Below are 72089 nucleotides of genomic sequence, written 5' to 3' on the forward strand. Positions count from 1 at the left end.
ATTCTTGGCCGCCCTGCGTCGATTCTTAAGCAGACGTGTGAAGTGCCAAACTACTCATTGCGACAATGCAACGAACTTTGTGGGTGCAAACAACCAGCTTAAAGAATTAGAAGACTCTATATTCAGCTGAAAGGCAAGTGCTCTGATCACGAATGATTGCAACAAAAAGCAAGTGGATTTTAAATTCATTCCTCTCATCGTTTGGCGGCCTCTGGGAAGCGGCGGTAAAATCAGCAAAAAAGCTGTTGATAACAAGCACCAACACAGCTTCATTGACATTTGAAGAACTAAACACAGTGATAATCGAAATTAAAGCAATTCTCAATTCTCGACCCATCACTCCAATGTCAAATGATCCCACTGATACAAAAGTGCTCACCCCAGGACACTTCTTGATTGGTGAACCATTGACAACGCCTCCTGACGACAACCTTCCTGTAATGAAGTGGCCAATGGGTCGCATCATTAAGACATATCCTGGACAGGACAACCACGTACGAGTGGTTGACGTTAAGACAGCATCTGGCGTATACAAACGCCCGATCACTCGTCTAGCGCCGCTCTTTCCAGAAGATGTGGCAATCAAACGTTCCCACAACGTGATAAGTGACACCACGGAGATTGATGAGCCACCCACACAGCGAACAACAAAATTGTCACCTACATTAACATCAACATTAGTGGTGCTGTTGCTCATGCTTCCATTAGCATTGTCACAGTCAATAAATGTGACACAATTCGCAAACAAGCCTGGAATATACTATGAGAAACTTGGAACATCAAGAATAGCAACGTCTAAGTGGACCATGATCGTATACTATGACTTGGACCCATATTGGAAGGATATGCAACTAATGTCTGCTGGAATTTCAGAGTTACGATACATGTGCCCTGAACTAAAAAATGTTCCGGCATGTAACTCCATAGTTCAACACTTTCAACATGTCCATAACGAGCTACAAGCAGGAACCGTTTTAATGAAAAACTCTCGAAAACGCAGATCGCCGCTGGATATCATAGGAAATGTAGCAAGCAGTCTTTTCGGTGTTCTCGATGCAAAATACGCAGAAGAGATGACTCAAGTAATTGAGAAAGTGAAAACGAATGAAGACTTTTTACTACATCTGCTCCAAAACCAAACATCAATTGTCGACGCTACAATAAACGAAGTCAGAAAAGCCAACAACTGATAATTGCCTACAAATTTTGGAACAGCATATGGCTACTATCAACCGAGAAAGAGGGTCATATCACAGCGATCATCTGACTCAAGCGTACTTAGGACTAATAGCACAATTAACCCTGCTCACAACAACTCTCCAACGAATGCAGTCCGACATATCTGATGTCCTAATCGGTATTCATCATCGGAGAATAAGCCCCACGCTGGTGTCTCCCGAGCAACTAATAGACCAACTAGACCAGATACGGGATCATTTAGGTTAGGTTAAGTTAACCCGGACGGCCCTCAGCGGGGCCACGCATAGGCCAATATGGCCCTTAGTTATCCGGATGGGGGGGTGTATGAACCGTCGCGGGAGTGTTAATGTGGTTTTAAAAGTCCCCGAGAATCGAGGTGTTTTTAGCATAGGCCAGCAGTTCCTGTGGCGTCCTTTTGGAGGCATCTTCTAGTGATGCCAACACTGGGGCGCCCAGGTATCTCCTCCTTGCCCTTGAGAGAGCCGGACAGTTGCAGATGAGATGTTCCAGGGTTTCGATAGCCCCAGGTTCCTCACATTTCCTACAACTGTCTCTGTTGGTGATGCCTAGCTTTGCTGCATGTGCAGCAGCCAGACAGTGACCTGTAAGTATTCCCACTAGCAATCTACAGTCCTTTCGCGGTAGGTGCAGTAGGTAGTGGCTAAGTTTCTCGTTGCGTTCCTTGCACATTATCTTCGAGGTATCTGCAGGTGGTGGTACTGTTCCACCTGCTATCAGTCTGTGTTCTAGCCTGCTTCTCTAGATCGCCGTGCAGCGTTCTAAGGGAGACAGGCACATTTTCGGTTCTCCTATTCTCCAGCCCGACGCCTTCCTTAGCTAGTACGTCCGCCGCTTCGTTTTCTTCGATGCCCTGGTGGCTGGGAACCCAATAGATCCGCACTGTCTTTGTCGTGCTTAGGATGTCTAATGCCTCCCTGCTCACCAAGACACTTCTGGAACTGACCGCGGACGACTGCATGGATCTTATCGCCGCTTGGCTGTCGACGAATAGGTTGGCATCGTGTGTTCGTTCTGTTAGGAGAGCGACCTCCGCTGCCTTCCCGAGGGCAAAAACTTCTGCCTGGAATATGCTGCATTGGTCCGGTAGCTTATAGGACAGCCTTATCTCAAGGTCTGTACAGTATAGGCCCGCACCTACTCCTCCGTCCATCTTGGAGCCGTCCGTATATATATTGAGGTGCTCCGTTTGGTCTCCTCCGATTTTCCAGTCTTCAGGTCCCAAAGATGCAGTTGTTTTTACGTCAAGGCATGTTTGGGGGGGTCATGTAATCAGTTGATCTGTTCATTTCCCTTCCAATTGAACTATGCCCTGTATTCTTGTGGCGACATATTTCCTGAAGCGATGAGGCGTTGTGCTGCCTTTCCTGCAGTCAGATGGGCGTGGATGTCTAGGGGTTCGATTCCAAGTAGGGTTTCGAGTGCTTTTGTTGGGGTTGACCTCAGCGCCCCTGTAATACAGAGCAAAGCCTGTCGCTTTCCATAAGCTTATGATACGTTTTCTTTCCAGTAGCTTGCCACCACACTAAGACTCCATACAGCAGAGTTGGTCGCACCACCGAGATGTAAATCCAATGCATCAGAGCCGGAGATAGGCCCCATGTGCTGCTGAGCATCTTCTTGGATGCATAATGGTGGCCTTCTTCACCCTTTCCAATACATTGGGTTTCCATGCCAGTTTACTATCCAGTACTGTGCCCAGGTATTTGACTTGTGTTTTTGGGGTTAGCCTAGTTTGATTGATCTTCGGGGGGGTCCATATTGGTACCTTGTACCTCTTGGTAAAGAGGATGAGGTCCGTCTTGTCCGCGTTGATACTGAGTCCTACTTCTTCCGCCCACTCGCGTATCTCCCTGAGTGTTCGTTCCATTAGTGAGCTGAGGGTCGGTGGGCAAACACCCGTAATAAGTATGCTTATGTCGTCCGCATAAGCTGTTATTATTGGGGCCTTCCTGTCGTATCTCTTGATGAGGTCGTCGACCACCAAATTCCACAGGAGGGGCGACAGGACTCCACCCTGGGGTGTGCCTCTGTGTGCCTCTTTCACCATGGAAGCGGTGCCCCACTCTGATTGCACCCGTCTGCAACCTAGGAGGTTCCTTATCCACATGTTGATTGCTGGGTGTGTATTAGTTGCTACCAGGCAATTTGTTATTGCTTCCGTAGCCACGTTGTTGAATGCTCCGGAGATGTCCACGAATACTCCCAGTGCATACTTTTTATTGTGAAGGGCTTTCCCAATGGTAGCTACTACCGAATATAGTGCGGTCTCCACCGATTTCCCTTTAGTATAGGCATGCTGGTTGGTTGACATCAGTCCCCCTACCTCATTCCTGATGTGTAAGTCCAGCAGCTTTTCTAGTGTTTTTAATATAAAGGAGGTAAGGCTTATCGGTTTATAGTCCTTGGGACTCGCATGGCTGCACTTTCCTGCCTTTGGGAGGAAGACAACTCTCGAGGTTCTCCATTGGATAGGGATATAGCCAGTACTTATACAAGCTGTGAATATTGCGGAGAGCCATGGGGTGATAACCTCTTTGGTCAACTGCATCATGGCTGGGAATATCCCGTTCAGTCCTGGTGCTTTTATGCCCGCGAAGGAGTCTATGGCCCAGTGGATTCTCTTAGTGGTTAACAGACCTATTGGAGGGTGCTGTTCCTCGGTTGCTAGGTCCTGATGCTCCTTGGCGTCAGTGACGTCGGTGCATCCAGGGAAGTGCGCCTCCATTAGTGCTGTTAGGGCTTCTTTGCTGCCCTCTGTCCACTGTCCGTTGTCTAGTTTTAGTTGGCTCTGTACTGTGGGCTGCTTTGAAAGCAGCTTCCGAAGCCTGGCGGTTTCGGGCACTTTCTCGATGTTGGAGCAGAAGTTTCTTCACGAGTTCCTTTGTGCCTTACGTATTTCCTTCTTGTAGCTCCTAAGTAGGATTTTATATTCCTCATTGACAATCTCCTCGTTCGCTAGTTTGGCGATCTTGAAGAATTCCTTGAGGTTGTTCCTTTGGAGAGAGAGATCTCGGTTCCACCAGAGTGGCTTGGACCTCCTCTTCGTTCTCGAGGGTTTGCACGATGCATGGTAGGCGTTCAGTAGCTCGTTGGATAGGGTCTTTAGGGACTTCTCTATATCCTCCGCGGATTTCACTATGCCCGGACTCGTGAGCTTCGAAGTAACTGTCTTTTTAAACTTTTCCCAGTTTGTATTCCGTGGGTTTCTATAGACTATTACCTTCGAAGAATGTTTGAAGTCGCACTTAAATTGAATATACTTGTGATCTGAGAAGGAGGGTCTTTCAAGGACCCTCCAGCTAGATACCGTAGTACTGTTTCCCGTTGCAAGTGTTAGGTTTAGCACGTTGGATGAGGTCGGACCTACGAAGGTGTGCTCCTCCCCGACGTTTGCTATATATAGATTAGTTGCTTGTATAAAATCTAATAGTGACTCACCTCTATCATTGATGTCGGTGCTTCCCCACACATTGTGGTGGGCATTGGCATCCGTCCCGATGACGAGTTGATAGTTTTTGGTGCCGGCTTCTGTCACCAGGCTCCTGAGTTCGTCGCGTGGATTCCCATTCGTACGAGTACGACGGTTCTGTTCCTGCTTACCGATGTTGTGTAGAACAAGTTGTGATTTGAGGACTTTAGTCCGGCCACTGAATTGCCTGTCGCAATCCAGGGCTCCTGGACTAGAGCTATGTCGGCGAGCCCTTGCTCCATGGCGATGAGGAGCTCCGCCGACGCTACCTTGCTTTTACGCAAGTTGAGCTGCAGCACACTAAGCATGGGTGGCTGGCTCACTTGCATCCGACGGGTTGACTACTAAAGTCAGGTCACCGTCTTCCTCGTCTTCGTCCTCAAGCACAATGTGTAGGATCCTCCAATCGGTCGTTGGCACGTCCGCGTTTTGCCGCTGAAGGAGCTTCAGCGCTCGGTCTCCCTGGATTTTGATGCGGAAGACTACCTTCGCCTTAGGCTTGAACGGGATAAGCTCCCGGTCCACAACCTCCAGCTTGGCCCCCTCCCACATCGCCTCCAGTTGGCAGACCGTACGCGTCAGCCACCTTAGGGTTGGATCGTCGTTGCACTTTAGGATCTTAACCCCATTTAGCCACCCAGCACCATCGAACGTGGGCATAGGGGCCGCGGGGTCTTCTTTCATGTGTGCAAACAGTGCGTCGACGAGACGCGCGTGCACAACCTTCCACTGTGCCGCTGACATCTTGTCGTTTTCCTCGCTCCGGTCGATGAGTGCCACGATCAAATGTCGTTTGGTCACATCGCTGACTTTCGCTTTTGATTTCGATCGCTTCTTGGCCACTTTCGGTGGAGGGGCTGCACTCTTGGGCCCGCGTTGCCGCTTGCTCGCCGGAGTGTCTTTAATGGCACTCTCAGTCGAGCGTTGCCTCTTGGTGGCCATCATCTCCTCCACCCTATTGGCATATTCGCCATTCGACGCCCTCATCTATGGCATCTGGGCGAAATGTAGTCGGCCCTCCTCTACTCGATGCTCGGCCCAGGCTAGCTTGACCTTCTCCTCCTGGGAGATGTCTACTTTACCTTGCAGCCGGCTTTTGATATTGAGGGCAGCTTTGTATTGTGCTTTGGCCTTCATCCCCTCTTTGGAACGCTTCGGCCCTTCCCTACGTAGGGAGCTGGTGCCTGGTTCCGGCGAGCGGAGAAGGCTCTCTTCCTCCGTCCTGCTCAGAGAGAGCATGCTCTCCAGATCCGTGTCTGAGTCGACTACGGCATCTGTGCGGCTCAACTTGCAGGCTGCGGAGTGAGTTTTTTTTGTTGTTGTTTTTGTGGCAGTAGCTTTACAACTGACTTGGCCTGCTCCCGCCAAGTCTGAGGTGTGACCGCTGGCGACACGCAGAGAGGATTGCTCCTCCTCGTGCCCGCCGGTGGTAGCAGTCACGCTTCCCAGCGACGTTTGAGTTGACATCCCATCCCTTCTTCGCCTCCATAGCAGGACCATAGCAGACACTGCATTACCCCGGACAGAGCAAGCGACAGTGCATTACCCTTGTCCGGGGTAATGCAGTGTCCATTGCCCAGCCGGCGCCCTCGTGGAGGGTTCAGCTAGAGGATTTTCGCCAGCCAATCCCCACTTAACCTACAGTAAAAAATCGGTTCTTTAACGCGAGTGCATGCCTATTGTTTTCATAAAAACTTAATATTTTATGTAAATTCTGTGCGTTTGTGAATCGTTTGTTTGTGTGTTGCTTTCTGTAAGTACGCTCACGCTGAGTTAAGCCCGCTCTTATCCCTTTGCTGTAGCTATCACTCTCTCCCTATTATCTCTGCCTAACTCAAACAACTGTTCTCTCTCTATCGCTCTTTAAACTTTCTGAGCAATAGCGCTCTCTGTTTAGGAGCTTTCGCTATAACCGCTCTCCAACCTGCTCTCTTTTTTACTAATTCCGCTTTGAGCGTTGTCTAGCACATTGGTCTGATACCATTTTGTTTGAAATTTGTTGTTGCAAATAATAAAAATGGAATATGCTGTGGTCTGCCCCAAAAAAAAGGCAGACGCGGAAGGGCTTTAAGGAGCTGAACGTTGGATTTAAAAAGCAGTACGATTGGCTTCTAGCCATGGAGTCTCAATTTGGCAGTCTGCTACTGCTGAATGAGTCTCCGAGGCGTAAAAGGGTCACTCCGCGGTATCTGTAAGTGCCAATCGTCACTCAGCCCTTCGCCGCCGAAAAACTGACTCCGACCACTCCCGGTGTGCAGCAGTTGATTTCGTTTGCCACTCAGCAACGACAGCTGCTGGCAATGTAGATTCGGTAGCCGAATTCATCGCTTCGGAGAACGTGCAGCCAAGTACGTCTGCAGCGTCCGTGTCCGTGGTGACCGGAAGTTCGCTAGCTGTCCCGTCTATTGCGACCCCACCAGTGATCAGAAGTTCCGGACCTCCTAATATTGCCACCACAGGTACTAAGCCTGTGGTGCCTAAACTGGTGGGAGTCCCACCAAAAGGACAAGCTTTTGTTTCACGGCTGGCCCCTGACCTCACATCTAGAACAGGTTGTGATTTGAGGACTTTAGTCCGGCCACTGAATTGCCTGTCGCAATCCAGGGCTCCTGGACTAGAGCTATGTCGGCGAGCCCTTGCTCCATGGCGATGAGGAGCTCCGCCGACGCTACCTTGCTTTTACGCAAGTTGAGCTGCAGCACACTAAGCATGGGTGGCTGGCTCACTTGCATCCGACGGGTTGACTACTAAAGTCAGGTCACCGTCTTCCTCGTCTTCGTCCTCAAGCACAATGTGTAGGATCCTCCAATCGGTCGTTGGCACGTCCGCGTTTTGCCGCTGAAGGAGCTTCAGCGCTCGGTCTCCCTGGATTTTGATGCGGAAGACTACCTTCGCCTTAGGCTTGAACGGGATAAGCTCCCGGTCCACAACCTCCAGCTTGGCCCCCTCCCACATCGCCTCCAGTTGGCAGACCGTACGCGTCAGCCACCTTAGGGTTGGATCGTCGTTGCACTTTAGGATCTTAACCCCATTTAGCCACCCAGCACCATCGAACGTGGGCATAGGGGCCGCGGGGTCTTCTTTCATGTGTGCAAACAGTGCGTCGACGAGACGCGCGTTCACAACCTTCCACTGTGCTTTAAGAAGCTGAACGTTGGATTTAAAAAGCAGTACGATTGGCTTCTAGCCATGGAGTCTCAATTTGGCAGTCTGCTACTGCTGAATGAGTCTCCGAGGCGTAAAAGGGTCACTCCGCGGTATCTGCAAGTGCCAATCGTCACTCAGCCCTTCGCCGCCGAAAAACTGACTCCGACCACTCCCGGTGTGCAGCAGTTGATTTCGTTTGCCACTCAAAGGGCAACGACAGCTGCTGGCAATGTAGATTCGGTAGCCGAATTCATCGCTTCGGAGATCGTGCAGCCAAGTACGTCTGCAGCGTACGTGTCCCGTCTATTGCGACCCCACCAGTGATCAGAAGTTCCGGACCTCCTAATATTGCCACCACAGGTACTAAGCCTGTGGTGCCTAAACTGGTGGGAGTCCCACCAAAAGGACAAGTTTTTGTTTCACGGCTGGCCCCTGACCTCACATCTAATGATGTAATTGCTTTTATTCAAAGCAAAATAAAAGCGGTGGGTTTAAAGGTGGAGAAGTTTAACTTTTCTTATGCCAGGGAGATGCCTCCCCAACTCAATTTGACACCAAATTTTGGCCGGAGCATTTGGTGGTGAAAGAGTTTGAGGCTAAGAAAAAGAATAGGCCCCCCATAACTCTTACAAATCATTCCAGTGTGCCATCCTCAACCTCATCTTGCTCCCTTCCCGTCCTGCTTCCACCCTTAAAAAAAAAACCCAACTTCTCTTTTAGTAACTTATCAGAGTGTTAGAGGCTGCGTAGTAAGCTCAGCATTCTTTTCCGGGATAGTGTTGCATTTGCTGGAACTGGAATTCCTGTGTGTAAAACTGATTTTTCCCGCTTTAGCTATATTCAATACTTGCTCGTATATTCTACTTTCTTTGGATATCTCTATATATGAGCAGCACTTGTCTACTTTAACCGCTGTTTCTTCCTCGCTATCAGATAACGATCATATGATAGTTCTTGGTGACTTAAACTTGCCAGGAACTGTTTGGTCTTCGGTAAACGAGCCTAGTAACCTAGTGCCCATGTCACGACATGACTTTGTTGACCTGTCCCTGTCTCAAGTCAACCATGCGAAAAATTCCTTGGGTCGATTGCTTGATCTGTGCTTTGTATCGGATCCGTATGCGTAACAGCCTTCTGCTGGTTTCACACGGGCCACTTGACAGTGCAGTAATTGCATCGCCTCTTGCAAGATGCAGTCATTGCATGTCAACGTCCAGAAAAGAAACCCTGTATATCTATATCACCTCTGTCAAAAAGATCCATTGCGTTAATTTTTTTTTTTTAGCGATCCTGACTTTTTTCATATTCTGCATTTATAAGACACTGAAATAATTTAAAAAAGAGCCCATTTGCTCGAATTTTATTTCCTAAATTTAAATTATAAGCTTCTACTGAGCTCGTGGTTCCAGTTGACCGCTTTAACACGTATATGCTTTTTGGTCCCTCCTATAAAATTAGGCTTACACATTAATAAGTAAAATAAAACTCAATTATAAAACAAAAAATAAAATATACCTTTTTAAGCCCCTGCCTATTAAAATATTTAAAAAATGGAGAAAACAGCTTCTTGTTTAAGTTCATTGCTTCGCATTTTAGAAGGTTAAATCCTTTGACAATTTGGCTTTCTGGCATGTAAGCTTTCTTATTGTATTTCAGCGTATTCTCAATATATTGGTATAAACCGGGAGTGTTTATGTGGTGTTAAAGTTCTCGAGAATCGAGCTGTCTTTAGCATAGGCCAGCAGCTCCTGTGGCGTCCTCTTGGAGGCATCTTCCAGCGATGCCAGCACCGGGGCGCCCAGGTATTTCATCCTAGCCGGATGACTGTCCTAGGCCGGACAGTTGCAAATGAGATCTTCCAGGGTTTCAATTGCCCCAGGTTCATCACATTTCCTGCAATTGTCTCTGTTGGTAATGCCTAGTTTTGTTGAGTGCGTCGCAGCCATGCAGTGACCTGTTAGTATTCTCACTAACAGTCTGCAGTCCTTTCATGTGAGGTATTGGCTGAGTTTCTCATTGCGTTCCTTGCACATGATTTTCGAGGTTCTGCAGGTAGTGGTACTCCTCCATCTGCTTTCGGTTTGTGATCTAGCCTGATTCTCTAGATCGGTTTGCAGCGTTTTAAGGGAGACAGGCACGTTCTCGGTTCTCCTATTCGCCGGCCCGACGCCTTCGTTAGCTAGTTCGTCCGCCGCCTCGTTTCCTTCGATGCCCTAGTGGCTGGGAACCCAATAGATCCGCACTGACTTTGTCGTGCTTAGGGTGTCTAGTGCCTCACGTATCTCCCTGAGTGTACGTTACATTAAGGAGCTGAGCGTCGATGGACAAACACCCGTAATAATTCATCAGCATAAGCTGTTTTGGAGCTTTCCTTTCAAATCTCTTAATGAGGTCGTCAACCACCAGATTCCACAGTAGTGGCACGACTCCACCCTGAGGTATGCCTCTGTGAGCCCTTTTACCATGGAAGCGGTACCCCACTCCAATTGCACCCGTCTACAACTTAGGAGGTTTTTGATCCAAAGGTTGATTGCTGGGTATATGTTATTCGCTTCTTGGTGACTTGTTCTTGCGGTTGTGGCCACGTTATTGAATGCTCCGGAGATGTCAACAAATACTCCCAGTACATACTTTTTATTGTAAAGGGCGCTCTCGATGGTGGCTACTAGGGAGTGTAGTGCCGTCTCCACTGATTTGCCTTTGGTGTAGGCATGCTGGTTCGTCGATATCAGTGCCCCTACCTCATTCCTGATGTGTGAATCCAACAGCTTTTCCAGTGTTTTTAGTAGAAAGGAGGTAAGGCTTTTCGGTCTGTAATCCTTGGGACTCACGAGGCTGCACTTTCCTGCCTTTGGGAGGAAGACAACTCTCGAGGTTGTTGGTAAGGCATATAGCCCGTACTTAGACATGCTGAGTATATTGCTGAGAGCCATGGGGTGATAACCTCTTTGGTCATTTGCATCATGACTGGGAATATCTTTGGACGTTGACATGCAATGACTGCATCTTTCAAGAGGCGATGCAGTTACTGCACCGTCAGTTACTGCTGTTACGCGCGGATTACAGGCAAAACGCAGCTCTCCTCCCGCCCAACCGACCGAGGGGCGCTGCCGCATAACGCGCATTGCGTAGCCGAACCAAACGCGAACATGCAAGAAAGATAGCTGTTAGACTAACATTCGAGGAAAATTAGCACAAAACTTACTAAGTAACTAAACATGCAATCAAAATACAAATACCACTACAATTACTAATTACTAGAAAGGTGTGTAAGGATTAGTAATTTAATAAGAGGAAGAGAATTAGTGGTGGATATAACATGGTAGAGAGAATTGTAATCCGAGCATAAGACCCTAAACGGTTCATGCAAGGAATAATTCGATCTACAAAGTGGAAGGAACAACGGTATAAAATTTCTACTCAGTCTAATAGTTTATGTTGTGAAGTTTATGCGGCTCAACAGATGAGGGCTGTCTATGTCACCCCTGATCAAGTTGTGCATAAAAATCAGACCAAGCATTTTTCTACGGTTAACTAAGGATAGGAGGTTTACTAATAGTTGTCTACTAGAGTAAGAGTCTTATACCCGCATCCCAGCTAAGGCCCCGCAGAGCAAGGAGTAAAAAGTTTTTCTGTACTGATTCTATACGGTCCTTGTGTACTTTGTACTAAGCGCACCATACACAGGAGCCGTATTCTAAGATCGGACGAACAAGCGAGGTATAGAGAGTCTTTGTTATATAGGGGTCGTCAAATTCCTTTGACCAACTCTTTATAAACCCAAGCACGCCCATGGCCTTATTTACCATGGTAGAAATGTGTTCGGAAAACTTTAACTTGGGGTCTAACATAACACCCAGATCATCCACCAGGGTAATTCTCTCAAGAGAACCACCAAATAGGGTATAGGGAGCCAACAAGGGGCTAGAACGATGAAATGTCATAACTTTGCTTTTCGAGGCATTAAGGTGTAACAAGTTTGCACAACACCATGACTGAAAGTTATTGAGATCAGATTGCAAGCGAGAATGAAATTAAATGTCCTTATAATGGACACAGAGTTTAACATCATCCGCATACATAAGTACTCGAGAGTATGTTAATACTGAAGGCAGGTCATTAATTAAGAGTGTGAAGACTAAGGGGCATAGATGGCTGCCCTGTGGTACTCCCGAAGAAACCTTTACTGGTGTAGAGAGGGAGTTTTTGGAGAGGACTCTTTGAAACCATGAACAAAGATACAAAGGGAATGGTTTACAGAGCCGAATGCTTTACTAAAGTCGGTGTAAATAACATCCGTCTGTAAGTTACCTTGAAAGCCTTTAATAATGAAAGAGGTAAACTCTAACAAGTTCGTGGTGGTTGATCGCCGCCTTATAAATCCATGCTGAGTGGGAAATATAAGTGACTTGCAAAGATGTTGCAAGTTCGGAGTTAATACCTTCTCAATATACCTTTATAATTTTTTGCGTCAGACTTGCTACCTTTTTTATGGAGAGGAATTACGAACGATTCCTTCCAGATCGGAGGGAAGCAAGAAGAATCAATGGACAGGTTGAATAGTTTAAGCAAGGGTCCACACCGTGCCTCGGCGCAGCACCTGAGTGCACAACCTGGAATCCCGTCTGGAGCCGGTAAAACACCAGCTTAACTAGTCGAAAATCATGAAGTAAGGAAAATTAATTTAACAAGGGACTGAAAATGCCGTTCGACCTCGGTAAACCGTATGGGTAAGGATGACCTGAGTAGTTTTTTCGTCAGAATAGGTGGTTTGAAAAAATTGGGCAAAGAGAAGGGTAATTGCCTGATCATTATTTGCCGACGTATTACAAAATGTTAGCGAGGATGGGTGTGCGGACGTTTTACGCTTACTGTTTACGATGCAGTAAAACTGTTAAGGGTCTTGAGAAAAACGAATCCTGCATCGAGATAGTTATTTCTTATAGCATTGTGCATTAAGAACTGGCAAGTTTGACCGAGCTATTACATAGCGAGAGTGAGAAGTAAAATAACTAACTTCTTGAAATGTTTTATAAAGTCTTGTTTTTAAGTTTTTTAGGAACGAAAAGAAAGGCAGCGGAAAAAGTTTACTGAAGCGGTACAAATTTTTTAGGTCTAGCTCCCATAGTCTAATACCCCGCCCGATATTGTAAATGAAACACCTGAGCAAAACCAACTTGAAGAACAAACCACGGGAGGCCTATTGAACGCGGGAGGCTTATCAAACGTACGGCCCCAGATTTGGATACGTTGCCCGGCGCGGCAATAATTAGATTTGTCTACACACATATGCGGGTTCGCCTCGCCTAGTTTCAATTGTTTGTTTTTTACATAAATTGGTTGCTTGCATAATGAAAGCAACAATATCGAGCAGCACACTTGGCTGCACTTAAGAAAATATGTGTTTACGGTGCAGTATGTGCGAGAGGGACAGAAAATCAAATTTATTTGTTTCTTTTTTTTTGTTTTTTGTATTTTTCGTTGGTGTATCGGCATAATTTGCTCAAAAATACTGCGCGGAGATATGTCGTTTGTGGAACGGCGGAGATATGTCGTCGCAAAACGTCATAGCTCCGCGCGGAGATATGTCATTTGTTAAACGGCGGAGATGTTTCGTTTTAAAGCGATATATCTCCGAGCGAAGATATGACGCTTTCAAGCGACATAAGTCCTCCAGCAAAAAAGCGACATAATTCCGCCAGCAATGTGCACTGGGTGGAGATATGTGGTCGGAGATATGACACTATGCCGGCTTTGGAAAGCCGATGTTGTACAGTGGGCCTTGGCAATTGTCCGCGTATCTTCCTTTTAAGTTTAAGTTTTGTTAAGACCAAGTTTTAGTATTTTTACAAATATTTTTTATTGTGGTACTTGAGTGAGGGGGGGTGAAGTTGTTTTTTTTTTTTGTTTCTTTTTAGTCTTGTTGCCAAGTCCTGCGATCTATTTTATCGTATACCACAGAAGCCGTCTCCCAATGTGGTGCTTTGTTGGTGGCTTGGAATTTTAAGAGCTTTTCTTTCTTTTGCCTTGATCTCGCAGTGAGGCTCTCCAGCAAAATCATTCGCAGCAACACCCACATCAGCCGCAACTGTGTTTGTCGCCAACAGCGACATTCGAATGCGTTCTCAACTTCTGCAACGCAAACGGAGTATTCCAACATCGAAAGACAATTCCGGCGATAACAATAACATAACAAAAACAAATTCAAAAAGCTGGTGCATCTGGGTAGACTGGGTTGCATTGCTATATTCAAATTAGTTAAAACCCAGCCCTCAAAACTTACAGGGAAATAAATCAAAAAACTGTGGAAGCTCAAATCACATAGCAAGTGTGACCGTGACCACAAAAAACACCAACATGTTTGCGTTGCTGGCTGACAATGCAAACGACCAGCTTACCGAAGCGCCACCGGCCTCAACCACCACCTCTTAAAAACTTATTGAAAATATACATGAAACCAAAATTGAAATAAATACTGACTAGCAATTCTGTCCAAATATCTAAATGACAGCAAGAAAAATTACTATAAGTACCAAAGCAAAAGCAGCAAGGGCTGCAAGTTGTACTAAAATTCATAGAACCAGATATCACGCCTCTCGATATCACAGATGCGCTAAAGGAAAAAGGCTTTCTAGTCAAGACAGTAACAAATATTATTAGTAGAAGCAAGAAGCCGCAATCAATCTTTTAGGTCGAGCTCGAGACAGACATCCGATCTTTGAAGAAAAGCGAAGTCCACTGAATCTACAATCTGAAGCTCTTGTTGCACCGAAGAATCGCTACGATCAGTCTGCGAAGCCTGTGGAGCCACTGCCACGATCAGATCCTTGCAAGGAGTTTGTTTTCCTAATGCTCCAAAAACAGGACTAGAAAAACACACCCAACCTAACACGATAAATTCTCAGCAGCCCAAGGAGCATCCACAAAGCCCTATTAAAACGATGATATTTACTCATCAGATCATCTATCAGATCCGGATGAAAAAGCACACGGTGGATCTTCTTAATTAGAAACCGCATTAAGTACCACATTCATAAAAGGTTTACAAATAAATTATCTGCAAGCCACATTCGTAAAATTATTATTGGATAAGTAGTGGTAGTAGCAGGCTTTAATTCAATTGTCCATTATGCTTTTTAAGTCGTATTAACCATTTTCACACCTGTCCCGTAAAATACTTCACCTCAACTTGTCTTCATGGATGGATTTTAAAACCTTAGTATACTTTCATAAAATTGTGACCACCCAAGAACCGATTTACCTTTACCGCAAACTTAACGCCGCTACATCACAAAGAACAAACAATTACAAATGCCCTCGATTTTAAACGCTTTGCTTGAAGAGGCAGTTTTTCATTAACTTCAAAACCATTAGGAGCGCAACACAATATTACTTTAAAGTTAAATAACACTTAGGAAATAAATGAAATTATATTATATATATTTACTCAAGAAAAATAAAATAAATAAAAATAAATATAATAAATAAATAAACAAACAAATAAAATTTTAAAAAGGATATAAAACAGAAAATAAGTTGTTAAATAACATGTTGAATGATATTTAGTATATTTAAGTAAAGAACTTTCTACAAAAATCTTTCTACAATCTCGCCATGTGACTTCCAAGGAAATCAGTTATACAACGCAATTATCAAAGTAAATAACAAACTGAACTATGTTGCACCAGACTATATGCTGTAACGAACCTAAAAGGGTTCGATACAATCCTTCCCCCAACGTATGATAAACATAAACCTACTACTAAGTTACAACACCACCTCCCACCTCCACACATAACTACTCGACACGCACCGACTCCAAGATCGCTGACCAAACACACCAGGTCACGCAGACTTTACCCACTCCGGACCAAGTGACCGATCCGGTGCCATCGGTCACGAAAAGATGACACCGCGGAAGCTCGCGACGAACGCCAACACAAGAAGCGAAACCGGGTCAAACCACGATCGCCGAACCGCCGAACCGCCGAAAAGCAATCACTACACGGAAATGCATTTTTGTGACCCCCGCTGACACAGCAACAACAGGCATATAAATAGGTGTCAGCCAGAACCAGAAGAGCATACTACGCCGAAACACGGCCCCGAGTACAGACGTTGTACCTAAAACCATCATGCTAATCTAAGAATTAAAAAGTGCTTAAATATTCGTAATAAAGTGTCTAATCATCTGAACAATATCGAATTGCGTAAGCTCATTCCAACTAGCCGAGGCACCGACACAACCCCACCCCAAGTCTACATACGCCATTTAATACACTCCACGAGCAACACTTGCCCTAGACCCGATTCGCCTTCTCTAAGTTCCATCTATTTCTACAAATTTCTACAATTTCGACATCAGCCTGAAATAGGTCCATCACAAGTGGCGCCCGAGTGGGGACTTGAAGGAACGTCGCCGAGGGTTTGTGGAAGAAAACCCCACGGCCGCTAGAGAACCAGGAAAAAAACAACGCGAAGAAAACCCCGACCTCGCACAACTTCCAGCGGTGCAGGTTGCGCAACGAGCGGACGAAAGCACGGCACAGCGACAGAGAAACGCGAACGGTGCCATCACCCCGAGAAGAACCCAAGGGTGAGTACCGGCTGGATACATAGAAGCCGCCGAGAGGAGCTGGAATCCTTCGCGGAGGAATTCGGATTCAGCGGCGTGGGTAACGTGGAAGATTTGCGGAGAAATTTCGCCGAACTAGTCGCCGGGCCCCTTGAACACGACGCCTGGGTCAGACTGGCGGAGCTCGAGAGGCAGTACGCCAAATCACTAGGACGAGCCAGATCCCCACAGCCCGGCACCTCGGCGCAAACGGAGAAGCGGAAGACAGACAGGCAAAGGCAGCGTCCCGCTGCGATCTACTAAAGCCCCCGCCCCCGAAGCCAAGGCCTTCGCCCATGAGAAGGATCTTGCCGACTGCAGAAGGAAACGGCCCCACAGACGGCCATTACTACAGTCACGCCCGAGCTCAACCGGATCTATGACAACCCTCTCCCGGCGTACCAACTCTACGTACGACGACACGAACTGAGAAGTCTGGCGCAACTGACGATGTTTTCCACAGCGTTCGAGAGTATCCAGGAGCGAAACATACTGGCGGCCCTGATCCCCCATCGACAACCACCAAGGTACACACGGCCAACGGCACAACTAGCGCAAAACGAAGGCGAGACGAATCGGGCCCAATTCCGAAAACCTCACGGAAACACCCCGGAACCCGCAAGGAGGCCACACCAAGCCGGCGAGCCAGCCCCGGAAGCTACGCATCGAATGATCACCACCCCTATCGCCAACCCACACGCGGCCTGCCGCCGTTGCTCAGAATCTGGACATACTGCCCGCGATTGCACCAACCCATCGATCCTCTTCTGTTGGGAATGCAGCAAGAGCGGAACACGCAATATGTACTGTTGCCGCCAACAACCGTCGGGAAACGACTCGCGTCCTTAGCTGACACGGGAACAGCCGGCACGACGCTTCTTCAGACACGCAACTAAAAAAACCGCTACAAGTACATGACGGCCGGATAGTGGCGAGAGTAACTATCGGAGGACGGCGCACGGAAGCCACGGTCGACACGGGAGCATCGCGAAGCTTCATCAACGGTGACCTCGCCCGCCAACTCGATCACAACAACGACCTGCGAGAGGCGTGCGTCCAGATCCGCCTGGCCGACGGTTTCGGCACGCGAGATAACTCAGATCTTGCTAACGCGCGTCCGACTAGACGAGCGGGAGGTGCAGATACCGCTCTTAGTACTACCGAATACTACGCCGACGATCACAGCCAGCCAAGTACACACCCCAGGACCCACGAACTCGTGACCCCCGTCGCCAACGAACCCCCGGACACGACACAAGACACGAACGCAAGAAACAAGGAACACGAAACACGCGGCCGCAAAGGAGCACACTAGCCCCAGGCCCACGCCGAGAAACCCAAGACCAAGCAAAGCAACGAAGAAAGCCAGCCGGTCCTCCGAGGGCACCGACGCGGTTCCACCAACGAAGGGAAAGAAACCCAGGACGCCCCTCCAGAAGACAGCATGGCCCCACCGGCAATAACCGCCACGCAGCAGCCAGACGCTCGAGGTACCAGCAGCGAAAACGCCATCGACACAAGACGCAAGACCTCTACGACAAAAACCGACCAGCTACTCCAGCGGCCTCTCAGGCAGGAACCGGGAAAGGCGACCACCGCCACACGACGCGCCAATCGGAACCCCGATGCACCTGGAGCCAAGACGCCATCGATTTTCACCGACATCATGTAACGCCTCCCAGTCAACCCCACGCACAGCGGAATGCGGCCCACCACGACGCCTGTAGCCATGTCGGTAATTTTCATCGCCCAAGCTAGCCGCTGGTCCAACACCAAGACCATCATCGAGACCCGCACGTTCGTACATCACGCCGAGTACGACGCTGCACAAACACCCCCCAGGGCACACACGAGCACCCCACCCACGACGCCACGCCATCGGGTCATTGGTACTGATACGCCAACACCACCTCTCGAACGCCGCCGAGGGCTTCGCAGCAAAACTAGCCCCCAAATTCGATAGCCCCTACCGAGTCAAAAGCTTCCCGACACCGAATATCGCCAAATTACAACATTGCGAAAGCCGGAAGCAGAAAGTCGCGAATATCAACGACCTGAGGGGATTCCAAAACGTCACGGTCAAAAGAGACAGCGTCGGCAAAACGCGAGCCCGATATCAACCGGCGACACCGCCAAAGGGGAGTCTCCCAAATCAAAACAAGAAAAGGGCCCGCGGATGACCCAAAAACGCACCCATGATGCGACGCGGAAGAAAAGCTTGCTTCGCAAGTATAGACCCCGAAAGGCGATTTCATCGATCACGTTACGTACGCCCTCACTAGAAGAAACCACCAGAGCCCGACCAACAGCCCACGAGGCTTCGTAACTCTCGCCGGGGAAGAAAAGGGAGGGTTTAACGAACCTAAAAGGGTTCGATACAATCCTTCCCCCAACGTATGATAAACATAAACCTACTACTAAGTTACAACACCCCGCATATAATATTTACCAACACCCCCCCTCCACACATAACTACTCGACACGCGCCGACTCCAAGATCGCTGACCAAACACACCAGGTCACGCAGACTTTACCCACTCCGGACCAAGTGACCGATCCGGTGCCATCGGTCACGAAAAGATGACACCGCGGAAGCTCACGACGAACGCCAACACAAGAAGCGAAACCGGGTCAAACCACGATCGCCGAACCGCCGAACCGCCGAAAAGCAATCACTACACGGAAATGCATTTTTGTGACCCCCGCTGACACAGCAACAACAGGCATATAAATAGGTGTCAGCCAGAACCAGAAGAGCATACTACGCAGAAACACGGCCCCGAGTACAGACGTTGTACCTAAAACCATCATGCTAATCTAAGAATTAAAAAGTGCTTAAATATTCGTAATAAAGTGTCTAATCATCTGAACAATATCGAATTGCGTAAGTTCATTCCAACTAGCCGAGGCACCGACACAACCCCACCCCAAGTCTACATACGCCATTTAATACACTCCACGAGCAACACTTGCCCTAGACCCGATTCGCCTTCTCTAAGATAGGCCAACCGCGACGTCTCCTTCAAAGTTCCATCTATTTCTACAAATTTCTTGTGGATTGATCCCTGGAGGTGACTGAGCTTACTTCAGCCTGAAATAGCTCCATCACAATGCCCATTTATTGGCCAACAGAACATGGAAAAATACCAGATTTTATAACTGCGCATTGAATAAGAACATCCCACGTGATCTAATAATTGCCGAATCGCTTTCGGATCATCCGCTCAATCGCCAGTGCTTTTATATATTCCCTAATGCCCGGAGTTCGTAGAGCATCCTTACGGTTCACAACACACAGAAGCAACTGTCTTAAATAAAAGAAATATGTGAGTTCCCACATTAATTTAACCCCGCAGATAAACATTGAAGAAGACATCGACTGCTCTGCTGATGCACTGTCATCTGTACTCGTAACCGCAGCAAAAATCTCACCAACACAAGAGATGGCTCTGGAGAACAATCAAAGCAGAACTAATCTGGAAATTAAATGACTTGTTGTAGATTACGACGAGAATAGCAACCGTACAGATCGCCATCTTCAATGCAACGGCTTAAAGATGCTGTTACGTAGAGAAACTATCATTAACCAGCACAAAGCATCCACCGTGAAGGGCCCATTGAAACCTAAACCGTCACGGATTCCCAATTTCAGTTGATTTCGCAGTGATGGAAAAAGAGCATGAACGTTGGCAGCCCAGTTACAAAATGTGTTCCAGCCTAACCCTGCCACTAATTCATTCGACCATCATCATCACCTGATATTTTACTAGTACATACAGAACCCATCAAATTTTGACTAAGCGAAATCTTAAAAAAAGTCATCGAAGATCAGCTAAAGCCCCGAAAATCACCTGGTTTTGACTTTATGCCGTCTTAATGGCGGATATCCCTACAAGTAACCATTTAATAACCTTGATGATCACAAAGCGATTCTAAGTCGCTTCAGATGCTAAGTAATGGCTACTACCCCACCATCTATTAACTGTGGAGAGATTACTTGAAAATAGGCGCATACAGGTAAACGAACAAAAATGCTAGTACGTTACTTTCACTCTCACCAAGCTAAGACCTCCTTTGATTCTGATAAATGCGTCCCGAAAGCTAACGATTTAATATACCTGGGCGTCCAACTAGATATGCGGATCCCCTAACGCAAGCACATAGAAGTCAAGAATACTCATCTTAAAATTAAAACAAATAACCTCCATTGGCTAATAAACGCTTGCTCTCTCCTAAAAGATGAACAAAGGCAAAACATCAAGCAAAGCTCGTCTCCCATATAAATCTTTGCAAAATAACTACTCCAAGTTTGTAGCCACAGCCGACTGCACTAAAACGATCAGCCAGCACAGTGACAGATTTCTTATAGGGCCGTATAATATTAATACAATTAACTCACATATTGTGCAAATAAATTAAAATAAGGTTTGATTACTTGTTAGTTAAAAGTGGAAATGCAGCTACGGCCGTGACTCTATAAATATACCCGATACTCAGGCAGTATGGCTCCTCTCCGATAGAGGTCGCACACATTCCACGACGAAGAGTGTGTGAGAGAGACAGAAAATAAGCGCGAGGCCACGATACATGGCCAATGCAAATTGATTAGTTCCTTCTAGCTATAATAATGATCCGATTTGATTTAGATTCACCAGTTTGCTAGATATGGTCATTCTCTATGATTCTGGGTAGAGAGTGGTTTTCTTAAATTTTCGTAGTTTGTGGGGGCGGAATAGGGCGTGGCAAAATTTGGAAAGAATCTTGATATCACAGGATACAAAATTTCGTTGCTCTAGCTCTTATAGTCTTTGAGAACAAGGCGTCAAACAAGACGGACGGACGGACAGACATGGCTCTATCGACTCGGAAACGCTTCATTACGCACATCCACTTTCCCCATTAATGTAAAAAGGTTTTACACTGATTTTGAGTATCGGGTAATGTTAAGACCTTAAAAGAAATGTCTAGACATTTGCGAGTTGAGTTATGTGTGCTTTATATGTGATATGACAATGAGGTAGGAGGTACCATTTTGTATACTATAATTATCGTTAGAGGATACATTTTACTGTGGGTTTCTATTTGAGAGCTTGCTTACATTAGTGTTATTTTGGGACTGCATTTTGGTTAAGTGTGTTCTCCACTTGTGTTTTGTTGTAGTATCTTTAGTGGGTTACAGATCTTTGTTTACACACGAAAAGTCATTACTTATCTACTTTATGTGATTTCTTTAGAGATCAGTTTTTTGTATATACATATGACTGAATGTGTACAATAATTTGTTTATGTTTGAAGATTCTGCAAGGGGTCGAAAGAGGCATGGCTTTGATTTTTGATAAGTAGAAGTACAGATAATCATTTACAGTCAATTACAGTGGGTGGGGAAGTGCTATCGTTTGCAGTCTTCGTGCTACCCTAATTATTCTTATGGCATAGATTATTAATACTATTATTATTACGATTCCGATAATCAAGGCCGCATGTCCAGAAAAGTTATGGAACTGAAGTCCTTTTAAATCATGATGACCTTCTTTTAAAAATTGTAATTCGTTTCTTAACTTATTCATTTCTTCTGTATGGTTGTTAATGGATTCCAAACAATTTTTGGTATTTACTGATATTACTTATATAGAAGGATGAAATTGGCTAGTAGTTTTCTGTTTGAATACTGTGATGAGGTACTAGTATTTTGTCATTGGTTCGCACAGTTCAACCATGTATTATTGTTAAAATTCCTTGTTGCGGAAGATCAATTAGTCCTTGATTTAAGTTACTACATTGAATTCTAGCATTAGTGATTACTGGAACTTTGAAGAGCCAACTACCCTGCCTTTCTAATTCGACTTAAAATGTCCTTGTCTCTGCTATCTTCCTATAAACGCAATTTGAATTACCTTTTGGTTTGAAAGGAGCTATCTCCTAAGAATTACCTTCGCATACTCTTCTATTCGTTTGCCATTTTTGGCAGTTTTTCAAGGTAGCTTCAGTCATCGAATGTGTAGTAGGCGCTGGTATAGGCAGAACTTAGGCACTATTTGTTTTTCTTGTTATATGTTAGATTTTCCGTGTCAGGTGTGGTTCAAATTTCTTAGTCAATAGCCTAGACTCAGTCTTTCTTTCTCCTCGTGGCTTTTGAAGCGGCAAGTTGTGGTTTCGGAAAATTTCAGTGTGTCTCGTTCAAACCAAGAATAAATATACCTATAAAAGTGAGTACGCACTATCGACCGCTAAATGTCGGTGTAATGTATACTTTTGTGGTTTTTCCTTTTCCCTCTGGTGCTCTAGTAGCCACTTTGTCCCATACGGTTACATACATATATCTGTATGTACCTGGAGAAAGAGAGACGAACTATCAAAAAGAAAAAAAACTAAAACCAACCCCTCCCTCTATCGGTGCGGTGCCTGTTCCAAAAAGTGGTAAATATTAGTGTGTGACTTAACTGAGTCATGAAAAGTAACTTATCCCTATTTTCGTTTTCTGCTTTTCCCACACTTAGAATTGCATATTTCACAGAATAGTAGCCACTTTACATCGACTTAATAGTACCAAAGTCAACAAGCTGCTCCCGGAGCTTTTAAGTTCATTTAACCCCCCTGCCGTAGATATTGGTCTATTAGAGCCTTCTGTTCTGGAATAACTCTGTAAAATGTTTTGGTAACGGCCTCCGCCTAGCCGTGCGATATATGTGTCGTCGGTGTGACTTGTGTCTAAGTGTCACTGTGCTGCCAGCCTCCACCGAAATATAATACGATCTGAAAATCTGAGCCATGTCCATTCCAACGGAATCTAAGTAGGATAGCGAGGAGGTCCGCATATAGTCAGAAAATAGCCCGTTTGTTTGAAGCTCGAAAATAATGTAAAATAAAAACAAAAAAATTGATAAAGCGACTCGGGGCTGAAGAGAAGCAAGTTTGAGATCAAAAGTGTCCGACCAGTGAGCTAATGTCAGCCAGCATAAGCGGGTGAAGTAACTTTGTAGGTAAACTCTGGTTGAATTCTCCCTCCCACACAGAGTCATCAGCTACGAAAGATCTTTTGCCGCTGGAAACCAACTGTAAGTGAGCTTAACCTATGTATATTATATTCATTCACCTCTAGTCCACGATTGTGGCGAATGCTTCACTTTTGCCAGCGTTGTCCGTCGGTCACTGACCTCAAGCTTTTGTCTGAAAACCAGCTGTTCTTTTTCAAAAAAAAAGAAAATGTAACAAAACAAAATAAAAGAACGTAAACTAAAAGCAACCCTACCAGATTACAAACAGTAGTATGTTATATAGGGCCGTTCCTATCTGCTAAGCACTCCGTTGGCCGTAAAAATATTGCGGTATATTTATAAATTTTCAGCAAGGAAAATAATTAATATATAGTGCTTTCTTTATATTGGTTACTTTTATATGTGAACTTATTCCTAATTATATTATTTATTTCTATGATTATCTTTAGAACACTTATATGGCATTAGAATAATCGATTTATTTCAGTTTGGTCTAAGGTTTTCTTTGTTGTTAGTGTGGGAGAGAAAAGTGTAAATGAATTTAGGATATAATAAACCCCGTTTTTAAGATGACTATGAGCTAGAGAATTTTTGTTTAGGAGACATGCAGGGATTGGTGTGGGAGATGGGGTATAACCCCGACGAGAAAAGGGATCATCCGTAAGCCATATTTTCTCAGGAATTTGGATGATCAAGGTTGGGAGGGCCATGGCTGTTGCATCCAACACCAGCACAGCTACCCGTCGGGTCGGATATGCATGGCGGAAGCCAACTTCCCTTTCCCTTTGATTCCGTTATCCCTTCTAATTCCCCCCAGTCTCCTCATCCTACTTCCCCAACCCTCTGACACTAATCATACGGTCGTTCGCAGGGTATTGCACGCGAACAAAAAAAAATTAGTAAGATAATGCGTCGACGCGAGCACGTAAAGGAAAGGACCAGTATAGAAACCCCCCCATACTACCGACAATATAGCCGGAGCCAGCACGTGCACCAGTCTTGCCCGATACACCCCCGAAGGGCTCGAGTGGCACAGTGGCACACACAAAAATATAAGTTATATACTATATACCTGAAGCTCAAATCTACCTTGACTAATTCTTGTTCAAGCTCAACCGGCAACGGAATTATCCTAAACAAATGGGATGCGTGTCTACCAAACAGGAAATCATCACGTTCAGATCTAATTTGTCATCAAAAAAAGTTCCTTTCGCTGTTAATATGCTGTAAATTTCCTTCAATTCTGTTCCTGTTCTTTTTCCTGGAAGCACCATTTTTGCTATTATATAAATATTTGGATTTAGTCTACCATTATTAATATCTATCAGTAGACTAATAACTGCTGATTGAATTTGTTCGAACTCTTCAATCAAGGAGCTTAGTTGCTTTATTACCATAAAGAAATCTATAAATTCTTTGTACACATAGAAACTTTCCTTTAATGCTTCCGTTATGTTTTCTACTCTAGCCCTCATACTTCTAAAGCTCGGAATTTGTTTTGAGAATATTTACCGTTAACTCTACCGCTGATTTTTTTTTCTTAATTAAATCAGTTAGGTTATTTTGATTTTCTAATAAATTTGTCATATTTCCTTCCAACGTTTCCCTATCTTCGGCGTCCATTAACCCAAACAATATATGATAAACAGAAATGGTGCTCGCTTCTTTCTTTTGTTATCGTGAGTCATGAAAAGTTTATTATTTTCCTCCAGGTCTGCAATTTGTCTTTCCGTATTATCTAAGACATTATTGCACTGATCTTCAAAAGTATAAAGTTTACCACACACAACTCTCATTTTCCCAATCAATTCTTTCCCCTTTTTTATAATTTGAAAATACGGGTCCATGTTATAATAAACAATTAAATCCCAGGATGAGACGACTATTTCAACGTCACCCCATCGGGTCCAAATATATCGAAGTGAACAGTTCTGTTCATTTTTTCACTTGACCACTACGCCTTTCCTCTGGCAGAAATGTTTGCATTTAATACACAAGCACTAACACTGCTGCCAATAGTCCTAGCTTGGATATATGAGGTCTACTACGAGTACTTCTGGTCTCTTTTGGAGTCATTCCTGAGTCTTGCTCTTCTGACTCAATTCCAGTCAATGGACAAATTTTAGTTATAGGTCATTTTATCAACCTATCTTGATGTTTTATAGTTACTACTCTGACTGTATCCTCCCTACCTTTATATATTTCTTTTATTTTTCCTAAGGGTCATCTAGCTGGGTGACAGGTTTCATCTTTTATTAATACAATCTGTCCTTTTTTAATATTCTGCATTCCTATTTTCCATTTATTTCTCTGTTGTATTGTGTGCAAATAATCTTCTTTCCATTTAATCCAAAATTCCCTTTTCATTTTCTGAATTAATCTCCACCTTTTAAGATTGCCGATTTGTTCCTCTGAAATTGCCTCAATCGGGCCAAATATTGGTCTTCCAATAATAAAATGACATGGTGTTAATACATCCAGATCGTCAATATCATTTGTAGCTTTATACAAAGGGCGTGAATTTAGTACCGCTTCAATTTGACATAATAGAGTTGCCATTTCCAATTACCCTTTTTAAGTGATATTTCACTGATTTTACCCCAGCTTTTCAAATACCTCCGAAGTGAGGTCCTGCCGGGGGAATATAATGCCGCTCGATCTGTTCTCTTTCTTATATTGGAACCACTTTAATGTTGTCTCTGAGGGCTCTTTGGTATTCCTCGTCTAATTTGCGCGAAGCTCCTACAAAGTTGGTTCCATTATCGGACAAAATTTGTGCACATTTTGCTCTTGAGAAAAATCTTCTAAGTGCAGCTAGAAATGCATCTGAAGTAAGATCGCTGACTACTTCCAAATGAATAGCTTTTGTCGCCATGCATACGAATACGGCAATATATCCCTTATACGATTTCTGCCCCCGGTTTTTACAGCATCGGATATGGTAAGGCCCGGCGAAGTCTACACCTGTATTTGTAAACGGGTGCGACATTGTAGCTCTGTGTTTCGGCAGATTTCCCATAATTTGTTCTGCAGTATTCTGTCGATACCTAGCACAGGTGACACACTCGTTAAGTTTTTTCTTTAAGCAATTTCTTAGCCCAAATATCCAAAATTTTCGCTGGATATAGTTTTGAATCAAATTAATTCCACCGTGCAATGTTTCTTTATGTGCATTCTTGATAATTAAAGACGTCAAGTGACACTTATCTAAAATCAAGGGATGTTTAACCTCAAATTCCGCGTTGGAGTTTTGCAATCTACCTCCAACTCGTAACAATCCGTCTTTATCTAAGAACGGATTTAAGCTTAATAGTTTATTTTTTGTTTCTATTTCCTTGTCATTAATTAGGCTAGCTATTTCGGAACTGAATTGGATTGCTTGTTGTTGTTTTACTATTAATACTTTGGCACTCTTAATCTCCTTCATTGTCAAAAATAGAGGAAATTCTCTCTTTTTGGTTTTGATTTGAATAAACCTCAATACCTATGCAATGACTCTTTTTGTAGTTTATGCATAAACGAATATTTTTGTAATAAAATGTTATTTTTTGCTATTACAATTGTTGTGCCAAGAACTAATTTTTCTTCATTTTCCTTTTTTGGCCAATGTTGCTTAGATTTCGCCAACCATTGAGGCCCTTTCCACCAAATCTTAAAATCTTTTAGCTTATCTTCACTAATGCCCCTTGATGCTACATCTGCTGGATTGTCTTCAGTTCTAACGTGTCCCCATTTAATTGCTTTAATTTTTCTTACTTCGTCAGTTCGACGCCTGATAAACTTGTCTTTATTGTCTCCATTCTTTATCCAGGCTAGAGTAATAGTAGAATCACTCCAGGCATAATACTTTACATTACTTCCAACCGCTTTTTTCACCCGTTGAATTAATTTTTTCCAGAAGATGTGCTGCACAAAGTTCTAATTTTGGAATAGTTTTCCGATTCTTCTTTGGATTAACTTTGCTTTTGCTGGCTATTATAATTATAGAACTATCTACCTTGACATACACTACGGAAGCATAAGCCTTTTCGGATGCTCCGGCAAACCCATGAATTTGCATCGACTTATTGTGCTGAGAATTTAGCCATCTTGGTATCCGAATGCTCTCCAACTCTGTTAAACTATTTTTAAACCAATTCCATTCTCGAGTATCCTGTTCTGATCCCAATTGTTGTCTGCTAGCCAAAGTTTTTGAATAAACAATTTTCCGACAAGTGTCACTGGAGACAACCAGCCTAAGGGGTCATACATCTTGTCTAAGGTAGATAATACTATTCTCATGTTATTGTTCTTAATTAATTCATAATGGAAATGGAACCAAAACTCGTCTTTAACCGGTTGCTATTGGAACCCTTCCGGGTAACTTCCTTTGCATGCTTTTTAGTATCCAGTATCTAGTCGGCATCTGTCATCAAGTCGTCCATTTAAAAATCATTCTTTATGATTTCCCTAATTGCTTGATTTTTGCAATTATCCGCTATCGCAACAAGCGCCCTGGTTGCTAAGTAGGGTGCTGAATCTGTGCCGTACGTAACGGTTGTAACATTAATTTGCCGGTACATTTTTGAATATCCCAGATCCTTTTCTTTTTTAAATGGTATTTTAACCACATACCTGCCATTCTCATTTCTTCTTGTTGTTTCCAAGAAATGCTTCTCGCACACATCTTCTTCTACATCATTCTTTTCACTTTCCAATTCCCAGATCCGTTCTAAATCCCCAACCTTAATGGTTGTCCCCACAATAAATTGATCACCTTTTGATTTGGTGCAACCGGATATAATCCATCCGAATTCTGTATTTTGTCCAAGTAGTCCGTCTATTTTTACTACTCCGTCTTTTAAAATATGGGTATACAAATCTATCCCAATTATTAAATCTATACTACTTGGTTTGTTAAAGTTAGGGTCTGCCAACACATAATCTTGCCACTTAGTTTTATCAATATTGAAAGACTTTAATGGTAAAGCTTTCATTAGTTTCGGAAGAATAATTGCTTCAATATTTAGAGGACCTTTATTATAATCAGGAGCTTTTACCGACAAAGTAACTTTGTACTTCGAAGTGCAAGAGTCTGTAGATGACACTCCACTTACCTCGGTGTTCGCTCTTTTTCGTACTAAGTTTAATATTTCCGCAGATTCTTCTAAAAATATTGGTACATTGCGACCCACAATCAATGAGAGCTCTAAGGTTTTGATAGCCACCATTCCTTAACCTTACTTTTATAAGTGCTGTAGCTAAGAATGCTTGTTCTTTTGTCAAGCAAGTGTTAAGTTTTCCCTCTTTTAGTAGGGAATATCGGGGGAGCATCGTATGATGAGGTTTTTTACAAATCCCACATACATACAATTTCAGACATTTCTTATACAGCATTTTGTGCAAAGGCGCTGTTTTTTAATAAACTGGCCTCGATCTATCAGACTCATTCCCTTAAACTTACAGCAGCTAATTATGCGGACAATCTTCTTTTTTTTTTTTACATAGTTTATAAAATTTTTATTTTTTTTCCTTTCTTGTATGCCATACGTTTTCTTCTGTGTTGTTATGTTCGGTGTGCAGAGTATATCTGCTCGTGTTTCTTCTTTATTTTATGCTTCCTTTTTACTGCATCTGTTGTGGTTTGTTGTTGTTGTTGTTTGTTTTGTAGTACAAATGAAAACTAACTTAACTAATGGGTTTAATAGAAACCGCCGGTCTGCTGCTGGTACACCTCGATGGTGTCGCCTTCCTCCATCTCTAGCGAAGTTGGGGTATCGTTCTCGTTTATAGGCTGGCCATCAAAGCGGAAGCGCACAACCTGCATGGACAGCCCGGCCCTGTCACAGTAGGCGTTCATCAACTTTCGCAGCGGAGTGTGTTTTTTAATTTTAAATTGGACCACGGCATTGTCCTGTCCCAACACCTTCAAGTTGATGTGTTCGGTTTCACCACCTTTCTTTTCGTCAGACATGTTTTTTTCGATGGGTTTTCTGAGTGCGTGAGAGTCAAAAATATGAAATGATGCCGGCGTGCTGTACAAGAAAAAATTGCAAATAACACACAAATTAGTTATTTCAAATCACACACTTCATGCGCGGCTTGCTTGCCACCTCAAAGTGAGTTTTGCAATTTTATTTTACCATATTGTACTACCTTTTTTAATGGTTTCCACTCTTTATCCTGCGACGTGTAAAGAGAAGTGTACCGTTGTTCTAAAAATTCCATTACATCTGGCAATGCTTGGATCTCTTTTGTCCTTTTCATATGACTTTCATATAATTGCAAGGTATCTTTGTTGAATTTTTTCAACACTATGTGCGCGAAAATCACATCAACTTCTTCTGTTAAATGTGACTTTAATTTAATTAAATGTATTGACTCATTTATAGAATCAGAAAACCATTTAATATGTTTCGCTGAATCGTGATCTAGCATTCGTAGGTCTAGTAAACGATTCAGCTGATCCGAAAAATTTTTCGTTTATTTTCATACCGGTTGGTCAGCAATTCCCAAGCGGCATTATAATTCTCCAGCGACCCATTTAAAAGCTATCATACTCCGTGCCTCACCCTTTATCGCGATTTTCAAATAATTGAATTTTAGAGATGTACCTAGACTATATCTGTTATGAATTATTTCACAAAATATTTGTGAAAAGCCGTTTTTCTTCGTCCGAGAATGTGGTTACTTCCACTTTCTGAAGATCAGGCAAATCGATATCTTCTTTTTTTATCGTTGCCCTTTTAGTATCCATGCTGTTTCCCTCAGCTACGGTTTGCATCCTAACTTCTAGGTTGCTTAACATGCTTTGAATATCAAAGTCCAACTAGACGATCTGCTCGTTGAAGCCGTCGTTTGTTTCATAGCTATGATTAAACTCCTCAATTTTTGTGCTCAGTTTTTTACTGAGGAACTCAATTTTTTCCTTTCTCATTCTACACTCTCCCATTTTAGCCCGATCAAACCTCTGCATGGTTTGCTCTAAATATGTCCTCAGGTTTTCCACTATTCTGTCGATTTCCTCAGACACTTTTTCTATGCTATTGTCAATTTTGGGCTCTATGTCTTCCTTCAAAGTTCCAGTCTCCACAGATTGTAACTTTGTTTTTTTTTTACCTTTCCTTTCGTTAGGGTTTCATTATTTTTTGACTCTACATACTTTTTATGTATGTCCTGTATATTTTTAATAATTTTTTCGTACTGCTGTCTCTTATAGTAGTCATGATCGACTACTCTATATGCTAACAGTGCAAAATGATTGCCTGTAACTTTGTTTTTAAGGTCTCCTAACCTTTGATTACATCGCTGGTCAAATGACCAGCTTCAATCTTTTTAATCTCCCTTGCTATCGCGGCTTGAGCCTCTAATAGCTTAATTATTTGTTCCGACAACATCTTAATTTAATTTGTTACTAATTTGGCTTAACAACAATTTGAGATATGAGACTTAGCTGATGAATTCTGCTTCTGCTGTTGTTGTTAATGCTTCCGCTAAAGTCGCTGTCGCTACTGGTGATATCGTTGTCGATGCTGCTGATGTCGCTGCAGCTATTGTCACTACTGCTGATGTCGATGCTGCTGGTGTCGATGCTGCTGATGTCGCCGCAGCTATTGTCGCTGCTGCTGGGGACGCTGCAGTTATTGTCGCTGGCACATTGGGCAGACAAAAACCAATTTATTTATTTATTTTTTCACAATCACAGTTATTTTGCCATTTGTATTGTTTTTTAATTGCTGGCCTTCAAGAACTTTCGGATGTTTCGGATTATATATAGAGTAGACATTTGCGAGTTGAGTTGTAAATTCTAACTAAATTTTATTCTTAAAATCAGATCCTTGTATGTGATTTGACAATGAGGTAGGAGGTACAATTTCGTATTCTATAATTCGTTAGACCTACGCAAAGGGGACATTTTACTGCGGGTGTCTATTTCAGTGCATGCTTACATTAGTGTTATTTTAGGACTGCACTGGTTAAGTGTGTTCTCCACTTGTGTTTTGTTGTAGTATCTTTTAATGGGTTACAGACCTTTGTTTACACCCGAAAAGTCATTATTTATCTACTTTATGTGATTTCTTTAGAGATCAGGATACATGAGTGAATGTGTACAATAATATGTTTATGTTTGAACATTCAGCAAGGGGCCGAAGTCCAAAAATGAATAAAATCTCGAATCGTCTATATCGTGTGGTAAATCATTAAAAGATTCCCCAGAGCATTTCTGCTCAATATTGAAATTTCGTATCGAGGATTTCACAACTGGCCGAGCTCTTAATGTTTATACGAGTTGCCGGAAATATCATGAAGGCAGTTCAGAGCATCCTTGAAAGATATGACCTCCGCTTGGAAGGCACTACAGTGGTCAGGGAGCCTGAAGAAGTACCGTATGTCTAGCTACTTCAGCTTCGATCCATCTGTGAAGATGGCTATGACCCAATCTGGGCCTTGTAGTCCCTCGAGCCATTCAAGGTCAAGGTTTGGAGTCATAAGATGGCATTTAGCGCATCATTTGGAGTGGTGCAAAGATTCATAAGGCGGCAGTTCGCTGAACTTTGCTCAGTTGTTTCGTATCGTAATTTTTAAAAGGGCTGATCACTACACTGTAACTCCGTAAAGTAGTATTGGTCTAACTATTTCTAGATATATCTATTGGACTATTCTTGGGTTAATGATCTATTTTAAGTCTTTTTCAATCTATCTTTCACGTGCATTCATTTTATATTGGGGGTCGAGGTGTATGACCTTGTATTTATTTGTGAGTTCCGTTTTTGTGGGACTTACTCCTAGTCCGCGTGATTCTGTCCATTCTGACAGTCGAGCGAGCTTTGCGGTCATTAGGTCCCGCTTATCGCTTTTGGCTCTGTTGAAGAAAGTCCTGCAGTTTTTGCGTAGGATATCTATTTGTTTTGACCACCAGGGGGGGTTTCTTTTTTTCTTTGGGGGAATGCTGCTGTGAAGGCTTTGTTGAATGCTTCCGTGAACGTGTTCACTAGACAATTCAAGTCGTCCTTTGTGTTCGGGCATGTTGGTACTTTAGAGGGGAGTAGTTTTTCCAGGGCTGTACTATATTTTTCCCAGTTGTCTTTCCTGGGGTTATAGTTAGTAGGTTTTGGGTTCTCGAGAGGTTCTCGATGTACCTGGGGTCGGAGAAGGAATGGTACTCTAGCACTTTCCAACTCTTGACTGTGTCAAACAGTTTGTGGGACACTAAGATGAGGTCAATAACTTCCTATCGATTTTTAATTAGGGTCGTTACCCCGATTGCAAATCATTAGATTGGAGTTTAAGATATAGCGAGCTCCAGCTCACCACACCGAGCGTTTGCGTCGCAGCATGTGGCAATGTCGCTTTCGCTGGCAAGCTTTCCTCGGAGCTCTAGGTCCGCCGTCGTGTTGTCGAAATTTGCAAAATTATGGAGTAGAAAGTTATTTTAGTACTCACAGTGGTGGATATTGATTTAAAATAGTCTCGGGGACATCTTCATAGCTCTACACCTTCCCCAATTACTTTCCAGTCGGTGGTCAGAAAGTTCGGGTTGTATCTCTACAACATTATAAGGATGCGCATAGGCTCCTTGAAGGTGGCTGGCACCCATAGTCTCATCCTCGGTATACTGGGCTCCTCGCTCCAGTCCACTGCAACGAGCTTCGCCCAACCATCACATGTTTTTGCAGACTGGCGGGGTTCTGGGGTCTTTTTCGAGGAGCTAGAAGCAGCAGTCCGCCAATACCGCTTCCACCCACTTCCACTGGCTCCTGGGTATCTTCACCTCCACACTGCCTTTGTCGAGGAAGCCGATCAGCGTCCTCTCCTTGGCAATCTGTGCAAAGGAGACGTTGAGCAGTACTATGGAGAGCTTTGCAGGTCCCGGCGTCTCTTTTGAGCGCTGCCTTTTTGTTTGAGAAGCCACGTTTTTCTGCTCCAGGGTGAAGTCTGGTAGCACTGCCAAAGCCCCCTCCATCTTCTTCAGCCAGTCGGCTTATAGGCTTACTTCTGCGCTTGTCGATGCCAAGTCATCCCTCTCCGCTTTACCAAAAGTTCGGGAAGCCTAATGTTACTAAGCTGCCTCTCCAAGGTGTCAGCTTCGAGAGTTGCCTTACCACCCAATCCAGGTTTGGGACCCCTTAGGCGCCTTCTATCTTGCAGGTTTTGCCTGCTGCAGAGCTGGTTGGGCTGGGCCCTCGGATTCCTCAGTGTTGACAGTCTCGTTTTCTTTTTTTTTTCAATTTTTTTTTTATTGCCAGGCTGATTCTCGGCACGGGTCGAGTAACACACTTAGCTACTGTGTGAGCTATTTGTTACGATGTGGCACCACAATCGTATCGTCACAGTTGCTGCTTCGCGAAATCCACTGGCTGATCGTGAAACATTCGCACTTGTTTTTTTTTAACTTAAAAAAAATTTGCATTTTTAATGATTATAAGCTCGGTCAAACATTGTTATTTATTTGAAATCATAATTAATCGATACAAGTTTACTAAAAATATAGTCTGTTTGAATTAAAATTAAGAAAGAAAAAAGGTTTTAACTCGTTCGCGTGCAATGGTCTGTGACTTGAAATATCCGTCATTATACATACTGTATTGTAAAATAGATATTGAGAATTTACAATTAAAAATATTTGTGTTTTGAGTTTTTGTAAACATATTTTATTTATGTATATTTTTAGGAACGTTTTCGGCACTCACTTAATCTAAAAACCATAGATAACTCAAATCCTTATCATGACTTGGTCCAGAAGTATGAGGCTTTAGTTGAGGTCCAGAGGACTTCAATTGCCTCCATGAACAATTGGGTTACCGACATAAACAATGACAAGGAAAAAAAATGTAGTCCAAATATTATGCACCTGGAATCTGTAGGAATAGATGACAACAAAGAAGATGGAGTAGTTGTTGATAAATCAAAACAAGCTGTTGTGATGTCGAATAGTGCACTGGGACAGACTCAAACTGAGTTCTCAGAGGTTGAAACTTCATCATCGGGGTTTTCAGATGACACAAGTAATAAGTACACGCAAACTGATGAGCACCCAGGATACTTTTTATGCTCAATTAGTGATGGAAAGGACTGTAAATTTAGTATTTACGACGATGTTAGTCCGATAGACTCCCACTTTCGGCACCGCCCTGAGTACAGAGAACTGTTTAAAGAGATATTTGGAGTGCTTAAAAAAGCCGCACAGAATAATGAAGTAGACGAAAAATTGCCGTTGTTAGAAGACGAGTCTCATATTGTAAATCGAGTGACATCAAAAACAACGATAGTATCTACAGTAACCCCTGTGATCGAACAACAACTGGAGCGATTTATTGATGAAACTCAAAGCATAGCGTCATCCGTTACATCTAACCATTCTCTAGCCATTTCAGAGTGTATCACAAAAATAGAACGCAAGACAGCTAAAAAGCATATAAATGATTTCAGAAGTAATCAAAACAATTCACCAATGATCAAAGAAGCACCTGTGCACATGTACAAGCTAAAAAAATCTGTATGTGAAACCAAAATTAAGCCTATTGAGGAAAATGGACGGATTCTTACTCCAATTAAGCGAGAACCATTAGAATATTTAACTGTGGGCGTAGGAATAAAAAAAAAAAACCGCCGTAAACATCGAAATCTGTCGACATTTGGAGATCGTTTTGAGCGACAATTATGGGATGACATAGATAAACGAAGTTCCAATAATGGTGACTATTGTGGTAATGTGAACTATATGCCAAAATCTTTTGAAACATTCAATACGGATTTGCGAGGCATTGGGCGCGATGTTCGTAAACGTACATCAGATTTGTGTAACAATTGGAATGGTTCCCAAGTGGTAATTTATAACCGAAATATTAATAAATCTCAATCTGCTAGTGGTCGTGTTATAGAGTTAAACGGCATTGAGTTTTATCATAATACTGTTTCACAAGAACTGCACAAGCTTAAGAAACTGGATCTGTCCTACGCGGACGTACTGCGCCGTGCCGACACTTGTGAGCATATGCATTCAAAGTTTCGTGGGCAACGGCTGAACGAAAATGGCCTCAATGCGAATAACATAAAGAAAAATTATCAGCATCGGCAATAAAATCATTTTTTCGGTGTTGATACTAGTGATTTTGCTACCAGATTAAAATGAATTCTAGTCTCTTTTTAAAAATGTAAATCATGGGTAATCTTATATCAACTTAAACTTTGTATACCGACAAAAAGAAACCCCAAATGCTATCAAACCATAATATTAGAAACTACAAATTAATAAAGATCTCTGTACCATTTATTAAAATTATTGCTTTTAATTTCTTTTGCAAAAGGATCAAAATTTACCCATAGCTATGTCGTTAGACTGGATTATTTTATGACTAGGAATTATTTTATGAATATCTTATGGGGCAAATAATGTTTTCCATATTTTTTGGACAACCATATGTCCTAAATTTTTATGTTCTTGCAGGAACTTTATATAATATTCTTATAAGTTTTTATTATTGCTGAATTTTTTTTCTGACAGGAACCGTAACGATTACGGTTCGGAAAAAATAATTATTTTTTGGATTAATAAAAAAAAGTTTTTTATTAATAAAATTAGTTTATATGATATGATTTTGTATATAAAAATTAAGTCATAACATTTATTTTCAATTTGTATTATATAGATTAAAAATAAATGTTGACTTCTGTGCAGGGCAGCAGCTGTAACAGGTCAACCGAGCTGTTAACACCCCATGCTAACAGCCTGTTATCGCTGCTGGGTACCGCGTTCAGTTGACAGCCAGTTTTCACACCAAACACACAGATAGAGAAGATGACTCAGGACGCAGTCTTTGGTAGGAACAACGCCCTTACCAGATCACACCACCGTCAGCACCTGCGAAATCTCAGGGCTCGAGCATGTTCAAGTCCGGTCCGGATGGCAAAGAGAAGGAGCGACCGCACTCTGACCCATTAGCGCTCCTAAAAAACCTGGGTACTCAGGCCAATGAGCTGGTCAAGAGGATGAACGACCAGCGGCACGTAGACAACGTGATGAAAGATTTAGCTCTGAGAGTAATAACCCTTCAGGCCCTGGTGGTCAACAATTTCGAGAAGCTGCACACCAGGACTATTGCGACCTCCACTATTGGCACCCAAACAGCTGCGAAGCTGCCGCACACCGGCTCAAAGAGGCTGCGCGAGTCGCCTCAAATGGCTGCTGAGCCCACAAAGAGGCAGCGAGGCACGAAGCTTCAGCAAGCGTCGACCCAGCTCAAACCGCAGGCGCAGTCCCAAGAAGAATTAACCCCCTCTGGTACAGTGGACCATGGTGCCACCCCAGCCGCTAAGAAACAGCTCAATTGGTAGCAGGTGGGCCCCAGGGTAAGGAAAAAAAGGAAGCCCCGTGAGCGCGAGCCAAGGCCAGACGCGATAATCATTCAACCCCAGGGCGAGCTTAGCTATAGCGAAATCCTCCGTATGGTCACCAGGCGCCAGGATGGCAGGCTCCAGGAGGTAGGGGATAATGTTAACAGAATCCGGAGGACGGCAAAGGGCGAGCTGCTGCTCGAGCTCAACTGCGCGAGCAAAAGCATCACAGCTAAGCTCAAGGATATCATCGCGGCACTGGGACTGCAGGCGAGCATCAGGGCGGTGTCAGAAGAACTCTGCGTGGAGGTCAGGGATCTCGACAGCCTGGTCGAGAAGGAGGACATCGCAGCAGCGATAGCTGCATCGATAAACACTCCCAGCGTGGACACCAGCGCCATTAAAAGCCTGAGGCCATCTTTCGCTGGTACGCAACTGGCAGTTGTGTGCCTGCCGCTCGTGCAGGCAAGAGCCCTGCTCGTGGTGGGGAAACTTAAAGTCGGATGGACAAGCTGTATGATCCGGGAGCTACAGATGTCTGGAGTTTGGGCATCTAGCAATCAGGTGCACCGGATGCGAGCCATACCATATTAGGAAGTCCCTTGGGTTCATCCTGGATGCCACCAAAAAGGCCGCGTTATGGCTATGCGGGGCCTCGCCATTGCAGCTTTCCCTCTCAAGCGCTGCGGCTGGATTTGTGCGCACTAAGGTCGGAGGTGTGTGGATATACCTCGCCCCAAGCCTGTCGCTCTCCGAGTTCGCAGGTACTCTAGACAACCTAACGGCTGATGCTAGAGGACGTCACCAAGTAGCCAATGGAGGGGACTTAAACGCGTGGGCTGAGGAGTGGGGAAGCTTGGCGACGAATGCGAGAGGAAGGGCTCTGCTGGAGATCATTGCACCCCTGGACATCGTGCTCCTCAACCAGGGAAACCAGCATACCTTCTCCAGAGCAAGCATAGGATCTGTCATCGACCTCACATTTGTCAGCAGCTCACTTTTTAATTCATCGGGCTGGATCATCTATACATAGGCCAACAGACGTCTAGCGTAGAGACAGCTGCGCCCAGATGGAGATGCTATCGCGCCGAAACGCTCAATACGGCCCTGTTAACGGAGCTTATGTCCAACCTCACGGCGAATGGTAGTGCTGAGTGCATGGCCAACCATGTCATGGAGCATCTGGAGGCAGCATGCACTGCCACCATGGCGCAGAGAAGGCACTACGGTCGCCACCACCAACCTGTGCTCTGGTGGATCGAGGACATTGCTGCGTTACGCCGGGAATGCAACCAAGCTCGACGCCGCTACCAGCGCTCGCGCGGAAGCACGGTCTTTCCGCAATGGCAATCCACGTTCAGGGACTGAGAAGGGCTCTCAAGGCGGCCATTAGGGATAGCAAACGCCAGTGCTTCCTCAAGTTATGCAACTCTGCAGAGCAGGACCCATGGGGAAGGGCGTACAAGTTGGTGTCGAACAAACTTTGCGCCAAGAGGCAGGCACCCCCATCGGACCCCGACACGACAAGATCCATCGTGGAGGAACTTTTTCCGTACAGGGCTGACCACATCGGGGATGTCCGTTGCCTCCCACTACAACCGCCCAATCAGGCACACATCGAGGAGGTATCACTCGAGGAAGTCGCACGCGCAGTCAGGAGCATCAGCCCGCGCAAGGCTCCTGGGCCGGACTCTTATAGATGAGATTGAAAAAAGACAATAATTTCAATTCAAAGAGATCCTTTTCCTTCCTTAAAAGTGCCGCACAGATAGCACTTTTTTTTAACAAATTAATATCTCTTAACGAAAAGGATATCTTTGATTTGAAATTATTGTCTTTTTTCATTCTCACTAAATTAAAAGTCTCGAATCAACTTTCATAGAGATCGGTTGTGTCGCGCTTGTGCAAAGTTGTTTTCTTTATTCTGCTTTAGCGGAGCATGCTCTTGTGTGCTAAAAATAGCATACATCATAAATTCGGGTGCTGCTTCGTGCGGTATCGGCAATTGGACAAAAACAAAAAACACATTTGTGAACGTTTTTACAACTGTATTCACTGCCCTTCGGGCAAGACATTCCCCTCACTCTGCGCACAGCCGCACAAGAGGGGCAATAAAAACTTCGCTTATCAGCTAAGGTGATCTCTCCCTGCTCCATTTCTTTAACATTGGTAAATTGAAGAATATACATAACTATAGAATGAATGAAAACATTTTATCTGACTCTCGGCTTAGAAATAAGCGGACTGATCATGAGAGAATGCTTCTAATATCAGGCAAATTACCTTCTGAGATTCGTTCTGAGTACCGTTCAGAGGCAGAACGCTCTACATCCACAGAAACCACAACAACAGTAACATTCACTAGTGCCACCAACAACACCACCTACACCATGGCAACTGCTACAATAAGCAGTATCTGTCCTGCATTAAGCTTTGATAGCCAAGAAAACTCCATATCCACATGCCCCGACGACACTGAGGCAAAAACACTTCGCACTGCTGCCGAACGACTTCTGGATGCTCAAAAACGGAGAACGGGCAAAAGAAAAAATGATCAGACTTTGTCATCCTATCCTAAATCTAAACGAGGGAGCGGCGGCCGGGACCTGGGCGTGTCCCCCACTACAAGCCAACAGGCAAACACCAACAACAGATTTGCCATTCTTGACACGAACATCCCAAGTGATAGTAATAATGAGGAAGTTCGGATGAATGTAGATGCAGACGCTGGAAATGACCAAATGGATGAACACCTTTATGAAGCAGTTAATACAGACCAGTGTCTTCAAGGTGAATCAACGAGCTCTGGTAATCAGCTTAAAGGCCCTCCAAAACCACCGCAAATAGTTGTCAATATTAGCGACTTAAATGACTTATTTGATGTCATAAAGGACGTTGCAAATTTGAATAACGTTGTCGTCAAAGCTAACCAGGGGGAAATGGTCAGAATCCTTCCCAAAGACCGTGATACCTATAGAGCAATTGTGGATCGTTTCGATGCCATTGGAATAGAATTCCACACATACCAATTGCAGACTGAAAAGCCTCATAGAATTGTTGTAAGAGACCTACATCATAGCACCCTAAACAATGATATTACCGCCGGATTTAAAATGTTGGGCTTCGAGGTCCTTCACATCCATAATCCAAGCTCAAGGACTAACAAGGACGAAAAACTTAATATTTTTTTCATTAATATTAAGCCTTGTGCAAAAATTAACGAAATTTACCAAGTCAAGACCCTTTGCCGCCAAAAAATAAGGATAGAAAGGATGCGAAAATCCACAGAGATTGCTCAATGTCGTCGATGCCAGGATTTCGGCCACACAGCCAAATACTGCCGCCGGCATCACAACTGTGCCAGATGCGGTGAAAATCACCAAACCTCACAATGCACACGCCCCCTAGATGCACAGCCAACCTGCATTCACTGTTCAGGAAGCCATATGGCCAGTTATAAAGGATGCCAATGGTATCAGGAGTTTCTACGCTGATCAATAGGCTCCGCAAAGAAGGCAATTAATACGCACAGGACGGGTCATGTCCCCTTAAATAATCAAGTGGCATATGCTTACTCTACCACACTTCCTGGAGACCAGCAACAGTTTCCTACCTTGCAGTCTAGTCACAAAAAGGGGGCTAATAGACCAACAATACAGCAGCACCAGCGAAATATTGCTCAGCACCAACCTTTGGTAAGCACTAGAAGTAATACAGGAGCCTCCTATGCTGCCGTAGCAAATGGTAATTCAAATGCAATACCTGCTACACCTGCTCAGCGTCGTTTTCATAGTCTACAAGCGCATCAGCCGCAAGGATTGAATAACCAGCAACAGAATTCATATGAAGTTCAGGCACTGCTACAACAACAGCAGACACAATTTGAACAATGGCAACAACAGCTCCAACAGCAGCAGCAGTTTCTTATGTGGCTACAGCAACAGCAGCAAGAACAGCAGCAGCATAATAGTCAAGCCAATCAACGCCTTGAAAAACTCGAAAAAATGGTTTTTGAATTGGCCAACACGATTAAGCAATGGGCTGGATCTAATCTTCAGCTCCAGAACAACGTTTCAGCATCTCAATGAACCCACTAAAGGTTCTCATCTGGAATGCTAACGGCATTTCACGGAAAGCAAAAGAGGTTGAGCTCTTCGCGCACAAGAATAGCGTTGACATTCTTCTTTTGACGGAGATCAGAATTAAAAGAGGGGCAGCTGTTAAAATACATGGATATGCCTTCTATCCAGCCTTCAAGCCATCGCGGAATAATAATACGTTGGTGGTGTTGCGGTTTTAGTTAAGACTTCGCTTCGTCATTTTCCACAAAGGGTCATTGAGACACGCAGCATGCAAATGTCAGCAGTAAAAGTAGCCACAGGACTGGGCGATGTGGAGTTCAGCGCCATTTACTGCCCGCCCAGAGTCAGGATTGAGGAAAGACATTACATTGATGCACTCCGTGCTTGCGGGCAAAGGTATTTGGTTGGTGGTGACTGGAATGCCCGACACTGGCTGTGGGGAGACACTTACAATTCCCCTAGGGGGCGAGAGCTAGCGGAAGCCATCTCTGCTACTGGCGCTAGGATCCTTGCAACTGGATCACCAACCAGGTACCCATATGTACTCAATCACACGCCGTCCTGCATAGACTTCGCAGTACATCATGGTATTCCGGATTCTCGAGCAACAATAAGTCAGAGCTGGGATCTGGACTCCGACCATCTGGCCTTAGTCATCATCATTAAAACAGATGGCATTATAGAAAATCCAAGCCCTCATCTAGTCACCAAGCACACTGATCTGCTCGCATTTAGGCAACATTTGGAGAGGTCTATTCAACTGAACGTCTCGCTAAACTCTGAGGAAGATATCGAGATGGCTGTAGATAACATCACAGAGAGTATACACATGGCTGCAGCTGCCTCAACGCCCTCGCATCCTCCGACAAGCGCCGCCTATGGAATAGTCCTTACAAGAGAGGCCAGAGAGCTTTTGTCACAAAAAAGGAGACTTCGAAGACGCGCAATCCGATCTCAAGACCCATGGGACCGAATTCTATGGAACCGGGCTGCCAAGCAACTTCGAAACACCCTGAGAGAACTTCGAAGCAACTTCTTTGAACAAAAGCTTGCTTCCATGGATTACACCGTGGATGCTGGATATTCGCTTTGGAAGACCACTAAGTCTCTTAAGAGACAACCGTTCAGACAGATTCCCATCCGGTGTCCCAACGGTGAACTTGCGAGAAACGAAGAAGAGCAGGCCAATTCGTTTGCACATCATTTAGGGGACAGGTTCACCCATTACCAATTCGCCACGGAGGCGCAGTACAAAGAGACAAAAGATAGTCTGCAAACACCTCTACAAATGGCCTTACCCATTAAACCAGCCAGGGCTGAGGAGATTGTTGAAGTCATCAAGTCCCTACCGAGGAAGAAGGCTCCTGGCATTGACAGAGTGTGCAATTCCACACTGAAAGCATTGCCTACTCGGGCGATACTCTACATAGTGCTGATCTTTAACGCCATGTTAAGGATGCAGTTTTTCCCTAAGCAGTGGAAGATAGCAACAATCCTGATGATCCAATCCAATCCAATCCTGAGGCCAATAAGTCTCTTGTCTTCCTTATCGAAGGTCTGGGAAAGGCTTCTTGCCAATCGTCTTGGTGGGATCATCAAGGAATGCGGTATCTTGCCGGATCATCAGTTTGGCTTTCGGGAGGGACACGGCACAGTGGAGCAAGTCCACAGATTGGCAGGACACATCCTACAGGCCTATGATGATCTAGAATACTGCAATGCAGTCTTTATTGATATGCAGCAAGCCTTCGATAGAGTTTGGCACATCGGCCTACTGAGCAAAATTAAAAAACTGTTCCCAGCACCATACTACGGTGTCCTACGATCATACTTGGAAGGACGTCAGTTTATGGTCAGGTTCAGGAACACACATTCAACACCTTGCCAAATGAGAGCTGGAGTTCCACAGGGCAGCGTCCTTGGCCCGCTGCTTTACTCTATCTATACTGCAGATCTACCCTCCCCAAGCGAGAAACATATGGAGGCCCCCCGTAAGGCTCTGCTTGCTACCTATGCGGACGATATAGCACTGCTCTACAGCTCCAAGTGCCGCCTTGAGGCAGCAGATGGTCTCCAAGAGTACCTCTACTCTCTGGCAGCTTGGTGCAAAAGATGGAATTTAAAAGTCAACCCACTGAAGACCACCAATCCATGCTTCACCCTGAAAGCGCTCATAGACCACACCCCACCCATAAAGCTTGAAGGCGTAACTTTGGACCAACCAAAGCAAGCAAAGTATCTCGGTATCACCCTTGATAAGCGTCTTACTTTTGGTCCACACTTGAAAGCTACGGCTCGTAAATGTGGGCAAAGAATGCAGCAATTGCGGTGGCTGATTAACAGAAGAAGCACCATGTCATTGAGAGCCAAAAGAGCAGTTTATGTACACTGTGTAGCCCCGATCTGGCTATACGGGGTGCAGATTTGGGGTATAGCTGCCAAATCGAACTATAAACGGATACAGGTCTTGCAGAATCGCGCCATGAGGCAAATAACGAACTGCCCTTGGTACGTGCGCGGCTCCACCCTACATCGGGATTTGAATCTGCATACAGTAGAGGAGCAGATTGGAAGGCACACCAGCAGATACAGTGACAGGCTAATTAGACACCATAGTATGCTCGCCAGACGATTACTACCAGGCCTTTGAGGCGGTTGAAGAGATTGGGTTTTGCCAAAACTATTGGGCAACTCTAAGTTTCCCTCCCAATATTATAATATTACTTTTTTTATTATTACTATATACTATACTATATTAAATCTCTATAAGTCCTCTTGCATAAAGCAATAGGTTTGGTCTCCTTAATACTATTTACCTGTGGTGTTAAGATACGATATATGCAATGTACGGATTCAACGCTTAATAAATAAATAAATAAAAAAAAAAAAAACTAAATTAAAGAATCTATAAAAAAAAATCACAAGGACTGATGCATTTTTAAAGATTTTACAGGCGTTTAAACTGAAAAGTCATGAACATGTAAGTTAACACCCTCAGAGTTCAATACTCTTGTTTCCAATTAAAACAGAAAAATTGTAAAAGTTCTTGCCCAATAGTTTTTACCCAACTGTAATAACAATGCGCAAGAATTCTGTCACAATTTACACAAAAAGTAAAAGCCATTTTCGAGTTCGGTTCGACTCACAATGTTTCGTAATATTGTCCGGTATAACTCATCGGTGACTCCAATTCCTGAAAGTTTCGTACTCAGGAAAACCAACCAAAAAGGAGCGAATTCCAGGAACCTCAGTAAGGTGATACCATCATTAAAGGGACCAATTCCGGATCGCCCGTTGGAGGAGCCACATCCGACATGTTAAGGTAGGTTAGGTTAGGTTACGGTGAGGCGGCTGCCGGGCTCGCTCGGAACCCGCCACACTTAGGCCGGTTTCGGCCCGTTGTGATACCGGAGGTGCGCTTCATGTCCATGGTCGGCCATGTTTGCCGAGTTGTGCGACATCGTGGCACTATTTGCCACATATCGTTTGTTAGTCGCTTGTATTGCTCCCTTATAATGAGCTTATCGGTGGCCATTGGCATACAGATATCCTCCTTGTCTTGGAGAAGGGGGATTGTAGTGCCAGATCTGTCCAGCTCGTCCGCTATACAGTTGCCCTCGATGTCCCGGTGGCCCGGGACCCAAATCAGGCTAATAGCAAATTGCTGAGCCATCTCGTGCAGAGATTTGCGGCAGTCTGCCACGGTGGCCGAGTTCGAGGAAATCGCACTTAGCGAATTGATCGCAGCCTAGCTGTCGCTATAAATGTTTAGCTTGGTTGCCGTAACGACAGCCGCTTGTAGGCAGTCTAGAGCCTCCCTGATTGCTATGACTTCCGCTTGAAAGACACTGCAATAATCTGGGAGTCTGAAGGAATGCCTTATGTTTAGCTGTTCAGAGTAGATTCCCCCTCCGACTCTGTCTTCCAGCTTTGATCCATCTGTGAAGATGTTTATGGCCCCATCTGGGCCTGGGAGTCCCTCGAGCCATTCGTCTCTGTGAGGGATGATTGTGTCGAAGGGAGTGACTGTGTACTCTCTTGGAAATTGGTAGTCTGTTTTTGAGGGGACGGTACTGCTATTATTTAATATGGCTGAGTGACCTATACACTGTGTGTCCCATTGATCTGAGTCTCTTAGACGTATTGCTGCTGCTTCTGCCCGTTCCTTTCCTGCGAGGTGAAGGCTGTGTACACATAGGATGGCATTTAGCGCATCATTTGGGGTGGTGCGAAGAGCTCCGCTGATACATAGGGCGGCAGTCCGCTGGACTTTGCCCAGTTGCTTGGTGATCGCCCTTTTTGATAGGGCCGGCCACCACACCGTAACTCCGTAGAGTAGTATTGGTCTAACTATAGCTTGATATATCCATTGGACTATGAAAGGGATCATACCCCATCTTAGCCCAATAGCTTTTTTGCATGTGTAGAGTGCAGTCATTGCCTTCTTCACTCTGTCTTTGACATTCGGGTTCCAGTTAAGCTTCTTGTCAATTACCAGCCCTAAATAACTGGCACTGTCGCTAAAGGAGAGCCTGAATCCTTGTAGTATTGGAGGGTTGAGGGGCGGGACCTTGTATTTATTTGTGAATAATACGAGTTCCGTTTTTGAGGGATTTACTCCCAGACCGCGCGATTCTGTCCAATCCGACAGCCGCGCTAGCTTTGCGGTCATTAAGTCGCACAGTGTTTGGGGGTATTTCCCCTAGAAGATAATCGCAACGTCGTCCGCATAGGCCACGACTTTGCAGCCCCCCCCCCTTCTAGGTCACATAGAATCTTGTTGACTGCTATGTTCCACAGAAGAGGAGACAGGACACCACCTTGCGGGGTGCCTCTGTTGACATACCTTGACTGGGCGGACGATCCCATCGATGATGTCACCGTCCTACATGTGAGCAATTGATCAATGAGCATCACCAAGTGACGGTCCATCCCCAGGTCAGTCAGGGCTTCTGTAATGGCGCCCGGTACAACGTTGTTGAAAGCTCCCTCAATATCGAGAAAGGCTAGGAGTGAGTACTCTTTGTGATGCAGAGATTTCTCTACCGCTGAGATCACTTCATGAAGAGCCGTTTCCGTGGATTTTCCTTTCCGGTAGGCATGCTGTGCGCCTGACAGCAACTGAGGGTGTATAGTTGTCCTCAGTTGCAGCCCGACGAGTCTCTGAAAGGTTTTGAGGAGGAAGGACGATAGGCTGATTGGTCTAAAGTCTTTTGCAGTTGAGTGCGAGGCTTTTCTTGCTTTGGGAATGAAGACTATCTTTGCCTTAAGCCATGTTCGCGGGATTGTACCCACAGCCAGTATCATCCTGAATATCTGGGCCTGGCGATTTGAACGGGTTGAAGCTGTTTATTGCCCAGCTTATGTTACTTTTTGTGAGGATGTGATCCATCGAGGTTACCGGCCCCTCTACTGGGAGATGTACCGTCTCGATGGTTGGGAAATGCGTGTCTAGTAGAATGTGCAGGGACTCCTCATTGGAGTTAGTCCACGTGCCGTCATTCCTTTTAAGAGAATCTTGCGAAGCCTTGCGGCCTCTGACGTTTCCTCAATTTTCGAGCAAAATTTTTGCCAAGAGGCCCTTTTTGCTTTCCTTGTTTCCTTTTTATATAGACTGATTTTGTAGTCTGCCCAGTGGCTCTTCTCGTTCGCGCTTTTGGCCCTGTTGAAGAGGGTCCTGCAGTTTTTACGTAGGATGTCTATTTGTTTTGACCACCAGGGGGGGTTTATTTTTCCCCCTAGGTTTGCTAGAGGGGCATGCTGCCGCGAAGGCTTTGTTGCATGCTTCTGTGAACCTGTTCACTAGGCGATCTAGGTCGTCTTTTGTGTCCGGGCATGATGGTGCTTTGGAGGGGAGTAAGTCCTCCAGGACTGAGCTATATTTTTCCCAGTTGGCTTTCCTGGGATTAATATAGTCCTTAGGTTTCGGACACTCGAGGGATAGTGTGGTCTCGATGTATCGATGGTCAGAGAAGGAGTGGTCATCAAGGACTTGCCAACTCTTGACTATGTCTAACAGGTTGGGAGACACTAAGGTGATCTCAATAACTTCCTGTCGATTTTTAATTATAAAAGTGGGGTCGTTGCCCCGATTACAAATAAATAGATTTGAGTTAAGGATGAAGCTGAAAAGTGACTCACCCCTTACATTTGTGTTCGAGCTCCCCCATTGAGTGTGGTGAGCGTTGGCATCGCAACCTATCAATAGGTCTATGTCCGACCTCTCGCTGTCGCTGGTTAGTTTGCGAACAAGGTCGTTGGGAGGATCATTTCCCTCATGGGCCATGTAGGACGACATTAGCCTTAGATGTGTCCATTTCAGCTCTAGGCTTGCCGCCCTGTTGTCGCTATCGCTATAATTATGGAGCAGAATGATATTAAGGTGTTTTCTGGCAAGAATGCAGGTGCTGCTTTGACCTTCATGTTGAGCTACAATTATCTTGTACTGCTTCGACCCTAGTCCACAAACCTTGTCTCCCACTATCCAAGGTTCCTGGATCAGGGCTACGTCTGCTCCGCTCTCTTGGAGGCGGAGTGTAAGAGCAGCGGATGCTGCTTTACAGTGGTGGAGATTGATCTGAAGGAGCCTCAGGGACATCCTTAGTGTTCTCCACCACTGTAATGTCGGTATCTGGATTGTCCTCGACTTCCTCGTGGCAACACATCGCCTCGAAGTCGCATCTCAGCGTGCCATCGGTGGAGTAGCCCTCTGGGTCTGTCTCTGTGTGATCGTCGGGTGCTTCGATCTCCGAGGCAGCGGCCTGTTCGACTGGCTTGTCGACAGGACGTGCCCCGGCCGCTGCATCCGACTTGTAGACCTTTACGGTCACTGAGCTGAACCCAAAATTGAGCTCACCTTTGGCAGCCTCAATCGGCGCCAGCGACTCTTTGTTGAGGACGACCACCGCCTGGTTTGTGGGGCCCTGTGTCTTCTCAACTTTGACCACCTTCCAGTCCGCTGTTGGGAGGTGGGGGTTGAATCTTTGCAACATTTTTAGGATGCGTTCCGGCCTTTTCATGGAGGGTCCAGGCTGCTTTTCCAGCAGCTCGAAGCAGCGGTCGGCCAGTGCCGCTTCCACCCACTTCCACTGGTTTCTAGGTATCCGGGAGTCCGCGCTGCCTTTGTCCAGGACGCCAATCAGCATCCTTTCTCTGGCAATCTGCGCGAACGGTGTGTTAGGCAGTACTCTGGAGCGCTTCGGTGTTGGCCCAGGAGTCTCTTGCGAGCGCTGCCTTTTTGGCTGAGGGGCTTCCTTCTTCGGTGCTTCCTTGCCAAAGTTCGGCAGCACCTTCGAGGCCCACTCAACCTTCTTTATCCATTTCTCCGTCGGGCTGGACATCTGGCTTGCGTTCTGCCGACGGAGTATATTGCCAGCACTCCTTCTATCGGCATATGTAAAAGATTTGGCTTGGACACTAATAGATGGTGACTCATCACCCACCACTTTACCAGCAGGCAGAGCAGCCGTAGGATTGCATAGCCATTCTGCAAAGGTATCGGTTTTGGGAGCCAATTCACCACCCACCCCGACACCGGGATGGGACCCCTTTGGGCTCTCCCTAGCATCTTCCGCCGCGCAGGTTTTCCCTGCTGATTTGCGGGTCGGGCCAGGCCTTCTGGCCGCTACCTTCCCCTGTTTGGGATTGCTCCCTGTTGGCATTTGGGGAGTGCCAGACTCATTTTGTTTGTTTTTAAAATCTTCCATTCTTTTCCCACGAGCTGCAGAGAAGGAGTACGGTCCGTCCGGGCAGAGATCCATGTTGCCCGGATAAGGCATACTTAGAACACGGGGCTGCCAAGTCCCTGAGCTCTCCGTTAACGACTGGTCTAGTTTTATATACCGGGCCCCCAGCCAGGCTGACTCTCGGCAAGGGTCAAATAACACTCTTAGTCCGGCCCGGTGTGAGCTGAATGTGGGGGTTGGGATGTGGGTAGGTAGTGTGTAGGGATAGGGGAGTGTGTGAGCTACTTATACGAGGCGGCACCACAAGCGCATCGTCAGTGATGCTACTTCGCGAACACCCGGGGCTGCTTATTTTCGGTACTCTCCCTAGGGATGTCCGCTTATTCGCAGCTGACCTACCTATATGACCTGTATATAGGTAGGTCGTTCGCTATCCGCAACCTGCGACCCGTCCGGTGGCGTCAGCTAGGCCCCCTTTGAGCCACCTCACGAGCTCATCAGACCAGAGACCATGTTAAGGTAAGTAAAACAAAACAACGGAAAACATAAAAAACAAAATAAATTTTTTTAAGTGAAAATAAAATAAGTGAAGAAAAATTCACAAAAGTGAAATACTAAACGAGGGGGAACGTTGTGAGTTGCTGCGGACACCGCAACTCTACGGTTATACCCGATACTAAGTCAGTATGGCTCTCCTCCGGCAGACGCCGCTAATATTAAACGACACGACAAAGAGTGCGCGCGAGAGAGACAGAAAATCAGTGTGAGCGTGACGTCGGGCGCTGCGTAGCCACTGCAAATTGATTTGTTCCTTTTGGCTATAAAAATGATCTGATCTGATCCAGATTCAGCAATCTGATAGATATGGTCGTTATCTATGATTCTGCGTTTTTAGTTTTCTCAAATCTGCAATATTGTGGATGCAACAGATTTTCGTCCTTTGTGTGGGCGGGTGGGGCGAAATTTTGAGATATACGTTTTATAGTGAGATCTAACAGAAGTGCGGATACCAAATTTGGTTACTCTAGCCTTAATAGTCTCTGAGATTTGTGAAAATCCCCAGATTTGCATTCTTTGCGGGGGCGGAAAGGGGTGTGGCGAAATTTTGAAACAAACTCGTCTCGGTCCGATATATTAGGAGTGTGGATACCAAATTTGGTTGCTCTAGCTTTTATAGTCTCTGAGATCTAGGCGCTAATGTTTTACTCTAAGCAAAGCCGCCTATGCTACGTGTGTGTTAGAGAGAGACAGGGCGAGAAAAAATGAAATTGTTTTCTTGATGCTGGCTATAATAATAATACGATCCAATTCAGATTCTGCAGTCTATAAGATATGGTCAGTCTCTACGATTCTGCGTTTTTGGTTTTATCTTATCTTTAAAATTGTGGATGCCACAGATTTTCGCCCTTTGTGGGGGCGGAAGTGGGCGGGGCAAAGTTTTGAAATATTTTTGCAGCAGTGACATATCACAGAAGTCTGGATCCAAAACATCGTTGCTCTGGCTCTTATAGTCTTTGAGCATTAGGCGCTGAAGGGGACGGACAGACGGACAGACGGACGGACGGACAGACGGACGGACGGACAGACAGACATGGCTCAATCGACTCGGCTATTGATGCTGATCAAGAATATATATACTTTATAGGGTCGGAAACGATTCCTTCTGGACGTTACACACATTCACTTTTACCACAAATCTAATATACCCCAATACTCATTTTGAGTATCGGGTATACAAAGAAATTTTCCGCGCGATACAAAAAATATAAAACGGGAAACAAAAACAGCAAAGTGAGAAAAATAAAAAAACCAAACTTACGAAAGTTAAAACAAACAAAATACCTATTTAAATATTTTAAAAAACGTATTCATAGGGAACTACGCAGACATAGTAGGGACCCGAAAGTACTTCGCGATCCTCCAAGTCATTCGATACATGATTGTCGGAAATGCCGATACGGCATTGGAATTCCTCTGAATTGGAGCGCTATTTCCAAATGTTTGACCCTACACGCTCGCGCGGAAGCACGCTCTTTCCGCAATGGCAATCCACGTTCAGGGACTGAGAAGGGCTCTCAAGGCGGCCATTAGGGATAGCAAACGCCAGTGCTTCCTCAAGTTATGCAACTCTGCAGAGCAGGACCCATGGGGAAGGGCGTACAAGTTGGTGTCGAACAAACTTTGCGCCAAGAGGCAGGCACCCCCATCGGACCCCGACACGACAAGATCCATCGTGGAGGAACTTTTTCCGTACAGGGCTGACCACATCGGGGATGGCCGTTGCCTCCCACTACAACCGCCCAATCAGGCACACATCGAAGAGGTATCACTCGAGGAAGTCGCACGCGCAGCCAGGAGCATCAGCCCGCGCAAGGCTCCTGGGCCGGACTCTTATAGATGAGATTGAAAAAAGACAAGAATTTCAATTCAAAGAGATCCTTTTCCTTCCTTAAAAGTGCCGCCCAGATAGCACTTTTTTTAACAAATTAATATCTCTTAACGAAAAGGATATCTTTGATTTGAAATTATTGCCTTTTTTCATTCTCACTAAATTAAAGAATCTATAAAAAAAAATCACAAGGACTGATGCATTTTTAAAGATTTTGCAGGCGTTTAAACTGAAAAGTCATGAACATGTAAGTTAACACCCTCAGAGTTCAATACTCTTGTTTCCAATTAAAACAGAAAAAGTGTAAAAGTTCTTGCCCAATAACTTTTTACCCAACTGTAATAACAATGCGCAAGAATTCTGTCACAATTTACACAAAAAGTAAAAGCCATTTTCGACTTCGGTTCGACTCACAATGTTTCGTAATATTGTCCGGTATAACCCATCGGTGACTCCAATTCCTGAAAGTTTCGTACTCAGGAAAACCAACCAAAAAGGAGCGAATTCCAGGAACCTCAGTAAGGTGATACCATCATTAAAGGGACCAATTCCGGATCGCCCGTTGGAGGAGCCACATCCAACATGTTAAGGTAGGTTAGGTTAGGTTACGGTGAGGCGGCTGCCGGGCTCGCTCGGAACCCGCCACAATTAGGCCGGTCTCGGCCCGTTGTGATACCGCATAAGATCATTCCTTCCTGCGTTGTGAGACTTCCTGTCAGCAATTATCCCATCCAGATGCTCTCACAAAGTTCGCTATCCTCCTGGGACATAGTTTGGACATCTCTGAGATGTCGTGTAGAAAGGCTGAGCCCAGGTGCTGTAGCCTTCTTCTGCTGAGAGCTGGGCAGGAGCAGAACAGATGTTCCACTGTCTCCTCCTCTTCCTCGTCTCTACAGCTGCGACAAAAATCGTTATGTGGGGCCCCCAGCCTGTTAGCGTGGGTGCCTATTAGCCAGTGTCCCGTGAGGGAACGTATGACTACGCTGCACCTTTTCCTGCTTAACTTGAGGCGCTCGGAGGTGCGCTTCATGTCCATGGTCGGCCATGTTTGCCGAGTTGTGCGACATCGTGGCACTATTTGCCACATATCGTTTGTTAGTCGCTTGTATTGCTCCCTTATAATGAGCTTATCGGTGGCCATTGGCATACAGATATCCTCCTTGTCTTGGAGAAGGGTGATTGTAGTGCCAGATCTGTCCAGCTCGTCCGCTATACAGTTGCCCTTGATGTCCCGGTGTCCCGGGACCCAAATCAGGCTAATAGCAAATTGCTGAGCCATCTCGTGCAGAGATTTGCGGCAGTCTGCCACGGTGGCCGAGTTCGAGGAAATCGCACTTAGCGAATTGATCGCAGCCTGGCTGTCGCTATAAATGTTTTGCTTGGTTGCCGTAACGACAGTCGCTTGTAGGCAGTCTAGAGCCTCCCTGATTGCTATGACTTCCGCTTGAAAGACACTGCAATAATCTGGGAGTCTGAAGGAATGCCTTATGTTTAGCTGTTCAGAGTAGATTCCCCCTCCGACTCTGTCTTCCAGCTTTGATCCATCTGTGAAGATGTTTATGGCCCCATCTGGGCCTGGGAGTCCCAGGCGTATTCATAGAGAACTACGCAGACATAGTAGGGACCCGAAAGTACTTCGCGATCCTCCAAGTCATTCGATACATGATTGTCGGAAATGCCGATACGGCATTGGAATTCCTCTGAATTGGAACGCTATTTCCAACCAAGAGTATTGAACTCTGAGGGTGTTAACTTACATGTTCATGACTTTTCAGTTTAAACGCCTGTAAAATCTTTAAAAATGCATCAGTCCTTGTGATTTTTTTTTATAGATTCTTTAATTTAGTGAGAATGAAAAAAGACAATAATTTCAATTCAAAGAGATCCTTTTCCTTCCTTAAAAGTGCCGCCCAGATAGCACTTTTTTTAACAAATTAATATCTCTTAACGAAAAGGATATCTTTGATTTGAAATTACTGCCTTTTTTCATTCTCACTAAATTAAAGAATCTATAAAAAAAAATCACAAGGACTGATGCATTTTTAAAGATTTTGCAGGCGTTTAAACTGAAAAGTCATGAACATGTAAGTTAACACCCTCAGAGTTCAATACTCTTGTTTCCAATTAAAACAGAAAAAGTGTAAAAGTTCTTGCCCAATAGCTTTTTACCCAACTGTAATAACAATGCGCAAGAATTCTGTCACAATTTACACAAAAAGTAAAAGCCATTTTCGACTTCGGTTCGACTCACAATGTTTCGTAATATTGTCCGGTATAACCCATCGGTGACTCCAATTCCTGAAAGTTTCGTACTCAGGAAAACCAACCAAAAAGGAGCGAATTCCAGGAACCTCAGTAAGGTGATACCATCATTAAAGGGACCAATTCCGGATCGCCCGTTGGAGGAGCCACATCCAACATGTTAAGGTAGGTTAGGTTAGGTTACGGTGAGGCGGCTGCCGGGCTCGCTCGGAACCCGCCACAATTAGGCCGGTTTCGGCCCGTTGTGATACCGCATAAGATCATTCCTTCCTGCGTTGTGAGACTTCCTGTCAGCAATTATCCCATCCAGATGCTCTCACAAAGTTCGCTATCCTCCTGGGACATAGTTTGGACATCTCTGAGATGTCGTGTAGAAAGGCTGAGCCCAGGTGCTGTAGCCTTCTTCTGCTGAGAGCTGGGCAGGAGCAGAACAGATGTTCCACTGTCTCCTCCTCTTCCTCGTCTCTACAGCTGCGACAAAAATCGTTATGTGGGGCCCCCAGCCTGTTAGCGTGGGTGCCTATTAGCCAGTGTCCCGTGAGGGAACGTATGACTACGCTGCACCTTTTCCTGCTTAACTTGAGGCGCTCGGAGGTGCGACCATGTCCATGGTCGGCCATGTTTGCCGAGTTGTGCGACATCGTGGCACTATTTGCCACATATCGTTTGTTAGTCGCTTGTATTGCTCCCTTATAATGAGCTTATCGGTGGCCATTGGCATACAGATATCCTCCTTGTCTTGGAGAAGGGGGATTGTAGTGCCAGATCTGTCCAGCTCGTCCGCTATACAGTTGCCCTTGATGTCCCGGTGGCCCGGGACCCAAATCAGGCTAATAGCAAATTGCTGAGCCATCTCGTGCAGAGATTTGCGGCAGTCTGCCACGGTGGCCGAGTTCGAGGAAATCGCACTTAGCGAATTGATCGCAGCCTGGCTGTCGCTATAAATGTTTTGCTTGGTTGCCGTAACGACAGTCGCTTGTAGGCAGTCTAGAGCCTCCCTGATTGCTATGACTTCCGCTTGAAAGACACTGCAATAATCTGGGAGTCTGAAGGAATGCCTTATGTTTAGCTGTTCAGAGTAGATTCCCCCTCCGACTCTGTCTTCCAGCTTTGATCCATCTGTGAAGATGTTTATGGCCCCATCTGGGCCTGGGAGTCCCAGGCGTATTCATAGAGAACTACGCAGACATAGTAGGGACCCGAAAGTACTTCGCGATCCTCCAAGTCATTCGATACATGATTGTCGGAAATGCCGATACGGCATTGGAATTCCTCTGAATTGGAACGCTATTTCCAAATGTTTGACCCTACACTATGGTGACAAGAGAGACCTGAGTACGTTAGAGTACCAGATGACTATGCTGGTGCAGGGAAATCAACAGTCAGTGGAAAATTATCACCAAGTTGTTTATTAGCAAATGTCACTGATTCTAAATAAAATAGGTTGCATGGAATTAGGAAGAGAAGCAGAACAATTAATGACCAAATTATACCGCGATAAAGCATTAGATACGTTTTTCAGAGAACTACGAGCAGATCTTCCTCGACTCCTGGGTATGAAAGATCCAGTAGACCTCCCATCAGCTCTACATCTTTGTTTAAAAATAGAAAACCAGAACAATCGTTCTAATTATGCTAACGCCAAAACACCCACTATTGGATTTAGGGGATCAAAACAAAAACCAATTCCAGCACCCCGATCGAATAACAATTATAACATCTTTAGGCAACCTCCTCAGTACTACCAATATAATCAGTACAAACCTTTTATCCCCCCCCCTACCGACAAAACTATAATTACCAAACACCACAAGTTACACAGAGTTATCCCCGTCAACAATTCCCTCAGAATAACATACTAGAAACGTCAATTCCGTCAATTCTTCGCCAGATGCAATAAATTATGCAACCATGGCTGAATACGAACAACTGAAGGAAGATTATGAAAATGAAAATGACTTTGAACAAGTCTTTGAAGAGTATGCTAAAGAACCAGATACAGACAATAACAGCACGAATCCCGAACAACTAAGTGACTTACATATTTTACAACAATCGAGGAGGAACGTTGTGAGTTGCTGCGGAGACCGCAACTCTACATTTATACCCGATACTAAGTCAGTATGACTTCCGTAATATTCCGTAATATTCCGTAATATTAATATTCCGTTCCGTCCGGCAGACGCAGCTAATATTAAACGACACGACAAAGAGTGCGTGCGAGAGAGACAGAAAATCAGTCTGAGCGTGACGTCGGGCGCTTCGTAGCCACTGCAAATTGATTTGTTCCTTTTGGCTATAAAAATGATCTGATCTGATCTTATCCAGATTCAGCAATCTGATAGATATGATCATTATCTATGATTCTGCGTTTTTAGTTTTCTCGAATCTGCAATATTGTGGATGCAACAGATTTTCGTCCTTCGTGGGGGCGGAAGGGGATGGGGCGAAATTTTGTGATATACGTTTTATAGTAACATCTTAAAGGAGTGTGTGTACCAAATTTGGTTACTCTAGCCTTAATAGTCTCTGAGATTTGTGGATGCCTCAGATTTTCGTCCTTTGCGGGGGCGGAAGGGGGTGTGGCGATATTTTTACACAAAATGGTCAAGTTCCGATATCACAGGAGTGTGGATACCAAATTTGGTTGCTCTGGCTCTTATAGGTTCTGAGATCCTTGCACTCATATTTTGCAATTGGCAAAACCGACCATGAAACCTGTGTGTTAGAGCGAGACAGAGCGAAAAAGAATGAAATTGTTTTCTTGATTCTGGCTATAATAATTATACGATCTGGTTCAGATTATGCACTCTAGAACATATAGTCATCCTCTACGATTCTGCGTTTTTGGTTTTATCGTATCTTTAAAAATGTGGATGCCACAGATTTTCGTCCTTTGTGGGGGCGGAAGTGGGTGGGGCGAAGTTTTGAAATATTTTGTAGCAGTGACATATCACAGAAGTCTGAGTCCAAAACATCGTTGCTCTAGCTCTTATAGTCTTTGAGCACTAGGCTAAGGGTCGGAAACGATTCCTTCTGGATACTCATTTTGAGTATCGGGTATAAAAACTCCTCACTACCCTTTATAGAGTGTAGATTGGAGAGTGGACAGACCCTAAAAATTTTAGTAGATACCATCTCGAATAAAAGTTATTTTCAACCCCAACATGTTCATAATCCAATTTTAAACCAAAAACCTTTTAACGCTATCACCGTTAGTGGCAGCATAAAAATAATACACCATAAAATTGAAAACCTTTTTAATATACCTAATATTAACGTAAAATTCTTTCTGTTACCCACCTTAAAATCATTTGATGCCATACTAGAAAATTTGTTCGCAGATCCAAACAGAAAACTCACTTACACCACAAACATTAAAGTTGATATCCGCACCATCTCTGAACCTCCAGTTTATTCACGATGTTCCATTAAATACGAACTCACACGTCTCCCCTTTGAATTCAAAAATGCATTGGCAATATTCCAACGCACACTTGATGATATCCTACGACGACATATTGGTGAAATCTGCTACATTTATATTGACGACATAATTTTTTGGGAAAGATGAAAAAACACATGCTAACAATCTCGCGACCATATTCGATACCCTTGAACAAGCCAATATTAAATGCCAACTCGACAAATACGAGTTCTTTAAAAATAAAGTAAAATTTGTAGGATTTATGGCAAGAATGGCAACTCGAGAATTAAGCGATGGAGAAATTTTTGGAAGAGTATGACTATCAGCTAATCTACAAACCAGGAAAAGCCAATATAGTAGCTGACTCTTTGTCCAGAATCAAGGAGATAAACTCCATTACGACACAACATAATAGCCAAAGTTCCTCCTAAAGGTTAATTCATAGTACGGAAATTTCAATAAATGCTTTTAAAAATCAAATCTTTATTATTTCAGGAAACGAAAATAATTACAAATTAAGTATACCATTTTCAACATTTCATCGACATGAAATTAAACAAAACACATTCACCGAAGCTGATTTATTACAGATATTAAAAAAATACCTTAAACCTTCCGTTATTAATGGAATTCAAACAACCGAACACATTATGGGACAAATCCAAAAAAAAATACCCATCAAATTTCTTCCAATACAAAGTTAGATTCCCTCAAAGTAGAGTAGAAGATCTAAGTAAGGAAAGCCAACAAGAAAAAGAGATCCTAAAGTTTCACAATAGGGCCCACAGGAATGCTGTAGAAAATCAAAAACAATTCATCGAAAAATTATATTTTCCAAAAAAGAAACAGAAAATTTCCACTTAGTAAAGAAGTGTAAGATTTATAAGGAAGTAAAATACGACAGACACCCCACTAATCCCAAAATCGTGGAAACACCAATACCACAATATCCAGGTCACACTATTCACATTGATATTTATTCCACAGAAATTAGCCCAAGAAAGAATCATCAAATCCAAATCCTTCGGTATAAACATGCTCTCGAGTACTTATGTATGCGGATGATGTTAAACTCTGTGTCCAGTATAAGGAAATTTCATTTCATTCTCGCTTGCATGGTGTTGTGCTAACTTGTTACACCTTAATATAGTCGTTCTCTTTCGTAGTGATCAGACGTGTTTTTGTTTTGCGCTCCTCATTTTTTCCTTTTGTTTTGAATAAACAGCCGGTGTTTTCCTAATTAAATTGTAATTATACTTCCTAACCAGACAACAATCTGGAAACCTATTCAATTACGCGAGTGCATGCCTTTTGATTTGTGTTAAAACATTATTTAACTTTTTATTTTTCGGCGTCGGCTTGTGCTTGTGTTTGTGTTGTTGAAGTGAGTGAGTACGCTTTACATTGCATTGCAGTCCGCTCTCGTCTGGTAGCTTTTGTTGTTTTATCACTCTCTCGCTATCACCTCAACTTCAATAACTGTTCTTTCTCTCTCGCTCTTTAAACTTTCTGAGCAATAGCGCTCTCTGCTTAGTAGCTCTCGCTATAACCGCTCTCCACTGTGCTCTCTTTTTTAACCAATTCCGCTTTGAGCGTTGTCTGGCACATTGGTCTGATACCAATTTGTTTTGCAAATAATAGTAAATAAATAAATAATAAAATGGAATACGATGTTGTCTGTGCCAAAAAAACCTGTAAGAAGCAGATCACCCACGATCAGCCGAATGTCCCCTGCTGGCTCTGCGACAGCGTAGTGCACGCAAAATGCGCTGGATTTTCTGGCCTCGTGATTGATGCTATAGCCAAACGTAATGGCTTGCATTACAGTTGCGAAGCATGCCGTGCGGTGGAGAAAGACATGGAAGCTTTTATGAAGAAGACGCGGAGTGGCTTTAAGGAGCTGACCGTTGGTTTTAAAAACCAATACGATCGGCTCCTAGCCATGAAGGCTCAGTTTAGCGGTTTAAAACTGCTGAATGAGTCTCCGAGGCGCAAAAAGGTCACTCCGCGGGATCTGCAAGTGCCAACCGTCACTCAGCGCCGCCGAAAAACTGACTCCGACCACTCCAAGTGTGCAGCAGTTGATCTCGTTTGCCACTCCAAAGGCAACGACAGCTGTTGGCGATGCAGATTCGGTAGCCGAATTCATCGCCTCGGAGAATGTGCTCGTATATCCCACCTTCTTCGGATATTTCAATTTATGAGCAGCACTTGTCCGCTTTAACCGCTGTTGCTTCCTCGCTATCTGATAAAGATCGTATGATAGTTCTTGGTGACTTCAACTTGCCAGGAACTGTTTGGTCTTCGGTAAACGAGTCTAGTATCCTAGTGCCCATGTCACGACATGACTTTGTTGACGGCTTGCTTGACCTGTCCCTGTCTCAAGTCAATCATGTGAAAAATTCCTTGGGTCGATTGCTTGTTCTATGCTTTGTGTCGGATCCGACCATAGTGTTGTTAACCCGAGCCCTTCCGCTCACTATACCTGAAGACGCCTACCACCCTACTTTCGAAGTGTCGCTAGACATAGGACCAACTGTATTGGATCGGTCGAGTAGACTACCTGAACGTGTCCGCTGCTTTCGTAAAGCCGACTTTGCGAAGCTAAATAATCTAATTAGGGATTTTGATTGGTCCGCTTTGTACTTGTGCACTGATGTCACAAAAGGCACAAACATTTTTTACAATGCTCTTGGCACATTTTTTGATTCTTGTGTCCCGCTTTCTTGTCCGATTAGATCTGGAAAACCCCCTTGGTTTACCAAAGAGTTATCCAGTCTAAAAAACTTAAAATCAAGACTTTATAAAAAATTTCAAGAAGTGGTTTCTCCTACTTCTCACTCTCGTTATGTAATAGCTCGGTCAAACTTTTCAGTTCTTAATGCTCAATGCTATAAGAACTACCTATCTCGTTGCAGGATACGTTTTTCTCAGGACCCTAAACAGTTTTACTGCTTCGTAAACAGTAAGCGTAGAACGTCCGCACACCCATCCTCGCTATCATTTTGTAATATGTCGGCAAATAATGATCAGGCAATTGCCGATCTTTTTGCCCAGTTTTTCCAAACCACCTATTCTGAGGAACGCTACTCTGGTCAACCGTACCCATACGGATTACCGAGGTCGAACGGCATTTTCAGTCCCTTGTTAAATGAGTATTCCCTACTTCAAGATCTTCGACTAGTTAAGCCGGTGTTTTCACCGGGTCCAGACGGGGTTCCAGGTTGTGTACTCAGGTACTGCGCCGAGGCTCTGTGTGGACCATTGCTTAAACTATTCACCATGTCCATTGATTCCTCTTGCTTCCCCCCAATCTGGAAGGAATCGTTTATAATTCCTCTCCATAAAAAAGGTAGTAAGTCTGATGCAAAAAATTATAGAGGTATAGCAAAGTTATCCGCTATTCCCAAATTGTTTGAGAAGGTTTTAACTCCGCACTTGCAACATCTCTGCAAGTCACTTATATCTCCAACTCAGCATGGATTTATAAGGCGGCGATCAACCACCACGAACTTGTTAGAGTTTACCTCTTTCATTATTAAAGGCTTTCAAGGTAACTTACAGACGGATGTTATTTACACCGACTTTAGTAAAGCATTCGACTCTGTAAACCATTCCCTTTTAGCACATAAACTTGACCTTTTAGGGTTTCCGCCCAACCTCCTGAGATGGATTTCTAGCTATCTTTGTTCTAGGTCTCAAAGAGTCCTCTTCAAAAACTCCCTCTCTTTACCAGTAAAGGTTTCTTCGGGAGTACCACAGGGCAGCCATCTAGGCCCCTTACTCTTCACACTCTTTATTAATGACCTGCCTTCAGTACTAACATACTCTCGAGTACTTATGTATGCGGATGATGTTAAACTCTGTGTCCAGTACAAGGACATTTCATTTCATTCTCGCTTGCAATCCGATCTCAATAGCTTTCAGTCATGGTGTTGTGCAAACTTGTTACACCTTAATGCCTCGAAATGCAAAGTTATGACATTTCATCGTTCTAACCCTTTGTTGGCTCCCTACACCCTATTTGAGGGTTCTCTTGAGAGAATTACCCTGGATGATCTGGGTGTTATGTTAGATCCCAAGTTAAAGTTTTCCGAACACATTTCTACCATGGTAAATAAGGCCATGGGCGTGCTTGGGTTTATAAAGAGGTGGTCAAAGGAATTTGACGACCCCTATATAACAAAGACTCTCTATACCTCGCTTGTTCGTCCGATCTTAGAATACGGCTCCTGTGTATGGTGCCCTCAGTACAAAGTACACCAGGACCGTATAGAATCAGTACAGAAAAACTTTTTACTCTTTGCTCTGCGGGGCCTTAACTGGGATGCGGGTGTAAGACTCCCATCTTACTCTAGTAGACTATTATTAGTAAACCTCCCATCCTTAGTTAACCGTAGAAAAATGCTTGGTGTGATATTTATGCACAACTTGATCAGGGGTGACATAGACAGCCCTGATCTGTTGAGCCGCATAAACTTCACGATTCCTATTAGACTGACTAGAAACTTTATACCGTTGTTCCTTCCACTTTGTAGATCGAATTATTCCTTGCATGAACCGTTTAGGGTCTTATGCTCGGATTATAATTCCCTCTACCATATTATATCCTCCACTAATTCTCTTCCTCTTATTAAATTACTAATCCTTACACACCTTTCTAGTAATTAGTAACTGTAGTGGTACTTGTATTTTGTATTTTATTGCATGCTTAATTTCTTAATAAGTTTAGTGCTAATTTTCCTCGAATGTTAGTCTAATATCTATCTTTCTTGCATGCTCGCGTTTGGTTCGGCTACGCACCGCGCGTCATGCGGCAGCGCCCCTCGGTCGGTTGGGCGGGAGGAGGGCTGCGTTTTGCCTGGGATCCGCGGGTAACAGCCTTCTGCTGGTGTCACACGGGCCACTTGACGGTGCAGTAATTGCATCGCCTCTTGATAGATGCAGTCATTGCATGTCAACGTCCAACGTAAAAAAAAAAAAAAAAAAAGTACGTCTGCAGCGTCCGTGTCTTGGTGTCCGCAAGTTCGCTAGTTGTCCCGTCTATCCCGATTCCACCAGTAAATAGACGTTCCGGACCTCCGGATATTGCCACCACAGGTACTAGATCTGTGGTGACTAAACCACTGGTGGTAGTCCCACCAAAACGACAAGTATTTGTTTCACGGCTGGCCCCTGATCTCACATCTAATGATGTAATTGCTTTTATTCAAAGCAAAATAAAAGCCGTAGGATTAAAGGTGGAGAAATTCAACTTCTCTTATGCCAGGGAGATAGCCTCGTTTAAGAGAAGCATCTCCCCAACTCAATTTGACACCATTTGCCCCGCCAAATTTTGGCCGGAGCATTTGGTGGTGAAGGAGTTTAAGGCTAAGAAGAAGAATAGGCCCCCTATATCCCTTACAAATCTTTCCAGTGTGCCACCCTCAACCTCAACTTCCTCTTCCTCAACTTCCCGTCTTGCTTCCACCTTTCCAAAAAACTAACTACTCTTTTAGTAACCTATCAGAATGTAAGAGGCTTGCGTAGTAAGCTCAGCATTCTTTTCCGGGATAGTGTTGCATTTGCTTCCCACGTTATTGTGTTTACTGAAACCTGGTTAAAGCCGGACATTCTTAGATCCGAGGTTTTGGCAGGTCGGTACACAACTTTTAGAAAGGACCGTTCGTCTCGACGTGCAGGAGGGGTTTTAATTGCAGTGGACTCTTACTCACGTCAGAACACTTCACAGTCCAAGTTCAACAGGAACTGGAATTTCTGTGTGTAAAACTGATTCTTCCCGTTCTCGCTATATTCATTACTTGCCACCTTCTTCGGATATTTCAATTTATGAGCAGCACTTGTCCGCTTTAACCGCTGTTTCTTCCTCGCTATCTGATAAAGATCGTATGATAGTTCTTGATGACTTCAACTTGCCAGGAACTGTTTGGTATTCGGTAAACGAGTCTAGTATCCTAGTGCCCATGTCACGACATGACTTTGTTGACGGCTTGCTTGACCTGTCCCTGTCTCAAGTCAATCATGTGAAAAATTCCTTGGGTCGATTGCTTGATCTATGCTTTGTATCGGATCCGACCATAGCGTTGTTAACCCGAGCCCTTCCGCTCACTATACCTGAAGACGCCTACCACCCTACTTTCGAAGTGTCGCTAGATATAGGACCAACTGTATTGGATCGGTCGAGTAGGCTACATGAACGTGTCCGCTGCTTTCGTAAAGCCGAGTTTGCTTAATAACCTCATTAGGGATTTTGATTGGTCCGCTTTGTACTTGTGCACTGATGTCACAAAAGGCACAAACATTTTTTACAATGCTCTTGGGACATTTTTTGATTCTTGTGTCCCGCTTTCTTGTCCGATTAGATCTGAAAAATCCCCTTGGTTTACCAAAGAGTTATCCAGTCTAAAAAACTTAAAATCAAGACTATAAAAAATTTCAAGAAGTGGGCTCTCCTACTTCTCACTCTCGTTATGTAATAGCTCGGTCAAACTTTTCAGTTCTTAATGCTCAATGCTATAAGAACTACCTATCTCGTTGCAGGATACGTTTTTCTCAGGACCCTAAACAGTTTTACTGCTTCGTAAACAGTAAGCGTAGAACGTCCGCACACCCATCCTCGCTATCATTTTGTAATACGTCGGCAAATAATGATCAGGCAATTGCCGATCTTTTTGCCCAGTTTTTCCAAACCACCTATTCTGAGGAAAGCTACTCTGGTCAACCGTACCCATACGGATTACCGAGGTCGAACGGCATTGTCAGTCCCTTGTTAAATGAATATTCCCTACTTCATGATCTTCGACTAGTTAAGCCGGTGTTTTCACCGGGTCCAGACGGGGTTCCAGGTTGTGTACTCAGGTACTGCGCCGAGGCTCTGTGTGGACCATTGCTTAAACTATTCACCATGTCCATTGATTCCCTTGCTTCCCCCCGATCTGGAAGGAATCGTTTATAATTCCTCTCCATAAAAAAGGTACCAAGTCTGATGCAAAAAAATTATAGAGGTATAGCACAGTTATCCGCTATTCCCAAAATGTTTGAGAAGGTATTAAATCCACACTTGCACTAACGCTATCACCGTTAGTGGCAGCATAAAAATAATACACCATAAAATTGAAAACCTTTTTAATATACCTAATATTAACGTAAAATTCTTTCTGTTACCCACCTTAAAATCATTTGATGCCATACTAGAAAATTTGTTCGCAGATCCAAACAGAAAACTCACTTACACCACAAACATTAAAGTTGATATCCGCACCATCTCTGAACCTCCAGTTTATTCACGATGTTCCATTAAATACGAATTCACACGTCTCCCCTTTGAATTCAAAAATGCATTGGCAATATTCCAACGCACACTTGATGATATCCTACGACGACATATTGGTGAAATCTGCTACATTTATATTGACGACATAATTTTTTGGGAAAGATGAAAAAACACATGCTAACAATCTCGCGACCATATTCGATACCCTTGAACAAGCCAATATTAAATGCCAACTCGACAAATACGAGTTCTTTAAAAATAAAGTAAAATTTGTAGGATTTATGGCAAGAATGGCAACTCGAGAATTAAGCGATGGAGAAATTTTTGGAAGAGTATGACTATCAGCTAATCTACAAACCAGGAAAAGCCAATATAGTAGCTGACTCTTTGTCCAGAATCAAGGAGATAAACTCCATTACGACACAACATAATAGCCAAAGTTCCTCCTAAAGGTTAATTCATAGTACGGAAATTTCAATAAATGCTTTTAAAAATCAAATCTTTATTATTTCAGGAAACGAAAATAATTACAAATTAAGTATACCATTTTCAACATTTCATCGACATGAAATTAAACAAAACACATTCACCGAAGCTGATTTATTACAGATATTAAAAAAATACCTTAAACCTTCCGTTATTAATGGAATTCAAACAACCGAACACATTATGGGACAAATCCAAAAAAAAATACCCATCAAATTTCTTCCAATACAAAGTTAGATTCCCTCAAAGTAGAGTAGAAGATCTAAGTAAGGAAAGCCAACAAGAAAAAGAGATCCTAAAGTTTCACAATAGGGCCCACAGGAATGCTGTAGAAAATCAAAAACAACTCATCGAAAAATTATATTTTTCAAAAAAGAAACAGAAAATTTCCACTTAGTAAAGAAGTGTCAGATTTATAAGGAAGTAAAATACGACAGACACCCCACTAATCCCAAAATCGTGGAAACACCAATACCACAATATCCAGGTCACACTATTCACATTGATATTTATTCCACAGAAATTAGCCCAAGAAAGAATCATCAAATCCAAATCCTTCGGTATAAACATGCTCTCGAGTACTTATGTATGCGGATGATGTTAAACTCTGTGTCCAGTATAAGGAAATTTCATTTCATTCTCGCTTGCATGGTGTTGTGCTAACTTGTTACACCTTAATATAGTCGTTCTCTTTCGTAGTGATCAGACGTGTTTTTGTTTTGCGCTCCTCATTTTTTCCTTTTGTTTTGAATAAACAGCCGGTGTTTTCCTAATTAAATTGTAATTATACTTCCTAACCAGACAACAATCTGGAAACCTATTCAATTACGCGAGTGCATGCCTTTTGATTTGTGTTAAAACATTATTTAACTTTTTATTTTTCGGCGTCGGCTTGTGCTTGTGTTTGTGTTGTTGAAGTGAGTGAGTACGCTTTACATTGCATTGCAGTCCGCTCTCGTCTGGTAGCTTTTGTTGTTTTATCACTCTCTCGCTATCACCTCAACTTCAATAACTGTTCTTTCTCTCTCGCTCTTTAAACTTTCTGAGCAATAGCGCTCGCTGCTTAGTAGCTCTCGCTATAACCGCTCTCCACTGTGCTCTCTTTTTTAACCAATTCCGCTTTGAGCGTTGTCTGGCACATTGGTCTGATACCAATTTGTTTTGCAAATAATAGTAAATAAATAAATAATAAAAAAACCTGTAAGAAGCAGATCACCCACGATCAGCCGAATGTCCCCTGCTGGCTCTGCGACAGCGTAGTGCACGCAAAATGCGCTGGATTTTCTGGCCTCGTGATTGATGCTATAGCCAAACGTAATGGCTTGCATTACAGTTGCGAAGCATGCCGTGCGGTGGAGAAAGACATGGAAGCTTTTATGAAGCAGACGCGGAGTGGCTTTAAGGAGCTGACCGTTGGTTTTAAAAACCAATACGATCGGCTCCTAGCCATGGAGGCTCAGTTTAGCGGTTTAAAACTGCTGAATGAGTCTCCGAGGCGCAAAAAGGTCACTCCGCGGGATCTGCAAGTGCCAACCGTCACTCAGCGCCGCCGAAAAACTGACTCCGACCACTCCAAGTGTGCAGCAGTTGATCTCGTTTGCCACTCCAAAGGCAACGACAGCTGTTGGCGATGCAGATTCGGTAGCCGAATTCATCGCCTCGGAGAATGTGCTCGTATATCCCACCTTCTTCGGATATTTCAATTTATGAGCAGCACTTGTCCGCTTTAACCGCTGTTGCTTCCTCGCTATCTGATAAAGATCGTATGATAGTTCTTGGTGACTTCAACTTGCCAGGAACTGTTTGGCCTTCGGTAAACGAGTATAGTATCCTAGTGCCCATGTCACGACATGACTTTGTTGACGGCTTGCTTGACCTGTCCCTGTCTCAAGTCAATCATGTGAAAAATTCCTTGGGTCGATTGCTTGATCTATGCTTTGTATCGGATCCGACCATAGCGTTGTTAACCCGAACCCTTCCGCTCACTATACCTGAAGACGCCTACCACCCTACTTTCGAAGTGTCGCTAGATATAGGACCAACTGTATTGGATCGGTCGAGTAGGCTACATGAACGTGTCCGCTGCTTTCGTAAAGCCGAGTTTGCTTAATAACCTCATTAGGGATTTTGATTGGTCCGCTTTGTACTTGTGCACTGATGTCACAAAAGGCACAAACATTTTTTACAATGCTCTTGGGACATTTTTTGATTCTTGTGTCCCGCTTTTTTGTCCGATTAGATCTGAAAAATCCCCTTGGTTTACCAAAGAGTTATCCAGTCTAAAAAACTTAAAATCAAGACTATAAAAAATTTCAAGAAGTGGGCTCTCCTACTTCTCACTCTCGTTATGTAATAGCTCGGTCAAACTTTTCAGTTCTTAATGCTCAATGCTATAAGAACTACCTATCTCGTTGCAGGATACGTTTTTCTCAGGACCCTAAACAGTTTTACTGCTTCGTAAACAGTAAGCGTAGAACGTCCGCACACCCATCCTCGCTATCATTTTGTAATACGTCGGCAAATAATGATCAGGCAATTGCCGATCTTTTTGCCCAGTTTTTCCAAACCACCTATTCTGAGGAAAGCTACTCTGGTCAACCGTACCCATACGGATTACCGAGGTCGAACGGCATTGTCAGTCCCTTGTTAAATGAATATTCCCTACTTCATGATCTTCGACTAGTTAAGCCGGTGTTTTCACCGGGTCCAGACGGGGTTCCAGGTTGTGTACTCAGGTACTGCGCCGAGGCTCTGTGTGGACCATTGCTTAAACTATTCATTGATTCCCTTGCTTCCCCCCGATCTGGAAGGAATCGTTTATAATTCCTCTCCATAAAAAAGGTACCAAGTCTGATGCAAAAAATTATAGAGGTATAGCACAGTTATCCGCTATTCCCAAAATGTTTGAGAAGGTATTAAATCCACACTTGCAACATCTTTGCAAGTCACTTATATCTCCCACTCAGCATGGATTTATAAGGCGGCGACCAACCACCGCGAACTTGTTAGAGTTTACCTCTTTCATTTGTAAGGAAGCGATCCTGGGCTGGGGTACATATCTCAGTCTACTCCAGGGTCGAAATTACAGCAATGTTTATAATTTGCGCTCTCGGACAGGGAGGCAATCCCCAGACGGGAGCGACCGAGATCAAACGGAACAGTACGGGGCGTGGCAGTGGCAATCGCCGGACAGCACTTACGTGGCCCTGTCGGACTAAGAATTACTACGAGGGTCGGAGATATCGACAGGCACCGCCGAGAGGGCTTAGGCAATCGCCGGATAGCACTCACGGGACACTGTCGAACTAAGAATTGCTACGGGGGTCGGAGACATCGACAAGCGTTGCCGAGGGTGCCTAGGCAATCGCCGGATAGCACTTACGGGACGCTGTCGAACTAAGAATTACTACGGGGGGGTCGGAGATATCGCCAAGCATCACCGAGAGTGCCTAGGCAATCGCCGGATAGCACTCACGGGACACTGTCGAACTAAGAATTGCTACGGGGGTCGGAGACATCGACAAGCGTTGCCGAGGGTGCCTAGGCAATCGCCGGATAGCACTTACGGGACGCTGTCGAACTAAGAATTACTACGGGGGGGTCGGAGATATCGCCAAGCATCGCCGAGAGTGCCTAGGCAATCGCCGGATAGCACTCACGGGACCTTGTCGGACTAAAAATTACTACGAAGGTCTTTGCTATGCGGGGATACCGACAAATACCACCGCGAGTACCTAGGCTATCGCCGGACAGCACTCACGGGGGCCCCGTCGGACTAAGAATTACTACGAGGGTCGGAGATATCGACAGGCACCGCCGAGAGGGCTTAGGCAATCGCCGGATAGCGCTCTCGGGATCCCGTCGAACTAAGAACTACTACGGAGGTCTGTGCTATGCGGGGAAACCAACAAGTATCACCGAGAGTGTCTAGGCTATCGCCGGATAACACTCACGGGACCTTGTCGGACTAAAAATTACTACGAAGGTCTTTGCTATGCGGGGATACCGACAAATACCACCGCGAGTACCTAGGCTATCGCCGGACAGCACTCACGGGGGCCCCGTCGGACTAAGAATTACTACGAGGGTCGGAGATATCGGCAGGCATCGCCGGGAGGGCTTAGGCAATCGCCGGATAGCGCTCTCGGGATCCTGTCGAACTAAGAACTACTACGGGGCCGGAGATATCGGCAGGCATCGCCGGGAGGGCTTAGGCAATCGCCGGATAGCGCTCTCGGGATCCTGTCGAACTAAGAACTACTACGGGGCCGGAGGTATCGATAAGCGTCGCCGAGGGCACCTAGGCAATCGCCGGATAGTACTCACGGGACACTGTCGAACTAAGAATTGCTACGGGGGTCGGAGATATCGACAAGCATCGCCGAGGGTGCCTAGGCAATCGCCGGATAGCACCTACGAGACACTATCGAACTAAGAATTGCTATGGGGGGAGTCGGAGATATCGACAAGCATCGCCGAGGGTGCCTAGGCAATCGCCGGATAGCACTCACGGGACACTGTCGAACTAAGAATTGCTACGGGGGTCGGAGACATCGACAAGCGTTGCCGAGGGTGCCTAGGCAATCGACGGATAGCACTTACGGGACGCTGTCGAACTAAGAATTACTACGAATACGGGAATACCGACGCATATCGCCGAGAGTACCTAGGCAATCGCCGGATAGCACTCACGGGACACTATCAGGCTAAACATTACTGCGAAAGTCTTTATCATACAGGGCAGGCATCGCCGAGAGGGCTTAGGCAATCGCCGGACAGCGCCTTCGGGACCCTGGGAACTACTGGGGTACTGCGGGGTCACAAACTACTGGAGGGAATCATGCGGGGGGAACGCCAACAGTTGTCACCGAGAACGCCTAGGCAATCGCCGGACAGCGGCCTCAGGATCCTGTTGGGCTACGAACTACTGAAGGAATCACGCGGGGCCCCCGACGGGCATCCGGAGCGAATACGGATCACCACGTGGGTGTAGCCAAAGAGGGAGACTCGGGCAAGAGGCGTGGGGAAGGGCGGAGAAGATGAGGCCCCGGGCATTCAGGTTCCCTAGCGTATAGATTGTTGGTGACCAGGCTATGTTTTCGTTATATTCGTTACATTTCACTTTATTCTTCTTTGGTTCCCTACCTATCGCACCGCTCAGCAGCCCGTATGCACGTCTTGAGACTCGCTTACCAATGAACTCCCACGCTTGTGCTTGTCGAAAGCCTCCTCTTTCCCGGGATTGCAGCGCCGGTGCAGGATCCCCTCTCCGTAAGCGTAGTATCGATGCCGGATCCTTCGCGCACTGCTGATCGCGTTAATCTCGAAGTAGTCTCGAACCCACGTGGGTTCTTTTTCTTTTCGCGAGCCACTCGGATTTTTACCCGTCAACGCGTCCGATTCCTACGACTGCCTCTCATCTCACTGACTTCCTTTCCACGTTTTCCCAGCTTCAGAGCCGGCGTTCTGCTGGCTCTGCTGATCCAGCGTCGGCGTGGTCGGCTAGCGTCGTTATTTCCCCTCTCTTTTGGCGTCTGTAGCTGCGCCGGTGACTTTCGCCTCTCTTTTCCACTGCTGGGACGTCGTTGCTGGATTTGATTGCTGTTCTCAGCGGTCCTCTTCTGCCGCTGCTGCGTTGATGCTGTCGGCTTATCTTGTCAGCGCTTCTCCTCGGCCGCTGCTGCGTCGATGCTATTGGCTTATCTTGTCAGCGCTTTCCTCTCTGCCGTGGCTGCGTCGATGCCGGCGGCTCGCTGGATCCCGTTGTTTTCCTCGTCTCTCTTTGGCCGCTGCTGCGTCGTTGTTGTTGGGTCTGGTTCTCGGTGTTTTCCTCGTCTCTCTTTGGCCGCTGCTGCGTCGTTGTTGTTGGGTCTTGGTTCTGGAAAGCCAGTGGCGTCCGCCGTGATCGCGACTTGCCCCCTTTTTAAGAAAATAGTAAGCTACGTGGGGCTTAGAGACCCCTCGGGCCGTATAATATAAAATTAATAACAAGTGGCCTTCGTGGCCTTCCCCCCTCCCCATTAACCTAAAACTGAACAGTCAATGCTTAAACCTAGAAAATAAAAAGTCAAAAATCTTAATTCTAATGAAATAAGTTCGGGTCCCTCCAATGGGAAAATGCCGGCAAGATGATGGGTGGAAAAAATGTGGGTGGAGCGTACGCTCCCTCACACATTATTAAAGGCTCTCAAGGTAACTTACAGACGGATGTTATTTACACTGACTTTAGTCGGTCAGTCATGATGTTGTGCAAACTTGTTACACCTTAATGCCTCGAAATGCAAAGTTATGACATTTCATCGCTCTAGCCCTTTGTTGGCTCCCTATACCCTATTTTGTGGTTCTCTTGAGAGAATCACCCTGCTGGATGATCTTGGGGATATGTTAGACCCCAAGGTAAATAAGGCCATGGGCGTGCCTGGGTTTATAAAGTGGTGGTGAAAGGAATTTGACGACCCCTGTATAACAAAGACTCTCTATACCTCGCTTGTTCGTCCGATCTTAGAATACGGCTCCTGTGTATGCTGCCCTCAGTTCAAAGTACACCAGGACCGATGTAACGAACCGTTTTGTTCCGTCTGATTCAGCTAGGCTGTCTCAGCGGTCGGTGGGCTCGCCGCAACAAATTTATAGAGTTGCCCCGACGACAAGAAGGAAAATACGGGTTAGGTTTTGTTACTGATATGACAATTACACTTTATTGGTATCTTAGGGCTAACTACCGCTACTCTGCCTCCGGCGCTGGTTCGACTGTCGGTTCTCCTCCGCGTTTTTAGTGAGCGCGACCCACTTTGGACCCCCCCAATCGTGGCTCCGCCGGCTCTAACGACTGGGGCCACCGATTCTTGGCACGAAGCCCATTTATCCTTCATTCTCCACTCGCTTCATAACAGGACCCGGCCGGGGCGTGATCTCATGACTATATTTGGTCATGCGCCGGCCCACTGCCGGACCGATCCCGTCATCCCGCTGCTCTCTATTCGGGGTCCTCTCCTCTCATCTTGGAACTCCGGGAGAGCTCCACTCGGGAATTCGCCGCATCCGGTTATCCCCGGATAACGGCCGTTAGTCCTTAACCCTGTACCGCCCCCTGCGTGTGGGAATACTTTTCCTCACATTTCCCCCTTTCTTTCATTGGCGGAAAACCCCGATGTTCCGCGTCCCGTCTGGGGCCACGATGCCTGACGCTGCAGCTCGGGCTGGCGCGCCTCCGCCCGCTCCCCTGGGCCGTTTGTCGGCCGAGCTGTGGCCTCTTGGTCTGGCCGGGTTCCGGCCATTGCCAGGGACCTCGCTCCCATGACTCAGGTGAGTGTTGTGCCTCTGTTGCCGCTTGTGTGTCCTCCATCGCTTCCGCCGTCGTCCTTGCGTCAATTTCTGCTACCGCCGCACCCTCTGTCGTGTCGGGACTCGTCGCGTTCGCCGTCGTCTGCCGCCGCCGCCCTTCCCGTCGTTGTTGGAATTGTTGCCTCGGGCGAATCTTCGGGCATCACCTCGGCTGTGGGTGCCGCCGCTGGGCCTTCCGCCTCCTGTGGCCGTCCTCGTTGCCTCGGGTCCCGCTCGTTGCTTGCGCGTGTAGCCTCCTCCCACAGCCGAGCCTCCTCCGTCTCTGGCTCGGGCTGCAGCGGCGCTAGCCCGGAGGCCCACGATATATGCAGTGTCTGCACGTGCCATAGCATGCCGTCTCGCACCGCGGAGCGCACCTCTTGTAACACGAACGGCCCAAAG

The 72089-nt window shown here is 44.9% G+C and overlaps 2 protein-coding genes across 3 annotated transcripts; one reads left to right on the forward strand and one right to left on the reverse strand.

Moving 5' to 3' along the window:
• Nucleotides 1–22504: 22504 nt before the first annotated feature.
• LOC26533661 (uncharacterized) lies at nt 22505–35705 on the forward strand. Of its 2 annotated transcripts, none has more exons than XM_033382724.1 (4): nt 22505–22657; nt 22737–22868; nt 22949–23506; nt 34098–35705. In XM_033382724.1, exon 4 carries the CDS (start codon nt 34212–34214, stop codon nt 35505–35507), a length of 1296 nt encoding a protein of 431 aa, XP_033238615.1. In that variant the 5' UTR covers nt 22505–22657; nt 22737–22868; nt 22949–23506; nt 34098–34211; the 3' UTR covers nt 35508–35705. The 2 variants fall into 2 exon arrangements, with proteins under 2 accessions (XP_033238615.1, XP_033238616.1); XM_033382725.1 differs by having other exon boundaries at nt 22507–22657; nt 22740–22868.
• LOC117184543 (small ubiquitin-related modifier 2-like) lies at nt 28971–29483 on the reverse strand. Its single transcript, XM_033382732.1, has one exon. The coding sequence runs from the start codon at nt 29397–29399 to the stop codon at nt 29127–29129; it is 273 nt and encodes a 90-aa protein (XP_033238623.1). The 5' UTR covers nt 29400–29483; the 3' UTR covers nt 28971–29126.
• Nucleotides 35706–72089: the final 36384 nt, after the last annotated feature.

Source organism: Drosophila pseudoobscura, chromosome X (genome assembly GCF_009870125.1).
Source record: "Drosophila pseudoobscura strain MV-25-SWS-2005 chromosome X, UCI_Dpse_MV25, whole genome shotgun sequence".
Taxonomy (NCBI): domain Eukaryota; kingdom Metazoa; phylum Arthropoda; class Insecta; order Diptera; family Drosophilidae; genus Drosophila; species Drosophila pseudoobscura.

What these genes read in the sequence shown, in the direction of transcription:
- LOC117184543 (XM_033382732.1), bottom strand. Translation starts at nt 29,399, where the DNA reads ATGTCTGACGAAAAGAAAGGTGGTGAAACCGAACACATCAACTTGAAG.
- LOC26533661 (XM_033382724.1), top strand. Translation starts at nt 34,212, where the DNA reads ATGAACAATTGGGTTACCGACATAAACAATGACAAGGAAAAAAAATGT.